Below are 60,948 nucleotides of genomic sequence, written 5' to 3'. Positions count from 1 at the left end.
CTAAAATAAATAGTTCATCTGTTAAAATTTATAGATCATTTCCATTTCCTCCCCCCCCTTCACCCCCAAGGGCTGTTCCTGTTCCTAATGGCCTTATATAAAAAACAAAACCCTGAAACTCTTTAAAAAAAAGATCAGTACTGTTATAACATATCCAGAGTGAAATCTTAAAATATAAACTAAATAAAAGCAAAGAATTCCCACTGATGCAGAGTTTAAAACTAGGTTTATAATTTCCTATTTTATTGGCATGAATGTAATTCTAAACTTAAAAACCCTTCTGGTAAGTTATCTCAATTTCTTATGACAAAATTTCTCACAACACACAAGTATTTACAACATATACATATTTTTTCAGTCCTTTACACTGGATTTCAAAAAGACAAACATTTGTATAGGTTACCACAGAACAAAAGCTGTGACTTAGGTTTTTTTTAATTTCATAAAACTATCATAAGTTAAAGTGAATAGATTTCTTTAAATTCCTTGTAGCATTTTACAAGTGCAACAGAAAACTATGAAGAACCAATTTAGGATAGCTGCAGTTCATTGGATAAATGTTGCCTGTTGTAATCACATTGTTTCACAGCAAATTCTTGAAAAAATAAGCACCAATCATTCTTGCAAAGAACAATTTTTATCTAAAAGTATTGAAAAAAGTGTTAAATACAAGGTGTTTAATTTACATAACAAGCAATAAATACACCATATCCAAACTTTTATTCTGCATACTGCTACCCTTGTACATATAATGTACTAAAAAGTCAGCAAACTGTCAACACCTTTTTATTTCTTTTTTTTTCTTTTTTTAAAGAAATCAATTTGACTTCCAACCAACGGTTTGCTACTATAACAAAGGCCACAAACAGTACGTCTGGGACAGCATACAGTGTTAAAACTGACAAACTTCAAGGGGGGAAAACATCTAGCAAAGAAATTGAAAAGCCGTAGATCATTGCTGGTGATATTAACATATACTAGAAAACTTTAATATGCTGCTACTATGATTTTTTTAAATTACTGTTTAGTCAGATATTGTAAGAGCAAACTAATGCTCTTATAGGTTAAAAATAATTGTGTAGCCACATTATTGTGTTCTCATTGTCCTGCATGGAAAGTTTTGATGTCATTTTATAATTTTGCTTGAGCCTTTATTTTACAACAGAGCATTACCTCTTACTCTAACTCAGAATTGCACATAAAGAGGCTATTAAAAAGTACAATAAAAATCTGCACAAATCAGACTTAAGAAGAGTCAGTATGCTGTACACTTTCTACAATATTATGTTGATAAGTGAATAAACAATAAAGAAGTGCTGTTACTAAAATTTTCAGAAAGTTCTTCAGTTGAGGAATAATTGAATGGAATTTTTTTTGTTTTGTTTAAAAATGGACATCCTGGTCAGTTTAAGACCTATAAGCTTATGCATTGAGCCTCAAAGACTGATCTTCTCTTCTTCTAGAAGAAATATCAATGTCTATTGAATCCTTGCCAACTATAAGCCTTAATCGCTTAGCTGGAGGAAGAGGAATAAAATCATCTTCAAATTCATCATCATAGTCCTCCTCCTCCTCCTCTTCCTCTTCTGATGAAGATTCATCTGCAGTTTCCTCCTCATACTGACTGTAATCATCCACTTCCATTCTTGACTCCAAGAGAGAGAGCGTATCACTACAACACATGCCATTTTCATGAAGGTCCTCAGAGTACGTCCCCCTGTTTTCTTCGTCTCGTTTTAGTTGTATCTTTAATTTTGTTGAACTGTTGCCTGATCCTGAGTTAAATCCATTATTTAGCTTTGCTACATACAAGTTATTGTCTTTTTCATGGTCTTTACTTAATTTGATGCTTATTTTTGAAGAATTTATTCCATCATTTTCTTGGTCGTTTGCCTTGCTGCTGCTATCGTGACGCCTACGCAGGGTCAGTTTGGGAATCCCAGAACTATTTTCAAGGATTAATTGCGCATCATACCTTGTGATTCGTCTTTTCTTTTTACTTTTAGCAGTTCTAAAGCTGTCCTTTGCTTTGAAATTGTCAGATGTAACAATGGAGCAGCCACCAGACATAGGAATACCGTCCTTATATCCGAGGGCCATATCCACTACATTACTCCTTTCTCCATGTTCTGAATGAGAACTAATCAAATTTGGTACTTCATCTTTGCCAGGTGGATTATGTGTAGGATCAGCTTCTTCTATATTTGCAGATGATTTCACAAGTTTTCCTTGTCGTGATTTCTTTCTGGACATGCCCACATCATTCTTCTGGTATCTGACCTCCCCTTTATGTGATGTTCCATGAATTAGTTCATTTTCATGTATCACATGAGACTGCTGCGGTAAGATATCAGATCGAGTCCCCGTCAAGTTGTTTCTATAGGTATCCAACATATTTGGTTCAAGCTTTATGTCAGAGGTCTCCTTCAAATTCATCCTTGTTCTCATTGACCTCCTGGTTATGTATGTGCAGGGTGATATTTCACCATGCTCATGAGCACCTTTCACAGAATTCAGTTTATATTCTCTTGCTGCATGTCTTGTTAAGCATCCACTAGAGACTGCAACTTTAGCTGGTCCCTCTATTTCTTTATCCTTTTTAATAGGTAAATTTTTATATAGCACTACTTTAGGCTCTTTGAGAACTAAATTTCCCATTTCAAGCTTTCTAGAGGCATTCTTTTGCTCTAGCCTTTTGCACTGATTTCTCAACTTTATCTTTGAAAGTAAAGGCTTTGCAGGCTTTTTCAGTCTCTTTGGTACCCTGGAATTATTTATATGAGTTAGTTTAGATGAGGTAGAATTTGATGAAGCTGGAATTCTTGACATAGACTGTCTTGTTAATGCTCTACTCTTGCTGTTCTTTTTTACACCAATTGAAGATTTTCTGTTAGCTGCAAAATAAAAATAAAGAGTTAAAATTATTTTTTTAAAAAGACAAGTTAATTATCTGGCCTTTTGCCAGTACTGTTTAACTTTTTACTTAAAAATTAAGAACACTTAATATTAATATAAATTTACAAAAATCAAATTTAAGTCAATGTAACATCATATAGTTTTCGAGCAGAAGAGAAGAGAAGTGATTCAGACCCCAAGGTACTGCCTTACAGTTACCAAAATACATCTAAATTCCAGATTCTGGTGACCCTACACCAAAAGAGCTTATTTGTATTGTTTCTTGATGGCGTTACAGAAATCATCTTTGCATGTCACGTCACCGTCAAGTTTTGTTCTACATTCTTCAAGCACAGGAGAGGATCGAAGCTCTTTGTGTTCCCCCACCCTTTTGCTAGGGAGCTCAAATGACCACACTTTTTTTTTTTTTTTTAAATGGTTTTGGCTCTCATCTCCTTCTCAGGTGCCACACTGTCTGTATCCTATACTTGGGTGAGCATGAAGGGATCGGTCTGCCTAATGACAAGATTTCTGAAGCGCTGTATTTACACATACTCTATGATGGCAGACACCACAGGTTTTTGGATTTCCTGCCTTTTCTTTGTACTTTGATTTTTCGTAACAGGGAACCATTTAAGGAAGTTAACAGGAACAGTGCTGCTATGACATCCCAGGAGCAAGTGGGAGCAAGATGGAACCTAAATGTTTTAAGCAATTTGATATCTGCTTGCTAGCCAAGTCAAACTATTTAGCAATTTATGTCTCATTTTAGAAAATAAAGGTAGATATGACCACTTACTGTTACATGAAGAGGATCTTTCTAGTACTTCACTGAATAAAAATCCTTCTGAATTTCTTTTGAGAGTATCAGCTGTCTGCATTTATTTCAGACTAAAAACTGAATTGACCAGTCACTTTACTGATAGCAACTAGGTATATTATTGTCAAATTCTAGAATAGGATTGATGGTTTCTGGAGATATGAGAAACTGTCCCTAAAGAAAAATGACCATCAGTCTACATAATATAGACTCAAGTTATCTATTAATTTGAACACCGTTTTTCCTACATAAGTCTGTGAATGTGTAATTCCATGGGCAAGTCAGTGATAGAAAGGTAAGGAAGATGAAATTTGATTAATGAAAAACCAGATTCATAAATTTCAATGGCATCACCCCCTGCAGCATTGCTGGGGAGGATTCACTGTTCCCCAGCTCCCAACTCCATATTCTTCAGTTGGTGGAAATTCTGATAATACAATAGTGTCAAAAATGGGTTGAGTTGGGTGTCATTCGAAAGCACTTTCTCCCATGAACACAATGGTACCAAACGTGACAAATCTAAAACAATTATGTAGGTATATGAGGAATTATGTAGGTATACATAGAGGAAATGTTTAAAAATAACTTTTAAAAAATGTACATTAACACAGGCATATCAAACATGCAGCGCTCACAGTTAAATTGTGGCTCTTGACTGACTAATGTGTTATCAGTCAATGCTCAGAACAGGAGGATACCTGATTGATTTTGTTAATGTTACAGATTCTGATAAATGGAAAGGGTGCTTCAAGTTGATTTGCCATTATCAGCAAAAAAAAAAAAAAAAGTGGTTCAGAGGTATTGATTATCGGCTTTGTTCATTATGCCAAAAGACCTAATGAGGCACTGGTTAAGACATCAGCATCCAGCCAGATATTCCTGGAATCCATCTGCAAACAGTATGCACACAAATTACGTAACACACAGATAATTTATTACAAAACACTTTTTGCTTTGGTATTGATCATTTTTAGGTATCAGTGGCGAGACAAAGAGTACCTACCGACTGGTAGCTGAACTTTTGGAGAATACAACCATGGAAGACCTGGTTAAACACAATGCTTGGTGGCACCTTACATGCAATAAGAAGTGCATTCATAAACTGAATTTGGCAAGGTTGGAGAGGAAGTACATCAAGCACCAGAAAAATAGTTGAAAATGCCTGGACAAGTGCCAGCTGTGGGCAAGACTCGCCTTATACTGGGTCCCATTGCACGCGTTTCAAGAAATACACCTGTTTGTTTCGTAGTAAGCCAGATGCCCAAAGGCATCTAGTGAGAAGTTTCAGTTTTAGCACATAAGAAACTATGAAGCAGTCACTCATAGCAAGAACATTGCATGGGAAGTAAAGTGGGCGCATGAGAGAGACCATGCAAACGACACTGCAAAATCACATTAAGAGGTACACCAAGAATGAACTGTACACTTGTATTCTGTGTTGTGATTGAATATATTTGAAAATGTAGAAAAAATATTTATATTAAGTTTAAATTGCTATTCTATTTTGTTTAATGGTATGATTTCATGATGGTGTGGTGATACATGAAGATGGTTGAATCTTCGTTGCTCTTTATTTGATTTGTCAGGTCTGCTAATTGGAATTTGCACCTAGCAGCACTGGAAGACTTCATGAAATACTTCTTTGCTTTAGATTTATCCAACTATTCTGCGATGAATGCTTGGTACCTCACTGAAAGAAGAAGTTAAAAAAAGTCTGACCCTCACATATGGGATACATTTCAAAAAGGAAATTGGGTGTTAAAAGGTCGCCAGTTCCCTTCTGTGCACTTGGTTCAGACAAAGCCCTAGAACACAAAAACAGAGCAATGAAAGTCACTGGGGAGTTGGTGGGCATAACACAGCATCCAAGTGCTCTTTCCCAGTTTTTCCTGACAACACCAGAATGCCATCGAATTTCTAACAAAACATTAACATTCTCCAGAAGTGATCAAGCACCATCTAAACTCATTAGGTGCTGTTAAATGCCAAGAAGGGGCAATTTTATAGCTACAGGAGAGCTTACTCACCTTGGCAACCCATTCACATGATATACTGGAGCTCACTAATATCATGATGAAAGCAGTCTTCAGTGATGAGATCTCAGCATGATGTTGATATATGAGAGACTTTGGGAAAGTACAAGTTCTCCAGCGTACAACAACAGATATTCAAATGTGATGGAACAACACACATGTGCCAGGTGAAAACCAAATTAATGCACATCTCACATGGTCTTCCTAAGCAATGACCTACTGACATGCCCAGTACCTCATAAGAGCAGAGGCCTTTCACTGTAGCAATCAGATGGTATGGTTGAGGTACAAAGTCTTGACAAACCAGAAATAATTAATACCTGCCAAGATTTATCCATTATGAGGCTAGAGAAAAGACTGGACCTATGACAAAATCCACCTCATGTCTGACAGGTATGCAGAGGAATAATTTAAAAATATTACCACAAAGAAGAGACTCCATGATATTGCACCTATCCAATACAAATTCACTGACTATGAACATCTCCAACTCACAATGAAGAAGCCCATACTCACATGAAGGATGGGGATAACTACATACGTTGCAGGAAAAATGCTGCAGAATGCAAAGAATTACTCAAAGAATTTCTTTGTCACATGGCGTAATGAAGCTGCTTCCTTGCACTGTTCAGTGGAGTTTCTCTGTAGTTCCCATGAGGAAGCGGACACTAAAATGATCTTGCATGCCATCAATGCCACAGAGAGATAATACTAAGCTCCAGATTTTGGCACAAGACAGTTGCTCTAATACTCTCCGAGACACAGTACCCAGGACTTCTGCAGGATTCAGTTTCTGCGCCTGCTGTTTGGGAGCAGAATCACTGTATGTCCCTTAGAGATGTGTGTCTATCACTCAGCCCGTTAAAAGCCAGGTACTGCCAGGTTTCCACACCTGCTCAGAATGTGACACTACTGGAAAGGTATCTGATTCAGCCTTCAAATACTCTCTCCTTGCTCTAAAAGAACTTGAAATGGCTGAGACAGTCACGGATGAGGTCATAAATGACCTGGAGCTGTTCACATGCTGAGTTTACCACTTGAAGATCAACATTACAACACTTGCAGAGCCATGTTGGTGGATGTTTTCCAAAAAGCAGACAAATAGAGAAAAATTGCCACCGACAAGGGGTGCATTTATACCCGCTAACAGGAGGGCAAATCATCAAACAGTGGAATGGCTCTAGGATGATCAAGCTTATCCAAAACTGCCCAACCCTATTGGGCACGGATGAGTCTTGAAGGATGGACTGAAATGCTCCCAAATCAATCATTCAGCTAATCAAATGCTGGTGTGCATAGACCAGATGCTTGTCACCCTGCAAATGTTTGGCTAGCAACCTGCCTTGTACAGAAGTGTTGGAGAGCAGCACGGATGAGGATCAGTGTGACGTGTCCAACAGCAGTGCCCTAGATGGAGATGACACTGATGATGCCTTTGATGAATAAATGTTTTCAGTTCAACATGTCAAGGCTAATTTCCCTAGGATTATCACAGATCAATGCATCCCTGCATTAAATTTTAAAAAGTTGATTTTTAAACATTTTTGCAAATATCTATCTACATTATTGTTCTAGGTTTGTCATATTTGGTACCACTGTGTTAGTGGGAGAAAGGGCTTTTGAATGATACCCAACATGGCCCATTTCCAACGACATATCATCATCAAAATGGTCAACTAACTGGAGGACCTGGGAGCTGGGATGGACTAGGAACAAGTCCCCACTGCCTTGCCGCAGAGCGTGACACACTGAAATTATGATTCTGTAGATTTTTATGAATCAAATGATACCCCTCCCTTATCATTCTATCACTAACTTGCCCACTGAATCAGATTTTACTACATTATGCTTAGATAATACTTAGTCCTGGCTTGAGTACAGGAGACTACGCTAGAAGACCTCTCAAGGTTCCTTCCAATCTTACGATTCTATACTCCCAGACTAATAATGTGGGTTTCTTTACCTGCTTGAAGTTCTCTTACTCATGATCACTCATATTTCCTGAAATGTACTACTATATGTGGCATTTTGAAACTGAGTAAATACATACAGGCATACTAAGACATTTTGTACTGTGGTATGCTTTGAAACAGGAGACCTATAGAAAATTGTGGGTACAAATACAATCTTTATTTCTTAATCTTTTTTTATTTATAAATAAATAAATAAAAAGCCTATATGTTATTGTGTCTCATCAACATAAGACAGGAACTCCACTGAAGGAAGAATTTTCTAATATTAAGAAAACAAAGCCTTTTATAAAAAAGTTTTCCCTTTGCTTACTTGCATTAGCTTTTTCCTGAGTGGTATCTGCATCAGTGTTAGAGCTGACAGACTGGCTGTCTGAGTTTTTGCTGCTGTCACCCAACTTTTTAAGCCTGTTTAAACGTTTATCTGTTTCTCTCAGTCCATATTTGCTATTGATCACAGGAGTAGGTGCTGGAAGTCCCACTCTTGATTTAAAAGCACCAGTTCCACGTCTATAAAAGAGAACAATACATATTAACAACTCGATATAGTAGTAAGGATGTTTGATGGCATATAACATTTGAATCCCAGGTATATTTAGAGAAGGTAAGTTGATGCAACTGTTCCCAGTTTTTTGTATTTTGTGGGCCATTCTGCTATTGATATTGTAAAGAATTTGTATGTATATTTCACTTCCAATTAGAGATGAAAAGAAACTGGCATCTAATTACTGAGAGAATAGATACTTGTCTTTTGCAATTATCTTTTCCTTTTTTAAAGAGAGTAATTATCTATTAAAACCTGTTTCAATACCATTTGCATAATCCAACTTGTATAAAATGATAATTAAGTACAGAAGTTCAAACGGTATTTGCTATTAATCCTGTTATGAAAATTTCAATGAGAATTAACATTTTCCCCTCACATCTGCCTTTTGGGGAAAAAAAAAAAAAAAAGACAACTGGAACTGTAGCATTTGTTATTTTCAAAGTGATATCAGGAACAATTACGAAGTAGTTAATGATGGTATTCTCAAAATTATGATTGTCCCTTTCAACCTTTGTATCTTTCTTCCCTTCAGATGGATAAAAACTCAATTGATTTATTCATCAAACCCTTACTGTTGGCCAAAGAGAGAGAAGTTGTCCCAAGAAGTCTGGAAGGGGATGGAGATTTACCAGAGCCTTCAGGCTTCCTACTTTAGGTCTCATGTCACCATCACTGTCCATGCAGCAGAAAATGGTAGAGACTCCCTTTTGTATCCTTAAGAGTTAGAAGACAACCTCACTTGGGGATCCAGTGTAATAGTTGGATCAAACAAATCATAATAATTAAGAGTACAAGAGACAACTGAGATGAGAAATAAAACCTTGGTGTCTCATGCATTGTTGTGCTAAACACTAGGCCAACCCAGTGCTTTTTAGTTAAATTAACTGGTGCTACTTTGATAGCGAATATTAAGTGTCCTATTAAATTCTGCAAATCAGAGAGACTGACTGAGCTATTAGGCTTCACGCAGAAGGACGGGTCAGCTGCTCTGCCACCTGATGGAACTGTGCTTGAGAAAGATACGATTTTTCTTTTGCTCTGCACTTGTAAGAGCACCACTTACAGACTCCACTTCCCTGGTTATCTACTCTGGCCAGCATGAAGGATTCTGAGCGGAGCTTCTTCCCATTCTCCACTCATTTGATCACATGCGGAAACAAAGGAAGAAGCCACTATGACCAGAGCAGCAACCTGAGCAGCCAATACCAGGCTAAACAGGAGAGCAAGGGCAGAGTGCATCTGAATAAGAATTAGAGACAATCCAGCTCTAAATTTCTATGCACTTTCCAGCATCTTGGTTTACATGTCAAAACCAATTCAATAGCTTTTTAGCAAAAAGGTGAAAAGGAAACTAAATTCCACCAGACCTTCCAAACATTTAATAATTTAAACTTGGATACTTACCATTTCCAAAAAACTAGAAGATTATAATCAATAGATTGCATAGTAATAGTAAAGAGGTAAAGATTCAGACAGTGCAGGTAACCAGTATTCCCTGGAGTCCCTCAAATCATTATGAGCATCAAGGAACAGAGTATCTTTCTCATTCATATATACAATTTTTACACATAGACACATGCACACCCCCATATGAGGGTGCGCTCTCCTGTATACACATGGAGTGTGCATGTATGTTCGTGTATACATATAGACATGCACACACACAAATGTGTATAGCTTACAAGATCAGTATAGTTTTTCCAATAGTCTATCCAAAAAGGCTCTTAAAAGGATGTGTCAACATGGCAGCCACTGTTTGAAAGGCAACTTGTGCAGACGTACTTGCGCTAGCTGCACTCTAACTAGCTCACTAAAAACAGAGACTGCAGAGGCGTGGAATCACCACCAGCTTCGTAAGTGAGCATGTGAGGGGGGAGGGGAAGACGGGTGTCAGATGAGCTCCTGCAGCCTGTGCCATGGCATCCTCACTTCTATTTTTAGTGACCTAGAATACAGCTAGTGCAGTTATGTCTACACACAGTGCCATTCAACTCCCCAGCTGCAATACAGATACATGCCCCGGCCATGCTTCCCCCAACCCCCCAAAAACCAAAATAAATCAATCTAGATAAAGTTCCCAGGATGGTACTGGAGCGGTCTCTCCTATGTCCAGATTTTTCTTTTTTTTTTTTTTAAATGGAAATTTCGTTAGGGTAGAAGACAGAATGAAGACAAAAGGGAGAGCTCTTGAAATTCTCTAGATGGATGCAGTAAGAAGTTCAGTAGGGACAGTCTGGATAAAAAAAATAAAAATGCAGCCAACTTGCCTCTGTTACTATGAAACGAGCTGGTGTAAACAGCAGTAACACCAAATCAGATGTCTATGTTTAAAATACACAAATTCTATCAACTATACAGACTGTAAGAGGTACTACTCCCATTCTCACCAAAAAGCAGGACGTTTGAGCAACAAAAACTGAGTGAAACGGTCTTACAGGGTTGTCCCCCATTTTCAGTGATAACCCTGAAAATGAGGACATTAGTTCACAGCAGAATTGTGAGAATTCTCATAATATTAGATGGCTAGGAGGTTGCTAATGCTGTTTTTCTGTCCAACACAGGCACATTTTAGTATCCAATAAATTTTTGAAGTCTGCACAGTTCTATTTTTTGGGGAGGGGGAGAAACTGAGAGGAACTGAGCTATGAATAAATTTTGGTAAATATAGTCATAAAATTTGACAATTAAAAACAAACATTTTAAGAACAAAACATGATTATATTATACACCTACAACTCATGAATAGCACTTGCCCTTCAGCTTCACAACACGCATGTTATGTGGGCATCCAATAGGTCCACATACCTTCTTATAGCTTATTGTTTATGTTGTCAACACATACCTTTCACAGGTGTAACATTCGCAGTATTCATTATTTTCTCCAAAAAAACCATCCCCATAGTAACAAGAAATTTCTTCACCAGGTTCAATATCCCTTAGAGCTTTCACACATGCTGTATCTCGACCAGTTGATACAAACTAAGAGAAAACAGATAACCATTAAGGTTAATTTGGGTGTCTGAATACAAAACAAGTAAACGCATATTTAAGGGACATGCTTTGGGCGGGATTTGGTGGTTTTTTTTTTTTTTTTAAAGTTTCATGCTTACCTTACAGTTAGGTCTGCAATCTGAAAAAGGTCCAAAAGATAAAGTCAATTAACTGTTGATAAGACCTGAAACATGAATAGTTATAGATATCTAAAGTAAGGTTTTGCTCTGACTTCAACATCTGCTAGAATCTCAACTAAATACTTGAGGATATGTTATTCAACAAGAATGATTTATATACAAGCGGACATCTTAAACAGCTTTAATACAGTTTCGTTCCTAAGCTCTTTATGTTAGGGAGATTGAAAAAAAAAACTCCGCTAGGAAATACACATCCCTTACATTCCTGTGCCCAACTCTGAGGAGATTCTCTGAACACTGCCATGCAGTAGGGATTTGGGGAGGGTTGAGATCTGCTGTTATGCAGATTCAGCAGCCATTCCCCTGCATGTATGCTGGGGAGAAGCGGATGGGAGGAAGGAAAAAGAACCCTTTCCATAGCTTCCAATTAATTTCCCAGTGCACAGCTCAGCAGCTGACCAGGATTTAGGCCTTAAACTAATAAAGTATTCCAGATTATGTTAACTATATTTCAGATCCATAATTCAGAGTGAATCCAAGCAGCATTTCCACTTTGAGGCTGCATGGCATAGCTTACACACAGGAACATTTAAATGGAGTACCTTTTGTAGTCTTATACTTTCTATCCTTGTTGCTTACCATGGTTGATAAACGCAGCAGGACCAAGCCATAGCTGAGCACAGTTTTTCCGTGTGGAATACATGACACTGAAGTCATTCTCTCCGTGTCTGAGCAGCATGTTCTCTTCTATTTCTGATAGCTCAGCAATACAACCCACCAGTAATTCTATTTTGTCATTTCGTTTCCTAAGTGTTAAAAAATTAAAGATAGAAGTTCTAACAATTACAAAACAAGTAACAAAAACATTCCAAAATCTTTCTTCACCAAAAAATAGTTCTGAAAGATAGAAAATGCTTTTAAAACTGCTTAAGGTCTTAAACAACTAGCAGAATACACAGATAACACTAAAAAACTTTTTTTTTTTTTCTGTTAAGACTTTAGTTCAGGGATCTGTGTGTCCCCTGCAAGAGTTAATTCTTTACACTGCTTTACACATTAGTAGTGTCAATTAACACAAGAAAATCTGATACTTGAACTCAAGTTCTAGCAGTTAAATTAGAAAAAAAAATCTTATGTTAATATATTTGTAATTTTTATATTTATTCATGCAATCTGTCAGCAAATGTGGATCTTAAACTATTGTCTGTATTTAATTGAAAAGCATTTCTGTTCACATCTAAAAGGTTGCATTCCTAAACATTTTTAAAGAGGTGTTTATCTTTGCTGAATAGGGATCTATTACTCAGATGCTTAAAACAAATGTTAAGTCTAAGTGATAATGGCACTTAAAATACATAAATTATGTAGATATAAAATATTTTATATTCATTTGAGACATATAAAATGTTGTATGTGCTTATGATTTACAAACAGAAAACTGGAGTGACAGAAGTGGGGACAGCGTCAGGGTACTGGAGAAAAGTTCTGGGGCCAAGGCCTGCAGCAGCGTTACAGGGGAAGGATCCTTGCTCAGGTCAATGGATTTTAACATAATCACAACTGGCACTGTTTCCGCGCTCTTCCCAATGTTAGTGAAGGCAACAGCAAAAGGTTGATGCTGAAGCATACACAGTCCTCAGTACGGGCGAGAGCAATACTAAGGCTTCATCTATGCTTGCCTGCCTATTCTGCACTGAAAAGTTAATGGCAGACAGACTGAAAGTTGGTGCCCTATCCTCCCCAACTTTGCTGATATTAAGTGGAGTGAGGAACCTTACTGGCACTCTGTCTCTCTTGATTCTTCCACTTTTCCCTCTGGAGAGAGAATGTATCTTGCTGGATCCTGAATTGGAGTCTCATGCCTGCTTAACAGGACTCAGTAGAGAGAAGCTCTCCGACTCATGTGAGACAGGGATTCAGATGTTACGTCTGCCCTCTATGGTGAGAGGGTCTTTAGAGTCAAGATGCTTCTTGAAATTGCCAGTGCTAGAGCTCTGGAAAAAGACTCAGTTGACCAGGACCTTGAAGATGATGGTGTCAGACCCCTAGCACTCATCTATAAAACCAGTAGATATGGAAAATCCTGATACCCTTATGCACAATACACAGCCATTCTGCCAGTCTTCAGTTATTAGAGGCTTCTTAATGTAGACATACTGGACATACTCCATGGCAATGAACTCTACCAACCTAGACAGAAACCAGGGACTTTGACACCCCACTGTTGGGCACAGAGTCTCTACTGGCAAGCTGTTCTTTGGAGTGGACAGTTCCAGATGCTCTTCAACCAGATTCTGTTCACTCAAATGAATCTGGGAAATTTAAATCCACATATGCCAGGCACAGAGCCACTCTGGAAACAAGATCTCTGAATCTGAGTAGCCACTCAACGTAGACAGTGCTGAATACCCTGTACCAGTGTTGGGTCCGAAGAGCTTCTCCCACTGTAACAGGTGTTTGAGGTAGTCCTCCTGCTTTTGCAGGTCTGGACGATACCTGCAATGGCAGAGGTGCTAAAACAACTTTTAATTTAAAAAAAACAAACAAAAAAAAAACACAACAACAAAAAACCAGACTACCCAGCTAAATAATCAAAAATATCTTCCAAAAGGAGAGTCTGCATACACATGGCATGTTTGTCTCACAAACTGGAATATGCAGAAGGCATTCCTGAAGGAGAAGCCCATTTTTCCAACTGTAAAAAATGTTAACTCTTTTTTCTGACACAGCTACAACAAATCTGGCTATGTCTGAATCTTGACATGGGCATGTTCCTCACTGAGGACTAATGCTTGTTTTTTTTTTTAAATTAATTAATTAATTTTGACAGGATAGGATTATTCCAAAATTGTGTATAGAACATGTGGCAACACAAAACATTAAATCTACAAAGTTCACACTTTGATGCATTATAAGTATGTGATTAATTTATTGCGTGGTGATTGGCTTAAAGAATCTGCAAGCTCTGAAAAATTGCGAACTTAAATTTCCACATTTACTGGCTGTAGTTTTAACTCCAACTCTTTTATTGCATTTACACAGGTTTTACATTTATTTTAAAAATGTGGATATAAACAATGACTTAATTTACAGTTACAATGCTTACCACTCTTTTGTTGCAACAATTTTGGCTCCATTTTGCTCTGAAGAATACCGATTGCAAGGCAAGATCTCAAATCCGCTGTCAGTTGCAAACATTCGTAAATAAATAAATACCTGAATGGGAATGACAAAGAAGACAGAGTACTGCTGTATTAAATGCATGCAAAAAAAGTAATGAAAACTTCTGTATCTTACGAGTCAGAAATGTCCCTTTACAGTATTTGTTGCCTTTTGTTTGTGGACGTTCTGGATTACGGATTTTAATTGCACATATTACCATAGAGAGATGTATTTAATCCACCCAAGTTTGAAAGATTTGTAGATACACATCAATACCCTCCACACACTTTAGTGTCTTAAATATATAGGGGTACCTCAGGCTGCAACAAAGACAAATTGGGAGGATAAAGTTCAATTTTTTATTAGGAACTTCTTATGGGAGTCAAAACTTCTTAAGAGGAACAGAAAGCTATGTTTAGCCTTTGAGAACAGCCTCATTGTTTCTTTAAGGTAGAGTCTAGCTTTTCAGTCAACAGGCCAGATAGAGATACTACCCACAAGAGGAAGAGAAGACTAGCTACTAGATTTTTTTTGACTCCTGGGTCAGTTCTATGGGAGATGTTCTATTTGTCAGTTTTATCCAAAGGAAGCTTGTATAGCTTGTCAGACACTCTGGGAAAGGAGAATTTGTAATATGGCTCCTTCCGTGCTTTACTATTTTTGCCAGATTTTGAGGACAGAAAACAATTCCATCTTTTTGGTTTTAACTCAAAAATATTTCCCGCTCTCTGGTCAGAGCTTTCTCCTCCTTGGGTTCCTTAGTCTCCCTAATCTAGTTTAGTCAGTGCTTCAACATCGGTCCCAATGAGATCTGGAAAATCTTAGATTTCTCCAGAGGCAGCAATGGCTTCTTTTTCCAAGAAAGACATTCAATTGTTTGCCCTACCCCTTTGTATTCTGCAATTTGCTTTGCAAGAGGATACACGTGGAAATCCTCCAGAGAATGTGAGGAAGGGAGCAACACCAGGAACTCCCAAAATGGTCTTGTCTAACCAATTATAGACCTTTAGGATAAAACTCCAGGCCTCCAGAAAAGGAATGACAAGACCTATGGCCATGGGACCAGGGGGCTTTAACTTCCTGAAATACCTCTTCAGAGTGAGGACCAGTCACTGATTCTCTATCTGCCTAGGCAAGGGGAGGAGAGGGAAGCACCGTTCTCGCATCTTTGGAATCTGATCAGCTATGCCCAACCTGATCGTAGGGAAGGCAGGGCAATGGCTGTATTATTCCATCATCACTCAACTAAGCTGAAGTGCTGGGAAATTGATCTTCACCAGCAGAGGCTTGAGGCGATTGGGAGCGGGAAGTCTGAAAGAATATGAGCTGATATGTTTGAGTAGCACTTGAAGCAGGAGGCTGCCAAACAAAAACTGTGCTAACACAATCTGTCTCAGAACAGGAAAACACAAAACAAACAAACAAAAACTTTAAAACCAAGAAGAACCCACTATCAATTCATGAATAGGTAAGAGGGGCAATCTAAGAACTTGCCCAATGGAAAGAGTCATGTACAACCACGTTGGAAGCATTTTCTCTCCCTTGACAGTCCTCCATTAGGAGCAGGAATGTCGGACATGAATGGGGGAAAAAACCAAAATGACGGCCTTTGACAGAACCAATTACAAAAGGAGACCCTACACAGCAGGAAAAGCCTGACATCTAGAGTGGTATGTCTGCTTATGCATGATGGCAGCAAAAGGAAATTCATATGTACTTTTATTTCTGGGCAAGTCCGTTAGATAATTTTACTTTTTTGAAGTTTTGGTTTTAAAAGCTAAAGATGGAAATGGGTAGAAAAGCAAGGCTACACAGTGGCTTTATTTTTTTTACTTCTTCTGTTTTCTCACTTGAGTAATATTCAAAATACTCCTTAAAAGGCTACAAAAACATGTGAAATACATATTAGTAATCTGAAAACAATTATAAATAAACCTACATGTTCCTTGAACAACCTTTCCTGCATTTTGTTCTTGTTAAGAAAATAGTGCCGGGCCCAGTCACCTGCCGTCAAGGACCTGAAGGCTTTTTCTAAGTGCTCATCTTTCTTAAAACGTTCAATCACCTCTTTCAACTCTTCCTGCCTTCCTTTTATAGGTCGAAACCTGAAATAAAAATAAAACCACTCTAAATCAACTGTTGTTTATCCTTATTTAATCCTTTCACATATATCATTCCATTGCTGGTAAGAAATTTTGCACTAGGATTATTCAACTCTTAGCATCAAGGGGGCTACATATCATGTAGTCATGGTTAGGTCCCTCATTCCCAGAGCTCTGAAGCAACTTAATAGGAACTTTAATGAATGTTTAATCTGGAGAAAATTATAGTTTCCTAACTATACAGTAGATCTGGCTGAGGAAATTTAGATCCTGTAATGAAAAAAAGATAGGTTACCATCAGTCATTCAGGGAGCAGTGACCAAACAAGAAATATTATTTTAATGCTTTCGTATCCTTCCCTTGCTACCAAACAATACAAATGCAAAAAAATCCAACAAAGCCAACCAACCACCATAACCCTTTCCCCCATAATACTAACATCAGGAGAACTACCAAGGATTTTGGTTTGTTATTGTATAATTTCATCCCTCTTTCTCCATCTTCAGATCTACCACTAAGAGTAATTAGATGTGAACTGAAGTTAACACAAGAAATACAATCAGTTATTCTAAAGGCACAAATGGAAGAACACAATTACTTCAATACTTCATTTTAGGATGGAGTCTGCCTTAACTCAAACTTAGTGTTAACTGTTGCCTAAAGAAAAATATGTAGTATATTCACTCTATAAAGCCCACTACAAATCCTACACCTTATTTTGCTACTAAGTGGTGAACTCTGTACGTAATGGTATCCAGCCCTTTATCCATCCCTTCTTTTAGAAAGCAATAATGCACATTTCTATGGCTTTATGACTACACTTGAACCCACATGAAGAACAAATCTCACAGGTGCGCTATATATATATATATATATATATATATATATATATATATAAAAAAATAAAAATAAAAAAGCACCTATTAAAAAAGTATATATTATATAAAAAGTACCTATTAAAAAAAGTATCCCACTCCAATGATTTTCAAGATTTTACTTTGACCTAAGCTATGGCGTGTCCACCCTGACAGAAAAAGTCTTTCCAAAGAAAGGGAATAAAGGAAATTGATTAGCCATATCACTAAAACACTGAATCTGAAAACCAATGTTAAAAACAGGAAACTAGGATAGCTTTCCCCCTAAATATTGAGGATTAAAAGAAAGAAAGGTATACACCAAAGAGAAATTCCTGGTGATAGAAAAGACATTTTCCTCTGTATTGGCAACAGGAGGCTGGGACGCTAAACTGTAAATATCCAAGCAATGCAAATGTTATCTTTAGTAGCAAGTAGAAAACATCAAAGTTCATGCAGTCTCCATAAGTGATTTCTGACAACCAATATGCCATGCAGCCCAAATTTTTGAGTACCTGGTGTATGTCAGTGGACTGTTCCCACACAGGCCACAAGAAAAAAAAAAAATCTTTTGCAGGTGTTTTTGCTTCTAAACACCCATTTGTTTATATAAGACATCTCTGTGGCATAAGTGACCTATTAACAACTGTTGACTGAACCATACTCTTACGGGGCAGAGGACTTTCCCTACAGGCCAACTAGAGGACACAGACATCTTATTTGAGGCTCACAGCCGTTTCAGAATCTTCAATAGGGACCTACTATACTAATTTTGGTTTAGTTACCACTCAAACAGCATATTTCACGTCAAACGAGAAAAAATATGCTCTGAGAAAACTCTTGGAGCTAATTTGGGTTAAAACATCAACAAGGCTAGGTGAGACTATCACATCCCATTAATTCTTTGAGGTGGGTCACTGAATTATTTGCACATCTTCATTTGTGTAAAAAAACAAACAAACAAACAAAATGCTGCCAATCATGCATTCTCCAAGTATGCTTTAATTCCCGTTTGCAACTTGCCTCAGAACAGAAGACATCAAGATGCTATCCTCGATGGTACAATTAATAAAAGAAATCAAATCAAACAAGCGATAGCTTTAATCACTTTCTGCCTCCAGAAAAAACACAACACACCACTCTTGTGTCCTTGATAAAAGTGGGAGGCAGAAGAGGAAGGCTTCATGTTAGTAATGGCACTTCCACTGGCACTGGAAACCACCAAACCCTCATGGTTCTTTTATATTAGTGTGCTTTTCACTGGGTCTCCATTTTGTGCTCTCTTGAAACATAATGGCTCAGCCATTCTTTACTGATCTTTTTGTAGTATCCAAAAGATCTAAAGCCCCAGGGAATCTCACTGAGCAGAGAACTTGGCAAATGACCTTTTGTAAGAGGAGACAGATCAGACTGACTAGCTTTGTAATGGCTGGGATGAAGTCTGATAAGGTGGCAAGATTTAGGTAAATACAGATGCTCTCCTCCCCCCGCCCCAAAAAGTCAAATTATGGCATTTTTGGTTTATTGTGCCAAAAATCTGGAAATGGACCTCTCATACAGGGAATATCCCCAAGAAGCTGTCTTTTGAACAAGCTCTAAAGAGAGACCGCAACTTAGAAGAACCATGTAATCAGACTACTGAGGATATGCTTTTGCCCATTTTGTACACTAGGGAATTCTCCCTCAATATACATCTCACACAGAAGATGTTAAAAGGATAATTCCTTGCAGTACTCCCAAGATGCAAAAAAGGGACTACACCTGGATTTAATAACCATACTTAACTGAGCCTTCTCACAGATACAAGCATCAAACCATTCAAAATGGAGGATCCTAAATTGAAACAGCCTCCAATGTTAGAGTAGGACTTCTTGCTTGCTTTCTGCTTCTTTCCATTGTCTGATCAATTTCCTCAGTAAGCAGTGAGCTATGCTTACTTGGCCAAAACTGTGAAGCACATCTAGCAACCACACTACATGAAACACTGTACACCAACAGTTTGCATACACCTTTAGTTGCAATGGATATGGCAATATCTTATCTGGTTTTCCCCCTCAATTAGTCCTCAACTTTTATTTTTGAGCTGACTAAATGGCTTTAGCACTTTTATGGTTATTTAAACCACAAACATAGTTCCCCTCACAAAGAGGCATCTGAAGAATTGAGGATTACAGATAGAAGGGAAAATCATGAGTACTTATCTTAAAATTCTGTTTCTATGAAGATATCATCATGTGGGAGTCTCAGTCTTGGGTCTCCAGCATGAGTTATGAGGGGAAATCCCCCAGTTCTTAAGATTTTTGGTCCTCTTAGGCACTTATAAACCAGTTCAAGGACACTGTCCTACTGATTATGCTTTGATGCCCTGGAGACTCCACAACATTCCAGCCAGTTCCTTTTAAGAGAAGGAAGCAAGTAGTCCCCTAAATTTCAAATTGATACAGGCAAAACAATTCATTTACTCATATGCTTTTTTAAAAATGAATATATATGAAATACCACCAAAGGAGTCAACCAGATAGGAAATGGAGGAAAGACTGTTCATATGGCAAATGCACAAGACATCACCTCAATATTTAAAAACTCAAATTCAGAGGGGAAGTGGGTGGCTAGGTGAGTAAGAACCTAGCATAATATCTTCAGAGAAGCAACATAATTTTCCCTTCTCTAAAGATACTATCAATGTAAGATTTTCGCTTTTGGAGAGTAAGCAGTTTGAGGGAAGTCCCAATACTCGTGAAATAATTAAATACTATAGTAAATAGGCAAAACGAACAAGGAAAAGTCCATTAAGTAAGCGAGAATGTGACTATAAAAAAAGACAGCAATTCAGACTTCACTGTGGAATTGGGGACATATTAAAAAAAAAAGGCAAGCCCCATAAGCAAAGAATTTAGGCTCTTCATACTACAAAAAACAGACTAAAGTTGTACTTTCATCCTCAAGATCAAAAATACTTGAAAATGTGTGGATATATGTAAAGCAACCACATGATCCTATGCCCAAGACTGAAAATCTTCCTATAGCAGGCAATGGGAAGTGTCCTGTTTAGGACTGAAATCAATTGAAATACTGTCTTCAAGACACAAGACAGCTTCCCAGGCAGGCAGTCTTTTAACATGGTGCTCCAGCGACAGCATTACCGAGGAGCTTGGGGGGGGTGGGGTGTAAAAACCAGAAAACTAATTGCATTTCCAAGGCTTTTCATCTGCTCCAAGAACACCCAGAGGGTCTTTAAGTTAAGGGCTTGGAGAAGGGCCACTTGTCTGCAATGGGCATGCAGGTGTTGGGGAAAAGTTAAACAAAACACACACAAACACCCCCTCCCCCCACGGGAAGTCTCACAAAAATAAAACACAACCCATCTGGGCTAGGAAATGTTGGATGAGTCCATAGCAGCACCTTTTACTGTAAAGTCTGCTATAAGGTGAATCAGTCCCTAGTGTATGAAGCATACTAACTCTAGGAGCTGAAGGCAGTCCCATGTGGAAAGTGATCTTGTACACAAGGCATCTTAGCTCACAAATACAGCGTTAAATCAAAGAAGCCTTCAACAGTTCTGTCTGAAATATAAAAGGGTGCCTTTTAATGCTGAATGTGAAGGGTCAAGATAAGATCATTGTCTCATAATAGGCTGACAAACATACATTGCCAAATTAAACTAGGATGGAGTATAGGAAATTATATTCCAACAAGTGAGCTATTTAAAAAAGGAGTCTATGTGCAACTAAAAAAGTCACCATAGATATCTGACATCTCTTTGTAGCCTCCTTCTGAGATGATGGAAGTAGGGAGACCTGCTTGGGGACATGACACATACTTGAAACTGTATCTTGAATGTAATTAACTGTCAGTGAGTATGCATATCACTTGGCTTTGATGCATCTGTTTCCTCCTGGGATGGGTTTGGATTTTGAATACTATAATGCCACCCAATGAGACCAGAACTGTATGTGCTGAGAGTCTTATAAGACACTATCTTGGTAGTGCACAGAGAGCAGAACTCTGATACTTGCTACCCAAAGCAAGAAAGCTTATTCTAACCTGATCTCAAGGAAAGGACGGAAAGATAGCAGACACGGACACCAAATATTGGGTCCAGATTCAGAAAAGGGAAACAAAGACCTCAAGCTTCCAAGAACCATGGGAACAAGAGAGAGAACAAGTATGTTTTATAGTCCAAAAGGGCCCCACAGATCTGAAATTCCCCATGACATCCTGACTCCACAGGCAGACTAAGCCTTATTGACCCCTCATCTAGGGTGCTGACAAGTATTCATATTTTAGTGAAATGCCCATATCTTCTCTGTGATCATAAGCAGCAGAGAGAGACAGTGTTCTACTGAAGCAAGAACCTGGGATTTTTATATGCCAAGGAAATTTCCGAGGGGCTAGTAGCAGTAGGTCTGTAAAAAGCGTTCAATTAAATAGGGATGCATTAGAGAATCCAAAGGTCTCGAAACTCAGAGCCTCCCAAAAAGAGTACAAAAAACAAACCAACCAACCAAACCAAAACCCAGGAAGTCTGAAACATGGAAAGAGATCAGAGAAATGTCATGCTGTGCATACAGTCTCCAAAATCTGAAAATTAAAGTAGGGCTTTTGAGGTACTGCACGCTTGTAAAACCATAATGCACAGAACCTGTACATTTGGGTAAACTCTGAAAGATTTGCCAGTTCAAAAGTAGTATCCAGGGACTCCTGAAGCACACGGAGAATCAAGGAGGCTTCTTTTCAGGATGGTGACAAGACTCAGATGATAGTAAACAGTGCACAGTCACGATCCCCACGGATACTCTAAGGGATTCTGGATCTAGCAATATGAATCCATGATATTAGAGAGATAAACTGGGTGAGAGAATATCTTTTATTGGATCAACTTCTGTTGGTGACAGAGACAAGCTTTTACAGAGCTCTTCTTCAGGTCTGGGAAATATACTCAGAGAGTCACAGATAAATACAAGGTGAAAGATTGTTTAGCACAGTTAACATATATGTCAAGGGACCATTCAAGGTGAAGTGACCTAGTAACACCACTCCAGTCAGAGGCAAAAACCAACACGACTACAACAGCACTGCATATAATGCATAACATTATGGCATGTGGCACAGGCTTCAATGGTGCCAACATGATGGAATTTCTAAACACATTCTATAAAAGCCTGTGGCCCAAGAATGTTCACAGATCAATTGCGTAGGTACTGTTGGAACCTGGTGATGTAAACAGCATCATCTAGGAGTTGAGAAAATTGCCACGAGTCCTGGACTCCGAAGTGCTGATGAAAGGCACCAACACACTCAGAGATGTCCTTCCACACATACCCTAAGGCGCTGATTTGCCTCAAGGTACTGCCGCTTCAAAGATGCCAAGGAATCCTAGAGGCATAGTCCTCCTTAGAACAGCCTGAGAATGTCATACTTGAGAGGAACCAAGGGTCTTCACCAGTAGTGTTTTGACTTAGCACTGGGTCACGTGACAGTTTTTAACCAGCACTTTCTGCCAGTAGCCCAGACAGCATAAGTAAGAGCCTGAACTCCGCACCTCAGGTGTTGTCTCTTTCTCTGTCAATGGCACTTTCTGCTAGAACCCAGATTTCATCCACTGGAAATAGCCGATTGAGAGTTCCCCAATAATGCCTCAATCTGAATTTAAAAGAACCTAAAAAGAAAATCATAAGTGAACATACATAAAAACATGAGCTAAAGGAGAAAAAACTTTACTGACCCAAAGAGTAAGTGACTAGCTCAAAGCTAGAAAACAGAAAAAGATACCCAGCTTCTAAATAGAGGCTGCAGTGTGGACCAGAGCTGTGCTGGTCAGAACTTTCGGGCAGCTCCTGCAATAAGCTCCTTTGCCAGCTTTAATCGGGGAGAGGGAAAAAAAAACCAAAATGGAATGTTCGGGTCCTCTAATGCACATGATGTTGAAGCCTGCTGATTAAGACAGTCCCCTTCAGACAACCTACAACTGCCTCAAAGGGCCAAAAATCTCATGAGCTAAGGAGATTCCTGCATGACTCATGCTGGAACCAAGAGAGCTAAGAATGAAAATTCTGCATTGATAGCATCTTTAAAGAAAGTCATTTCCCTTCTTCTGATGAGCTGGAGAATAGTAATATTTCAAATTACCCTGTATAGTAAGTACTTTTTTCTCATCAATGAGATCCCACAATAGCTGAGGCTGTTGTAATAGGAGATCTGGCTAGATGATCATCTTGTCCCAGTTTGGCCCTTATAACTGAGAAGGCCCTATTAAGCAAGGCTGTCAAGAGAACAGCTACAGAGAACCAAAGCGCTCTCTCTCTCTCTGAAGTTTCTCTTACCTCGGGGTTACTTAAAGAATCTTGAAAGTCCAAGGTATAAAGCCAAGGGTCAGTGAGATGCTTGCCTATAAAGGAAGTTAAAGGAGAGGTTCTGGTAAGTTCAGGAGTACTGTACCTTGATTAATTCAGTCACTGAGAGCAGTGAGTTTGAACAAAAAGGGTAAAATGATTCTGCAAGAGATAATAGAATGGTGCTCCATATAATGCACCTATCTGACATGCTGCACCAGTGAATGAGGAAGTTATAAAATGCTACAGCTGCTTCTTAAACTTAGACTAGGGAAAACGGAGAGAAAGACATGTTGGAGGTTACCAAAAATTGTATCCCAATGGTCTTTGCTTGAATGACAGGCACTTTATTCAGAAGATAGTTTGCTTTGGTGGACGTGAAAACAAAGTCTTATATTACATCAGTAGCACTATAGCATGAATATAAGGACAAACAGTGTAAGGTTCTCGAGCATTGAAGACAATGCCGCACAATGAATACAAAAAATTCAGTTCCACTTATAACCAAACAGAAAATGCTATTTAATTTACTTTTAAAATACATACGAAATAAAAGTAATATAATGCATGGTCTTCACACAGACAAAATTTGTAAACTTTATAATTTGCAAAAGCTAGTGGTACTACTTTGTTGTTTTTTTTTAAATCAAGTCTATTGTGCACTTAATCTTCAATGCTGTCATTAAGAAAAGACAGCTTCTTATCCTGTATGCCAAAACAAAAACTATATTCTCAATCAATAGCAAAGGGGAAGTACCCCAATAATTTAGTCAGTTTCAGTTCAAGAAACTTATTGCAAAATTAAAAGTCAGACTGATATGTCCAATCTTTAAATGTGTCTAAAATTTAAGCAGAAAAAAAATCCTCCGCCACATCATTTCATTGATCAGGGCAGCAAGTAAATATTTCCCTGTTTTGGCTAAGATGTTCAGATGTTATTTCTCTTTCCCTCCTATCATCCATCTCTTCATAAATACAATTTATCATTTCACTCTACTGTTAGCACTCCAGTCCAGCTACTGTGTGGAGGTTCTGTTGAAATTGCTATACTCCACTGAAATTCAATTGAATGTTGTGGCAGCCTGGGGAAACATATTTTACCCAATGTACCCAATACCTTAGACAGCAGCAAATTAGCTAAATCCAAAACAGCCATGTCGTCTTGCAGAAGAAAACCAATAATGAAGAAGTCATGGAACTTATGGTTAGCAAGATAAACCCAAAGAATCAAAAAATTGGACAATGCACAGATTTTAGACCACAGTGGTTTTTCAAAATGAGACAAAGTTCACTTTCAGTATCTAGATAGTTCTAGGAATCTGGGTCTCAAGAATGTAGATAAACTTTGACATGAAACAGTAAATTGTTCTATAAAGGGGCTACTTACCAATTGCAAACACATGTTCTCCAATGCATTACCTCCACAGAGCCACAACTTAGGAAACGTGTGCTTAATTACATGACCATACAATCATATTTAGCAAGACTTCACAGTTTGAGCATGTGTGCAAATTCCGTCACATTCTAGGTTTCACTAGTCAAGGGTATAAATATGCCAGTCCTCTAATGGTTCCTGGAATTCCTCTACTTCTAGAAGCCTTATTTAGAGTTCGGCTTTGAAGCAGAGGGGAGATTCAGTGTGACTCTGTGGAGTAAATGAATTTGTAGAACAAGATTTACTGCTGGTAGCTCATCTACTTTGCTCCTCCATGGTGCTATCTCCATAGAACCCTGCTGTATGAAACATTAACAAGCAGTGAATTCCTTGAAGAGGTGGGGGCTGAGGTGTTCTGCAAAGTTAAAACAATTACTGAAGCACTGCTCTCCTGAAATCAGGATGTGCTCTTTATGCAGTGATGAGAGAATGTGTGGGTGTGAGGTGAAGTCCACATAACAGCCCTAAAGATTTCAGATAAGGGCTCGCTGTGGAGCTATACCATTTGGAAAGCCAGCTACCTAGCCCCGTAAATCCAGATCTTCAGATGCAATGAGCATGAGCTAGTTCATAACGTTACTAAATGCAGTCTTATCCATTTAGAAAACCTGTCCTCTAGCTTTTTCTCCAACAGGCAAAAATTGTTTCCGTTTCTAAATACCTTAGTTCTGCCTAAGTAGTAGATGACAGCTCTCAGCATCCAGGATGTGACTCACCTCCCCAGGAACACTATGGAACATTGGGAAAGACAGGCAGCAATACCAACAGACTGAGAAGACAGTCTAATCCCATTAATGTGAAAATTTGGGATGAGACTTAAAAACTGCCTTGTCTGTTGAATGCTGTACAAGGTGGGTTGACTGCAAAGACTTGTAACTTCCTGGTGCTCATGGCCAACAAAGAAGCCACTGGAAGTGACACCTTCAGCGAAAGGTGGTATAGTGAGCAAGAATCCAAAGGATGAATGGGTCTTTCTATAGGTTTGATTAACACCAAAGTCAAGTCTCCCATATCAGTTAGGTTTCACGATGGGAGGCTACTAGTTTGTAAGACCCTTTAAAAAGTGTTTCACAGAATACCATGGACCATAAGCAGACCTTAGCCATAGCTAAAAATAGTGAAGGATAGCCTTTATAGCAAAGAGAAAGCCCAATATAACTGGACCCGGACAACAAACCTCCTAAACTGGCTAATTTGCAGCATAACACTTCCTACCATATGGTTTTTTGGACTCCAGTAGGGTAACCTTGGATTTCTCAATCACGCAGAAGACATCTTGATCTAGAAACCCATCAGCAATATTGCCAAGTGAAACTTGAGGTCTGGGTGAGCTACCCTACCATTCAGCTAGGGAAAAAAAAAAACTTGACTCTGGAGAAAAGTGACTAGATGACAGGGCCAGCAGCTCTAGGAACGAAGCCTGAGATCACCGATCCTGTTGAACCAAAAAACGAAAAAGGAGTAGAGGAGCCTTCTTTCTTACTACAAAATGCAAAACATCTGATATGCATTGTGATCTCAGGTAGCTTGTCTTGGCATAACACAAGGAAGCCCATATCTGGACGACCACTTGGCAACTATCAGATGACCAGAGCAGAATCTGAGTGATCTCTTATGCAGATCTTTACGATACCAACTCAGATGGTCAAGTGAGATGTTGTTTGTGCCAGGCAGATGCAGAGCAGAGTGTCCCCCTTTGTTTCAGATGCAACACTCTCATAGACGGATTGCTTCCTGACTCAGGTGACACAGCACTACCCTTTCTAGTTCAGAAGAGTACAGCTCAGATTAAAGGCTACAGTTATCTCAACAGCAGGCTAAGAGAAGGGCACCCCCTTCAAGACACTCTAGCAGTGTGCCCCCTCAAGAGTCTGCTGAGGGGGGAGGATATCAGCATGTGAAGCTGAGAACACTTGTTCTGTACAGATTCCATCACCCTAGCAAGGATCACATCTGCACCAACTCAAAAGAAGTGACAATGTGCAGGTGATCATCAGGCTGGACATTTGCAAATAAAAATCCCATTGACTGTTCTGGGCTGGATTTAGCTGGGTCTACTGCCTAGATCAGGTCTCAGATATTCTGAGATAATCAAGCTAGAGCCCTTGCAGAATCTACTGTATCCCCTACAAAAGCTTAGAGCCTAAGTTTTAGACCAAGATTTATTTACTTTCAGATAGAGAGAGAAAGCAAGCTCCCCACCCGCCCCATGATAGGAACTACCCTGCTGTACAACTGAGCTCCTATGAGCCAGACAAGATATAAATACATCTGCAGGTCTCAACAAAGCAGATCAGCTACAACCACCACCAAACACTTGGTGAATATACAAGGAGCTGCTGCCAGCCCAAAGCACAACACCTTATACTATTAGTGCTTGTTGCCTGCCATGAACCTAAAGTACTTCTTATGTCTTCCTTATTGAGACAGACAAACAAGAATCTTGAAAGCCCAGGATCCTGAACTAGTCCTGAGAGTTGATGGTAGGAATTATCTCCCTAACAAAACCATGCAGAATTTGGATTTCCTTAGGTATTATTCAATCTGCAAGTGGCCAGAACAGGTACAGGCTACTGAGCCTTTCAGAAAGTGAAAAATATCAGGAGAAAGGTTTTGGCACCACATCTATTTTCAAGAGAGAGTCAACACTACTTCTTCCATCAGTTTTTGAGAAAGATGCCTAAAAAGGGTACAGGACAGAGCTTGGCATGGTTTCAAACTAAAGGTGCATCCCTGTTTGACTGTGTGTAAGATTCAGTCTGAAGAAATGGCTTGCCTACCCCAGAAAAAAAGGGACAGTTACCAAATAAGAGGGGAAAGGGTGAAAAAAAATCTAAGTCTTACAACTGGTTATGAGTCGCACCCTCAGATACTGCTGAGATGCACTGCATACTGCTGCAGCGGTAGAGGAGAAAGTCTTTCCATCCCCATTGGAGGAGGAAAAGCTTCCAAGACTGTCTGGGCCCTGTGCCAGGCAGCTCCAGAAGAGAACTCTCAAAACTGCAACATTTGAAACCAGAAAGCACCTTTTAGGAGCCAAGTGACCCAAATTTAGAAACCTGGCTGTGGGTCTGGTGGTCTTTAGTTTCTTTAAGGCCACATCAGTCCCTTAGAAGAGTGAATCCATTATTTTGCCTTAAGCCTGTGCCAAAAGTTCAAAATTCCAGAGCCAGAAAAGTCTCCTGCAAGAAAGACTAGTTTGGCCAAAAGCAGACAGCTTCACTGGATATGTCAAAAGGGACTCTCAGCAAATGCCTACATATACTTATTGGTCCTCAAAGACCTTGAGGAACTCTTTTTCTTGTCCATTAGAATAAACTGGGCCTAAAATGCCATCCTAAACTATAATGAGGACTTGCTGCCAGGCTGTCATGCCCCTACGTGAGAGGCCTTGAGCATCAGGACTGCAGAGAAATAACCTATTAGACATACCTAACTTCTGGATGTTTTGTTTCCCAGGGTATATGCCATTTTCCCAGCTTGCGATTTATCATTTGCAGCAAAACCACAAGTGAGCATGTGGAAGAATATTGAGAGATTAGCTCAAATTCCTCCCTAGCTCTTGGTCCAAAGAACATGATTTCCTAGAAACCAAGGCAGCCAAGAAAGACTGGTTGCAGACCTCTTCAGCCAGTTCCAGCAGACTTTAATTGATAGAGAGGACTACTTTCTCTTGGAGATTCAAGATGTCAAAATAATGTGTTATTTCTGGGAAAAGTCACTAAATGGATCTCCAGAGTTATCAGTCCATCAAGTCCTCAGTAACACCAGGCCCTTCAGAGGAAAGGGGGAAGTGGATAAGAGCCTCATCAGAGGATGCAGTAGAAAGGTAAACCTCTCAGGACTGGCCTTCCAGTTCCTCTTTTAGAAGTGTCCGACATCATCAAGCAGAACTACTAATTGTGGGGGCTACGGTAAGGGAACCCAGAGAAGACTGCCTTCTGCAAAGAAAATGACCTGTTTCATCATCACTCCCTGGAGAAAATCACTAACTCAGGAGGCAGAGGATCAACGGCCTAAAAGCCCTAAGATGCACAATACCCATATGGAGAAAAACCTAGGTGAGATTTAAACTCTGAAGTTGCCTAAGATGACATTTAATGCTCCACAGATGCTCCAGTAAAAAAAACTAGGCTCCCTTTGAGATAGTGTTGCAGTAGAAAGTGAAAAAACCTGTTTTTCTTGGTTTCAAGAAATTCAAATCACCAAAATTAGATTCAGTAAGAACTGTGATCCAATGGATTTGAAAATGACACTGGTTTGCTCCAGAAACATGGCTTTCATAGCATCAAGGACCTATTTGCAAAGCTCCGGGGAATGCGGAGGTACAGAGAAAATCTCACCTGAACCATTCTGATAGACCCTGAAGGTGAAGTAGTAGGAGCTTGGTACTATGATAATTTGAGTCTCCAATATCCCATCTACTGGAGTATTCAAAGTTCACTGACTTCTGGTGCTTTAGTCAGATGGATCCATCTTGCCATAGATGACCTGCTTCTATTCTTCTTGTGATCCCAGTATAGGTGATTTCTCCAAATTCTAGGAGTCTGGTGGCATGCTTATCAGAGCACCCCTTTATCTTACAATATTTCCTCTTCAAAATACCAACCAATTACTATTCAAAAGGATTTGGTGATTCACATGGCATGTGGGGCTCTGAGGAGGCATGGTCATGAGAATACTGCATTAAAGTTTCTAACTAAATCCAGGCATATTATTTCAGACTTCATATTCTTTCACTAATGTTTCAGAGAAAAATAATAAAACCACCAGCAACCTATAATACACAATTCACCACACTTATTTTCTATTTGACAGCAGCAGATCAGTCAACTGGGGGTGGGGGAGGGCAAAAAGAGGAAAGGGAAAAAGTTAATTTAAATGTTTTACGAAGAATTTTAAAGATGTCTTGTCTTGCCCTGCCCAATGATTTCTGTGCAAATAACAAATCCTTAAAGAACCTTTAACTGCTGAATCATATACAAATTTTCTCTGTGGGTCTAAGACAAGATATTTGTATATTTATCCAATTGCAGCAGAAAATAGGATCTTGGCTTCCAGACATGTAAGTGAAAGTAGACCTTTAATCAGCCTTGTGCTGGACTGTTTACATAAATACAAACCTTGTAACCATATGCAAATCAACAGATACAAACATCTTCAAGATTACTGTAGAATATTCGTGACGTAACCATTTGAATAGCAGCCTCCTCTCAACTTGCCTGAAGGTGTAAAGGAAAAAAAGTGCATTTTCTACCGTGACTGGATATTTTGTTTTTAGACACACTTCAATATACAAGGTGTAATGTTTCCAAGACCTCTTAACACTGAAGTTGAAGATGTTCCAAAATTAAGAGTTGTGAAACTAATTTAATTTCTACTATCATGGTATGTCCTGGTACTAGTGTTTCTTATTCCCTGAACAATTATCTAGTCATTCTGCATCTGAAGTTTTTTACCTCATAAGACAATGCAAAACAAGAAACACACCTTACTAGATAAAAGCAACAAAAACCAAGCTGTCCTGCCCTGACAATAACCAGATGTGACCAAGAGGAGCTAAATAAGAACTAAGCTGATGCCTTCATTTTTAATTCATTGCAATAAGACAATCTCAGCAAAATTGAGAAAATGTGTTTCAAATGGAAGCTTTAAGCTTCACTAAAATGTTTCCCACACTGCTTCAAATTTAATAACTATTACCCTTGAAGTCTAATTGCACACTGCCTGTAACTGTTTTACACATCTGAGAAAGGAAGAAATTCATGGTGATAAGTCTTTTGTTTCACCACCATTTGTTTGAAATAGTAACATCTTAAAACAAACAAAAAAACTGAAGAAATGTAGTTTGCTCATCGTAGTCTTATAACCAGAAAACATTACACATTTATGAAGTCGGCATGTCAATCATAAAATGAAGAAAGGAGAAATAATTTCTCTGCACGATCATTGCCCTGACAGGAAGCTACAGAATCATGTATACACCCATCTCCTTCATCTGACTTCCCATGCAATAGAAAGAGGGCTCCTTTAATTGCAGGAGCATCTGTAATCAGCTGGGCCAACTACAGCAGATGTTCAAATACTGCGGTAACAAGGACCCTAAGAATACTTACCTAAATAGGCAGTTTTATTGTGGACTCAAGATGCTAGTCTAACCAATACCCTGAAGTACACCTGAAGAATGAAAGCATTCCTTAAATGAAGGGCAGAAGGATGGATGCGGAGTTCTGAAAATGCAGCTTTTTAGAATGGGCCTGCAGATTTCAAGAGTTTGTTAACACTCCACTGCACCAATGTAACCCTAATGTGTAAGACCTTACTAGTGAATTATTTTTATTGCATGACATGAATTAATTTAGCATTCATATTGGTCAACCTGTTTTTCTACATCCAAGACCTATTTGACCTAGTAAAATACAGCAACGATCTAGTAATGGGATTGTATATAAACAGTCATGTTTAAATAAAAATTATTCTAACATAGTAGTTAAATATTTTGGATCTTCAATAAATCAAAACAAAAATTTATTCAAGGAAATACTAGCATGAACTGGCTGAATAATCTGATTATTTTTTATTTGTAATAAGGCTCCAACTGAGATCAAGGCCCCACTGTGTTTATACAAGGCCGAACACAAAATAAGAGACAGTTCCTCCCACAATTATATGTATTTTTGGTAAGCATACAGAATTAAACTACTGCAATAAAAATCCATACACAGGCAACAATTGAACAGGATGTTACAGACTGTATATAATCTGTAGTATTTCTGAAAAATAGGAACAAACTCTCAAAAACCAGACACTGATCCACACCAATTTTAGGTTCAAGTTTTCAGGAAGGTGTGTGTCCAAGTACAAATGTATACGTCTGACTTGGGTGCGCAAGTCCCCAGTGTGCACATGTATATAGGCATGCGTACAGACAATCTGAATTGCATCCCTCTAGTGGGATTTTGCACACACTTGTTTGAGATTGTTGGCCTTAGTGTAACATTTAAATGGTTACACTAAGCCTATTAATAAATCAGAGATTGAAGTCCAACACCTGAAGTAACAAAAGTTTTACTTTTACCACCAAACATTATTTCAAAAGGTTAATATAACCCCTTCTGAACTGATTAACGTAACTGTTACCTAGATTAAGAAACTTTCTATTAAGTTCCTGCTCAATAATGGAACTTGACAACAGGGTTTAATGGAAATACCAACTACAGTGGTGCAGCTACATGTTGCTACCATGCTCCGAGTCCCATTTACCAGAGCAGCACCACTCTGAAGGCTAAAGATACCCAAGAGAACAAGAATATAAAAACAGATATTACCATTTTGTAAATTTCTACAGATATGCAAGAAACTCCTCATTTACCCTTTACTGTCTACATCACTAAGATGATTATTTCTCTGCTAGGTAAATAAAGGCAAACGAAGTTACCTAGTATTCATTTTGTGTGTCTGAAAACCTAAATAGGGATCAAGAACCAAACTAGTTGCTAGGTCATCATTTTCACACAGCTCCTTGGCAGACATTCCAGAGGAAGGCACGTAGCGACTTTGGCCCTCAAATCCTGAAGCACCACTACCTGCAAAAAGCAAAAACACCAGGGTTACTTAAATAGAAAACTATTCAATCTTACAGTATCCTCCCTTTAAAAGGGCAACTCCACCAAGGATACCAGCAGCAACAAGAAGTGCAAGGCACTGTACTAGTGCAGCTCTGGCTTGGATGCCCTCAATCAGCTGGGACACCAGCTAGAGTAAGTCCCTTTAAGAGAGACCACTCTGCTATCACCAGGGATTCCAGCAGCCTGTTTTGTTGATTGGAAGTACAATGGGAGAGGGGAAGAAGTGAGGACCACGAGTGTGATCTCTACCCTGTGAGTGCATGATGTAGGTTCTCATTCTTTCGTTTTATTTGATCTCCTTTGGTCTCTGTGGCAAGGGGCCATGAAACAATTAGGATGCTATCTTTCTTGGACAGGGCAAAAGACCAGATAAAACGTGAGATTTCTCTAATCCTGGGCTGACCTAGAATTTGGTTTAGGTGATCTCCTATTATTTAAATATGGCCAGAAAACTGATGTTTCTTTCAGATGCAGACCTTGCAAACAGTCTCACATACCTTCCTTGCCTAGAGATTAGATTATTGCAGTGTGCTTCACAAAAACCTCTCAAAACCATTCAGAAAAAGAGGCTGGGGCTAAGTTTGGAAGCATGCTTTTTATAGTGGCATACCAGAATTTAAAAGGTTATTATAACAGTACTCCAAGATCCGCAAGAAAGGGGATTGCTGGTAGGATGTTCTCCTTGACCTTGGAACTTGTACCATTTCACCCAGAATAAAGTAACCCAAATCTGTTAACATTTCAGACGTGCAAAAGGCCCATCTAAAGGGGATAATTAGGAGGGTGATGAGTCGTCAGGAAGGGTGAAAGTGAAGATGCAAAGGGGAGATTGTTTTCCCTAGCTATTGTTGGTTAGTAAGGTTACGCAGAATGGATGGTGTAATTTGATTTTTAAAATACTGTCAAGGGTACCTAAAACCATGGATATGTGCTCGTAAAATCATTATCAGTACACATTTCAGCAATATTTGCCTCAGAGATATCAAATTAACAAGTGACAACATAAAAGCAAAGCCTGATTTTCCAAACTCCAAATACCAGTGTTACCTGAAATTTGTATCTGGTCCTCTACTTGAAATTCATAATAAAAATTTAAATTTGTTTTTAAGAAACCTCAGTTTTACAATGGATTACTCATGTAGGTGTGACTAATAAAATTGGGGTTTACGTATATAAGAATGTATATTTATGTAACTTTCACAACTGGTTCCACAAGATTTGTGGACAAATTATTATTTTAGAATATGTCTAAAGTCCACTCTGCAACCATGTTAGTTCTTAGCCGTCACATATTAAGGATGTTTGCTGTATGCAAATTTTTTCCACTTAATTCAAAATAAATCAAAGTTAAATCATTTGCATTTAACTTTTCAATGGGATTTAATAGATACTTATTTCTGAAATAACCACCACTGAATTACAAGCATAATAAAAATTATTCTACTGCTAACTGTATGTGGGGACAACAGCCTTCCCAGTGAACTAACCATGTATCTCAAGATTTCAGAATAAGCAATTAAAAAGCTAACACACCAGTAAGCAAGATTCTATGATTCACATCACAACCCAACCCTATGAACATGTACATACATCTGCTTGATCTTCTCTCAACTCCATTTTTGCTAGTCTTTGGATTCTCCTTTCCAGTGTGCTGCAACTTGGACTCATTCTGCTGATGTTCATTAGACAACTTGCCTCCATTTTTCCTGCCATTCACTACCATGTTCTTGGATTCTCCCAGCCACTTCATTCCCACAGACAACCTGACCCAGTTGCATTTAGTCACTTTTCAAAAGCCTTGGAGAAGTGGGTCAATAATTTCAGTTTCAATTCCTAGTGGAAACAAAACACCAAAATATACGAAAAGATTAAAACTAAATGAGAAGCCATTTCCAAAACACAGTTTTAAGACAAAATCTCAGAGGTGCCCAGGAACAGTAAGAATTATTGTACAACTATAACAAATTACAAAAACCATAGGCTTTAAAAAAAAAAGTCAAGAAACCAACTGAGTACTTGTTAGTTTGAAATATTTAAAGGAATTATACTTTGATACAAACAAAGGTTTCCCTGATCAGGATGCACAACTGTAGAAGTTATGCATGTCAAAGCACCATGTCTTTGAAGAGACAAGAAGAGAGTATCAGCAACTGTGCTGGTTAATACTGAAAGGCATTATTACTTCTACATTACCATATGGTACCATAAGCATGTGAAGTACTTTATAGACATAAGTAATCCAACAAAGTTCCTCACAGCAAAACAGTTTACAATCGGAGTTGGTCTATCGAGCTTGTAAATACTAGGAGTCCTACATTTTTGGAAAAAAGATTAATCTTAAAGCTATAAACTTAACCAGCATAGGTGATGGTGATTATCATGTCAACTGGCATTATGCTCACAGGGTTAATAACTTTCTGGCAGCACTCAGGGCACAGAAAGAAACAAAACAGATTTCACATGACTCGAACAAGGAGCCCTGGCAGGAGCCATGAGAGACACCCTTATTTATTTTTGATCATTTGCAACAGCTACTTGATCCACAGCAGTGGATGCTTTGAAATTGGGTAAGCAAACTTGGTACCTCCATATGAGAAAATATTGGGGGAATGCTACCCAGTAAGTGTTTGACATTTCCTAATGGAAACAATGCTTCAAAGTTTCATTTTAAATCATGTTTTCAAAACACACACAGCTCGACCACTTATAAAAATGGTACATACAATAGGCCAGAGGAGGCTCCAGAGGTAAAATATCTGACTATCATGCCCTCCTCAAAGGAAGCTGTAGCCCAGCTGCCTGTAATGGACTCTGGTGATGCATTGCTGCAGTCTACCCCATATTCAACTGTAAGCACTAGAGCAGGGGTAGGCAACCTGTTGCATGTGTGCCAAAAGCGGCACGCGAGCTGATTTCCAGGGGCACTCACACTGCCTGGGTACTGGACACCGGTCTGGGGGGTGGGGGCAGGGGAGGGGCAGCTCTGCATTTTAAATTAATTTTAAATGAAGCTTCTTAAACATTTTAAAAACCATATTTACTTTACATACAATAGTTTAGTTATATATTCTAGACTTATAAAAAGAGACCTTCTAAAAACATTAAAATGTATTACTGGCACACGAAACCTTAAATTAGAGCGAATAAATGAAGACTCGGAACACCACTTCTGAAAGGTTGCCAACCCCCACACTAGAGCATATTTGGAAGGCACTTAAGGATCCAGGTCTTAGACGGTTTCTCTTGTTTGTATAAGGCTTTCACACAGCCATAACTTAGGCTATGTCTATATTAGCACTTTTGTTGATATCACTTATGTTGCTCACGGGTGTGGAAAAAAACCCCACCCCCTTAAGCGACATAAGTTACACCGACAGAAGCGCTCGTGTCAGAGCTATGTCAGCGGGAGACGCCCCCCCACTGACACATCTACCACCACTCACTGGGGCTGGTTTAATTATGACGACGGGAGAACTCTCTTCCATCAGCACAGAGCAGCTACACAGGAGATTTTACAGTGACGCAGCTGCATCGGCACAGCTATACCACTGTAAGGTCTCTAGTGTAGACATGGCCTTAAGCTACAATACTGACATGGGGATCACAGTGTTCACTGTAATGGTGAATTTGAATGAAGTCTGTGACCCCCACAGCAGCAGCTCTTTACCCATTCAAATATTGCAAGCTGGTCCACATGGTCGCAGGAGGTGCAGAGGGCCAAATTTGACTGGTGTTGCAAGCTGACCCACGGAGTCACAATGCCAATCAAATATGGTCCACATCCACACTATCTCCACTGGGGCAGATGCGCCAAACCTGAATGGTGCTGTGACTACATTGGCCAGCTTGTGATGCCTTGAGCAGGGAAGCGGGCCCAGCCCTGTGGGATAAGAGCCGTTGCTGCAGGGTAAGTGTACAGTGGGCTCACTGTCCAATCACAGCTCCACCTTATGGGGCCTCCATTCCCTTTGACATATCCTTGTTTTCTGCACCTCTGCTGGGACAGTTATTAAAATTTTTCCTGAAAAAATCGTAGCCTTAAGTAGAACTATCTAAATCAGCTCTCTGAGTGATGATGCTTACATTTAGAGCCAATATTTCATTTGGACAAAATGACCAAACAAGTGATGGATATCATATGGTGCTCAAATTCTTTGCTAGATCATTCAGTGCTGATAAATACAAAAACACTTCAGGAAATCCCCACTGAAAATTAACTGTCTCTGAAACATCTGGATAAATGGAATTTTGAATGACTACATAGGGATTAAAAGTTACATTAGACCAAAATCTGGGATTTGCTATGTTCATCTGTCAACTGGTAACAAAAGAAAACCTGCTAGATTGAGAGAGCAGTGACAGCTATAATTCAAACCATAATGACTAGCAAAAAAATTCTGTATCATCATCATATGATTTTGGTAATAGATATTCTTTACATCGTTAGTGCTAGAAATCAATGACTGATAGTACCGAAAAGACAAGAATCCCAATTTTTACATAGTATAAAGCATTCACTTCTACCTTCATCAGTTTGTGACATCTCAGATACTCAAGTGTTGGAATCTGAGTGGAAAATGGCAAAGACAGTAATGAGAATGATGTGACTTTACAGTCAAATATCTCAGCTTGCCACACACATGAAAGACTAGTAAATGTTTTCAAGCAATGGTCCTGGAGTTGTAAATAAAGAAAACATGTTGATCCCCAACAGGGAAATATTCCATTGCAAGCACGGATATCTGAGGGAATTATATTGCAGCACAGTTAACTACAGTTTCTGGAAGCAGAGCAGACAGAATTTATGAGTTCTAAAGGTCCACTTAAAAGTTCTGAGTGTGCCTAGTTTCTAAGAGGAATACTCCTCAACTGTCAGAACTGATGGATACATATGCGATCAAGTAAGAAGATTATTTTCTAGTATACCTCCTGACAGAACACTAATTTGTTTTGAATTGTAAAGCACAACTTAACATTACTCTACAAAGAGCAATAAAAACAGAATGAACTAATAAGGAACACAAACAGCAGAGACAACGGACAACGTTAGAAATGGATGGGAGGAAGGGGATGACATCAAAAGCAAAGGTTAAGTCTGTTAATTTAAAATTCAGAGTTTAAAACAGATAGTGATCTAATGGCCTGAGGCTACCACTACACCTACTAGTCCATGTAAAAATTAGGTCTAGCTCAATGGGCCAGGAGTAAGTAGTGTTAAAATTAGAGCAGAAAATCTACAGTATGTAAATGACCAGCAAACCTCGCTTTTTGTTCACAGCCTTTTGCACAATTTATCATATCAGCAAGACATTACTGCTGTACACCACTGTACCTTGATCCTCATACACCACTGTACTTTGATCCTCGTGATCACATGATTTGTGGAGAAAGTGATCCAGTTCTAAACAATCTGAAAATTGCATTTAGGTACTGTAGGAGTCAGATTTAAATTGAAAAAGCAGGGTCCGTTTCATAGCATAAATGTACCGTACACAATAAGCTTGTCATACTCAATTTACAGTATTACCAGTTGAAAAGCGTTTTATCCTAGCAGATTAGATTGCAAGATTTTTAGTGACCTAATCAGATACTTTATATGTATTGCGCTCTAAGATTTTTCTAAATTCCCAACATTTAGGAAAAGTATGCCACATTGTTCGGTGCATGTTTTCATCAGTTAAAAATAATTATATTAGGTATCCTATGCCTCCAAAGTGCTCAGTGCCATATAATAAAGTAAACGTTTGTAATACAGATGGCTAGAAGTACTGCCAAAAGACTGCAAATAATTATTCAAACAAAAGGTAAAGGAAAAATATGACAAGTAGGGACAGAAGATTTAACAAAACTACAAGCTCCAAAACCTACTAGAACTCTAATGCAAAGACATAGAGGTTCAAGAATCTTTTCTGATAATTGTCATATCATAATACAAAGTGAAAGTATTTAGAATGCAATGGAAAGCATATGACCAAAAAAAAAAAAAAAATGGTTTGGAATTTTCCTCAGAAAAGCTCTGCACCAGGAAGTTTTGGTTAAGCCACTACAGCTATGGAGGCAGATTATATGTATTCCAATTAAATCTGTTTTAGCAACTCTTTGCTGTGAAGAGGTAACAAATATCATGTGGACATGAATTCAGTCCAGCATCTTTTTACATCCAGACTGAATTTTGCCAAGCTACAATAAAATGAAGTACAGGCAATTGAAGTCTGTTGGAGGAACTTTTTTTGTAGCAGATGAGTTCTAACGTAACCATATTAAGTGCTTCTGTCCAAGTAATGGGTGAGTGTTTCTGCTGTGACATGTGAAAGAAACACATCAGTTACACTTCAGCCAGGAAAACAAACATGCTACATGAAGGAGGAAACTAGGCTTGAGTCAGTTTAACTCTGGTTCTGCAGATGCCACTGAAGAAGCACTGTTTGTAAATTCAGCATTGGTACAATTCTTTGGGGGGTGGGTGGGGGAAGGGGCAGGGGGCATGGAGGAGGGGAATAATACAAAACAACAACAACAAGGAAGGAGGGAAAGGGGGACAGGAGAGAGATCCATGGGGAGGAGGCGGGGGGGGGGGGAAGCAAGGCTAATTTGCTCAATTTTAAGGTAAAGATGGTCTCTGTAGCCAAAAATTAAAATGCTATTAAGTAATAGTTATGCAAATTTATTAGACAAATACTTGTCAAGGCGATTACAAGAGACAGGAACTCCCCTAAGTAGGATACAGATGCAATTCTGGTGAAAACTCCAAAACAATTTACACTCTAGCAGCAAGGAAGGGACAGTGGACTTCTCCGCAGGCCCCACTGGGACCCAACTTTTATTTGTCTGACCACTCCCACCTCTTTTATATTAGATTGGCATTAAACAATTTTAGTTTGCAAGCCAGTTGTAGGTGTCCGCAGAATTTTGCATATCATGTATATGCATCTTGGCCCTACACTGAATTTCTTCCTTATTAACACACACTACCTCCAAGATCTGGTATCAAGGTCCAAAATCAAGAAACAGAATTTCTTTGGTGACCAACACTGTTGCTAGGTCAGATGGAGGCATCAAAGCAAAACAAAGCAAGAGACTCACTCACCATGCCAACCAAAAGTGCAGAATCAAACCTGCGTTATGCAAAAAAATAGCCGGAGAAGTATCATGGGCTAATGGTAGATTTTATGAAGTTAGAATTATTTCAGAATTTAATTTAAACATTCAAATGAGGGACATTGTGCAACACTACTTAATTTGAACAATTAAAGAGAAATTACGTTTTTCTGTAACAGACAGATCTGCCACTCATCACTGTAATAGCCATGTAGCCACTTTAGAATGGCAACAGTGAAATCCCCATGTATTTGATGGAATCTGAGGCTCTTCTTCCTTTTCAAGTGGTAGAAACCTCTGCTTGGGGGTAAATTCTCACCCCCCACATACATTTAAGGATCCTTGTTAGTCTTTCAAACTACATAACCCAATAAACTACATAAATAAGTTCTAACTTGGGGCTTCTCTGCAGGAAATTTACTACCCTAATTACACCAGTGTAACTCTTATTCTGGAACAAGAGTGTCCAAATGGGGAGTTACACAAGTATAACTATAGTAAAATTATACTGGTAAATTTCACTGTGCAAACAAGCCCTTAGTTTCAATGTACAGCCTAATCTCACTTCACATCTCTCACATCCAGACACTCTGAGTGCTGACTTCAAGATGATAAATTCAATTACATTTATCAGCTTCTGAACCCTGTTGGAGATGTACTTTTTTTTTTAAAAAAAAACACATAGCACCTATTACTGTGCTCTCTGAATGCTCCCCAAAACTATAAGGTACACAAAGATAAAGTGGCTAATCATATATGTAAAAATGCCGTATTTACATTAATACACATCCCTAGAAAGCAGTGTAAAATGTAAAGTCCTGTGGTTAGTCAAAGAATTAGATCTGGCAGCACCCTATTTAAAAGCATGCTGGCAATACTTATTTCACTAAGTTTTTTTCATGTCACTTGCCCGCATTGCTTATTACAGTATTAATGAAATCACATCACCAATATTAGTCCTACTCTACACTTGTAGCAGAGTGTAGAGTACATGTAGCTACACGCCACAGTGAAAAACAAGCTGCATCCACACTCACTGTGGTATGCAGTTACATCCAGCAGTAAAAGACTCTGGAAGGGGCAAAACTTTTCCCTGCTATCCACCCCCTGCCAGAGAATTTTCCCACCCGAGTCTTTCATGGTAGCAGGGAAAGGCTCTGGTAGCAGAACACTACATTGCTAAAAAGAGCAGTGTAGATGTAGGAGGCACTGCTTGGGTGAGTAAAGAGCCACATAGGACACATTCATAGAATATCAGGGTTGAAAGGGACCTCAGGAGGCCATCTAGTCCAACCCCCTGCTCAAAGCAGGACCAATCCCCCATTAAATCATCCCAGCCAGGGCTTTGTCAAGCCTGACCTTAAAAACTTCTAAGGAAGGAGATTCTACCACCTCCCTAGGTAACGCATTCCAGTGTTTCACCACCCTCCTAGTGAAAAAGTTTTTCCTAATATCCAACCTAAATTTCCCCCACTGCAACTTGAGACCATTACTCCTTGTCCTGTCCTCTTCTACCACTGAGAATAGTCTAGAACCATCCTCTCTGGAACCACCTCTCAGGTAGTTGAAAGCAGCTATCAAATCCCCCCTCATTCTTCTCTTCCGCAGACTAAACAATTCCAGTTCCCTCAGCCTCTCCTCATAAGTCATGTGTTCCAGACCCCTAATCATTTTTGTTGCCCTTCGCTGGACTCTCTCCAATTTATCCACATCCTTCTTGTAGTGTGGGGCCCAAAACTGGACACAGTACTCCAGATGAGGCCTCACCAATGTCGAATAGAGGGGAACAATCACGTCCCTCGATCTGCTCGCTATGCCCCTACATATACATCCCAAAATGCCATTGGCCTTCTTGGCAACAAGGGCACACTGCTGACTCATATCCAGCTTCTCGTCCACTGTCACCCCTAGGTCCTTTTCCGCAGAACTATTGCCTAGCCATTCGGTCCCCAGTCTGTAGCGGTGCATTGGGTTCTTCCGTCCTAAGTGCAGGACTCTGCACTTATCCTTATTGAACCTTATCAGATTTCTTTTGGCCCAATCCTCCAATTTGTCTAGGTCCCTCTGTATCCTATCCCTGCCCTCCAGCGTATCTACCACTCCTCCTAGTTTAGTATCATCTGCAAATTTGCTGAGAGTGCAATCCACACCATCCGCCAGATCATTTATGAAGATATTGAACAAAACCGGCCCCAGGACCAACCCCTGGGGCACTCCACTGGACACCGGCTGCCAACTAGACATGGAGCCATTGATCACTACCCGTTGAGTCCGACAATCTAGCCAACTTTCTACCCACCTTATAGTGCATTCATCCAGCCCATACTTTAACTTGCTGACAAGAATACTGTGGGAGACCGTGCCAAAAGCTTTGCTAAAGTCAAGAAACAATACATCCACTGCTTTCCCTTCAACCACAGAACCAGTAATCTCATCATAGAAGGCGATTAGATTAGTCAGGCATGACCTTCCCTTGGTGAATCCATGCTGACTGTTCCTGATCACTTTCCTCTCATGTAAGTGCTTCAGGATTGATTCTTTGAGGACCTGCTCCATGATTTTTCCGGGGACTGAGGTGAGGCTGACTGGCCTATAGTTCCCAGGATCCTCCTCCTTCCCTTTTTTAAAGATGGGCACTACATTAGCCTTTTTCCAGACATCTGGGACTTCCCCCGTTCGCCACGAGTTTTCAAAGATAATGGCCAATGGGTCTGCAATCACAGTCGCCAATTCCTTTAGCACTCTCGGATGCAATTCGTCCGGCCCCATGGACTTGTGCACGTCCAGCTTTTCTAAATAGTCCCTAACCACCTCTTTCTCCACAGAGGGCTGGCCATCTACTCCCCATACTGTGATGCCCAGCGCAGCAGTCTGGGAGTTGACCTTGCTAGTGAAGACAGAGGTAAAAAAAGCACTGAGTACATTAGCTTTTTCCACATCCTCTGTCACTAGGTTGCCTCCCTCATTCAGTAAGGGGCCCACACTTTCCTTAGCTTTCTTCTTGTTGCCAACATACCTGAAGAAACCCTTCTTGTTACTCTTGACATCTCTTGTTAGCTGCAGGTCCAGGTGCGATTTGGCCCTCCTGATTTCATTCCTACATGCCCGAGCAATATTTTTATACTCTTCCCTGGTCATATGTTCAACCTTCCACTTCTTGTAAGCTTCTTTTTTATGTTTAAGATCTGCTAGGATTTCACCGTTAAGCCAAGCTGGTCGCCTGCCATATTTACTATTATTTCGACTCATCGGGATGGTTTGTCCCTGTAACCTCAACAGGGATTCCTTGAAATACAGCCAGCTCTCCTGGACTCCTTTCCCCTTCATGTTAGTCCCCCAGGGGATCCTACCCATCCGTTCCCTGAGGGAGTCGAAGTCTGCTTTCCTGAAGTCCAGGGTCTGTATCCTGCTGCTTACCTTTCTTCCCTGCGTCAGGATCCTGAACTCAACCAACTCATGGTCACTGCCTCCCAGATTCCCATCCACTTTTGCTTCCCCCACTAATTCTTCCCGGTTTGTGAGCAGCAGATCAAGAAAAGCTCCCCCCCAGTTGGCTCCTCTAGCACTTGCACCAGGAAATTGTCCCCTACGCTTTCCAAAAACTTCCTGGATTGTCTGTGCACCGCTGTATTGCTCTCCCAGCAGATATCAGGAAAATTAAAGTCACCCATGAGAACCAGGGCGTGCGATCTAGTAGCTTCTGCGAGTTGCCGGAAGAAAGTCTCATCCACCTCATCCCCCTGGTCCGGTGGTCTATAGCAGACTCCCACCACTACATCACTCTTATTGCTCACACTTCTAAACTTAATCCAGAGACACTCAGGTTTTTCTGCAGTTTCGTACCAGAGCTCTGAGCAGTCATACTGCTCCCTTACATACAGTGCTACTCCCCCACTGTTTCTGCCCTGCCTGTCCTTCCTGAACAGTTTATAGCCATCCATGACAGTACTCCAGTCATGTGAGTTATCCCACCAAGTCTCTGTTATTCCAATCACGTCATAATTCCTTGACATCACCAGGACCTCCAGTTCTCCCTGCTTGTTTCCAAGGCTTTGTGCATTCGTATATAAGCACTTGAGATAACCTGCTGATCGCCCCTCATTCTCAGTATGAGGCAGGAACCCTCCCCTCACAGACATTCCTGCCTGTGCTTCTTCCCAGTATCCCGCTTTCCCACTTACCTCAGGGCTTTGGTCTCCTTCCCCCAGTGAACCCAGTTTAAAGCCCTCCTCACTAGGTTAGCCAGCCTGCTTGCAAAGATGCTCTTCCCCCTCTTCGTAAGGTGGAGCCCGTCTCTGCCCAGCACTCCTCCTTCATGGAACGCCATCCCATGGTCAAAGAATCCAAAGCCTTCTCTCCAACACCACCTGCATAGCCATTCGTTGACTTCCACGATTTGATGATCCCTACCCAGGCCTTTTCCTTCCACGGGGAGGATGGACGAGAACACCATTCCTTAAGATTCAGGCATGTTGGGCACTCTACTCACCTAAGCAGTGCCTCACTGTCTACACTGGTATTTATACCCATGCTATGCTACCTAGGCATGCAGTGTCTGTACTCTGCACACCTACCCTTAGAGTGCTGCAATATACCTCAGAATGTACTTTTTATAAAGTTCTATTTTCACATAGTTATAGCTTCTGTAACAGTTACCTTTTCCTCTGAAGTTTCTTGTACTTCTTAACCAAAGGTGAAATGTTATGGGAAGTTTATAACGGTTCAGCTTGGCCAATTCTGTGATATAAAATGTATTTTTCAAAAGTCTAAGTTTTTGAGATACCCTTTTGTGTTGAAATATCTCAGAAGACAACTCATCTTTTTAAAAATGGAAGCTTGCTAGGATTTACCCCTTAACATAGAAAAATGTCTTTGATATGTTTGAAAAAGTTTGGCCTAAAAATACTTGGGTAACACACATTACAGAAACTATAGACTGACTACTTCCATCCCTCAAACTCACAAAGGAATTACACATTCTTTAACATTTGGCTGTTCTGGACCTACCTGTAAACAAACCATACCTCCCTTGAATTCCCTACTGTGTTTATTTAGATGACACATTAAATACAATTTTCCTACAGACTGGGGCTTTACTACAGACAGCACCAAGCTCTAGAAAGCATGTTTTGAAACTGGCAGTGAACATCCAGCAAAAAAAGTTGCCAGTTATGCTGGACTCTTGTTGATTGGGTGAAAGGTAAGCTTGACGGCCTTTCCATTGAGCACCCAAGCTACTAATTTCAAGTTTTGCATGCTCTGTAGGATGCCTGGGCTAGAAAATATGCAAAATTTTAACTAAACTTAAAACTGGGACACTGGCAACATAATCATGACAAACAAGTCTGCTTACCTGTGTTATATAGTTCTAATAATCTAAGGTATTATCTATAATAATTTTTAAAAATCCAGTTTACTTTTCAGTATTTATGCTGTTTACATTTTTCAGTGGGGAAAATGAAAGTCAATCAAGTCTGTTTTATTCTTTTTATAGGCAGTGTAACTGATTGCAGTGATGAAGAGTTTGGACATAGACTTCAAACACTGCAAAAGTGTCCATTTAAAACAGTGGTTTTGCTTTAATTTGTAGAAAGATTTCTCATTGGTCTTAAATTCTTTGTAAAAACAAGCTTTTGCAAAACTTAAGTTTTTCCTCAAGTTTTTTTTTTTTTAAACTGATCAAAAATGTCTTCACAGTCTTGAAAAATAAAACCTAATATATGGTTTAAAGGATAAATTTTAAACAAAAAAGTTACCTTTGAGATTTTACATATGCTAACAAGAAATGCAAACCCGTAGTTTCACAAAACTCGGGCACATATCCTGCAAATACTTATATAAATCCTTAAAAATGAGTGGATTACTCATACGTTTAATGGGACTATTACCTGTACTACCAAGAGGCATCATTGTGGTATGGATGATCTAAGACATTACAGTTAACACTATATAGTGGCAAGACATAGGAGTTATTGTTGCCATTGGAACCATAATGGAATTTCTTTAATGTTAGGAAAATATGACTTTATAGCCACAAAAATTAGTAAGGTGGCCCAGGCCACTTTAAGTTTAAACGTATGGTGTTCAAAGAATGAAATCAAATAAGCTGTGAACTCACTTCTGCAATATTCACCATATCAGGATGTAGTGTTTAATTCAGTGTAAAAGGAAACTTTAAAATAAGCCTCAACACATCCACAACAAAAGTGATATAAAGTATAGAAGTGACATTTACTCTAATCTGCCATACTAGACATCCTTCATTAGTAATTGTATTATTTAAAGCCAACAGACAAGTTTCTCATTATAATTTGAATTAAAATAAGATACAACCAACTACATTCATAGAACCTGTTTTGCTTTCATAGCAGTCACAATTCAACCTGTTTGGGAAATCTTATGGAAAAACAAAACCGTCTGACGCATCAGTTCAACCACTGCAGGCTCACAATGGGATAAAAACCCATGTTTCTTTTTGCAAAGTGGAAAAACCTCAAATGACAGCCACTCTTTTTACTGTAGTAGAACCTCCTATGTAGCGCTCAACCTTAACAAGGAATCCACTTCATCGCAAGAGGAATTTCTGAAGAGGGAAAGGGAAAAGAGGGATTTGGGAAGCGGCACAGGATGAAGTTAGATCACACACTCCAACACCCAGAGATCAGTAGTAGTTCCACTTTACACCACAAGGAAGCTATCAAATGGTCTCCAAAAGGAAAAAGATCAAGAGAGAGTTAAATTAAGATTAGGACTAGGCTCTCAGGTAAATTTAAGGTTGGGTAGGGAGAACGCTAAAGAACCATATTTGTTTAAAATACCTCCTCTTACCCTGCCTTTTCAGTTTGACACAATTGAGACTTCTACTGCTTCACTTTAACCCTTCTCTCCAGAAGGTATTATTTTTGGATCTGGACAAAAACTACATCGGCCTACATTGGATAGCCCCAATGATGATTGAACAAGAGACCAAAACTTCATCTTCTTCAGTAACTCATTGGTCTTGCTACTGAACAAGGTCTTCCCATTAAAGGAGAAATCCCCCATTTTGCCATAAGGTGCCTAGCCTTGACGCAGTGATGCCAGCAAATGCAAGCAGAGCATGAGGTCAGATGCCAGTTACTGATGACACACAGAGGGCATTCTGAGGAACCACACCCCTCAGCAATGATGTCTCACTTCTTTTTCTTCCTACTTCAAGAAATAATCAAGTAAAGGGACCATCATGTACTAAAGTCTGATTTGATATTGGGGCACAACAGCCTGATAATTATAAACATAAATCTCCAACAAACAAAAGGTACACTTCTGCCCAATACATCTTCTTGACTTCTTTGTCAGATGGAGCAGAACATCCAACCCTAAAGCCCTTAGTCTCTTTGGGCCTACACAGCAATGAAACAGCCCCACAGCCTGAACATGAGTTGGGTGCATGGGCCAGCTGCAGGTTTTTCTTTGTTGTGCGGACCTACCCCAAGATGTGGGATGTTTCAGCATGAGATGGATTAAAAGGGGAGGCATTGAAAAGGAATCTGGAGAAGACTGCTCCAAGGATCCTGAAAACCTCAGAGAAAAGACTCATAGCAGAGACCAAAGGGGAATGAGAATCTGCCCAATCAAAGCTCTCTTGTGAATGGAGCTGTTCAGGAGAGCCTCCAAGACCATCTCAAATGTTGTTGTTGTGGCCAACACAGGCAACACCCCCCCATATTAGAGACTTTGAACTCTCAGACCCTGCTACACTCCCAGATTCAAAGGAGAACTCACCACAAAATACTTCTGAAGAGGAATGGACTGTATGTGTGGGATAAAAATGCACTGCCACCAAAGAACTAACACTACCCCCAAAACAGAAAGTCTCCAGTGCTGAAAGGGGCATATTTGCTAGATCAGCTGGTCCCTGTCTGGGAGCAAACACTGTCAGAGCCTTCAGAGGCAACAGAGCTGGCTACCGCAGTATCAACTCTGTCTCAGAAGAGAACAGAGAGCATTCTGCCATCATGGAGCTGGATGAAAATCTTGGGCCTGACATCAAAGGTTTCTGCTTCCCTACTTTAAAGGGGTCTGAAGCAGACAAAGAGTTACTCTGTCCCCACACAGATATGGGGCACTGAGGTAAGGACAGATCCACGGATCTAGTTCATAAGGCCTCCATAATTAGGAAAGCAGGAGGCTTAGTGCGAGAGCCCTTCAGGTCCAAGGAATGAAGGTTCAGCATTCTGAACAACTGTCCAAGCAATGGCCTTTTCCCCAAGAAACATTATACACTGGAGTTCATGCATCCAATCCTAGGAGGACAGGGAACCATGAGATAACACCACCTAGACCAGACTTTTCCCACTGCTGATTCCATGGGGTCCAGATCAGACATGATGCCTCAGAACCCGAAGTCCAAAAATCTACACATGTAAACCCTAAAGCTATTTACATTACCAAAAATTAGTAATAAGACAGGCGAAAAACAAACAAACCAAGCCTCTGTACACAAAACAGAAGTCCTATGCCTGTAAATGACCATGGAAAGGAAACAAACACACACTAGTGGCATTGCATCTCTATAACTTTGGCTCCGAATGTTCGGTGCCATGAGGGAGCACTCATGCAGTCCCAAAAGTCACTACTTTTCTAAAAGATTTATGAAGCTCAGTGACACTGGAAGGCTATATCCCACAAGTGGGAATATGCAGAGGCTACCTCAGAACAGCAGTCTGACAGACATTCATGGTAAAATCATGTGAGATAACAAGGAATCCTTACTGTGATAAGTTAGGGCATATGTCTTGGGCTAAACCAATGTACTGTATGAACTGAAAGGAATACTGGGAACTGCAGTCCTATAGCAGCACAATGTATCAGATTAGAACTAACATATACGAAACCCTCTTCAATGTTTATAATGAATACACATGGATCTGTTCTAACACGACATGCATTCAGAAAGATCAAGATATATAAACATTCATTTACTAAGTAAGATGATGTAGCTTCATTCAACAAATTTAATTTCTACTTTTTAATTAGGTGTTACTTTGATGAATAAACCAAATAGAATTTAGGACTCGTATGTCTTGTAACCAAAGAAAATCTTATATTAGGGCAATTTAATTATGTTTCAAAAGCATTTTACTACCATTCTACTTCTGAGATATTAGTATATTTCAGCTATCTTGAACAAATTCAACCTAGAGGTTAACTTTTAAGAAAAAATGAAATTGAAGGATGCGTGCGTATGAATGTTCGTACATAGCTGTATTATGAAAACATTCTAATAGTTCTGATAAATTTAAAATTCATAAGATTGGGGTTATTTCAAGTTTAATAAATTAGAGTGCAACTTTATGAAATCTTGTGTGTTCTACTTCTACAGTCAATATATAATCTGAAGCTCATTTGGCTCAAATAAAACTCACCTTTAATTTGCTAATTTACAATGTAATCAGTTTTTAAGTGTTTTGCTGAATGCATGTGCTTCCAATTTACCCTAGATTTCAATGGAAATATTATAAACATATATGTGATCAATACACAGAAACCATTAGGTAATTACTCAATACTATATATAAAAGGATTCTGTCACAGATTTGTTAAAACACCTCTGTAAAACTTCACACATTTTCCCCCTGGTTGCTCTCTTTCAGAGAGGAATTTCTTAAAAGACCATTTAATTCAAAGTCCCCAGTACAAGTTTGATTCTGGATGAGGATACACATTTTCCTTCCTCATGATCCCTGTTGTAACTTCAGAACTTTTGGTCTTTCATCAACAGAAAACAGGAGACATTTCAATATAATGGCAATGTCTTCAGAACCAAGAATGCCCATTCAAAACAGGTTTAATAAAAAGCCAACCAGCAGAGATTTAACACAGATTAAGACTGTAATATTATTTATTCATACATAGCTACAAAGGATGCAAACTCTACAACTGAACTCTAGTGATCAGATCTCTTGGTGTCAAAGTTGCAATAAGCTGCCAGCACAGTTTCCGTCCTCAGTTACACACACACCCAAGCAGGGTGAAACTGCTCCCCAACTCCTAACCGCAGGGAAGAAATGGATTAGGTGGGAAGCTCCTTCAGATTGCCAGGGAAGATGCAACTTTATGCTATTCTCCTCTCTGCTTCTTCTCTAATGCTGTGCTGCCCCCTTGAGGTCGCCTCCTGCCTTCTCTGGACTATGTGGACAGACACCCCAGTCCCTTCGAAGGATCCAAAGTCCTCATCCTTCCTGGTCACTGCAGCCCAAGGTGTCACGGTCACCCAGCCCCCTCTTTTCTTCCACACCCAGCGAGGAGACGGAACACCCAGAGCCACTTCCCCTGTCAATCAATTCCTCCCCGGCCGACGGAGCCGCCATGGGTCCCTTTAAACCCCGGAGAACCAGAGGATGTCAGCTGTCAGAGAGCAGCCCACCGCCCGCAACCTCCGCGGGTGGCACCCGGCTCTCCTCGCGGCGGCACCCAGCCGCACTGCGATCCCCCCGGGGGCAGACACACACGGCCCCCGCCCACCGAGGGCGGGGGGAGGGGGACGACACACACACGGCTGGCACCCCCGCCCCACACATCACCCCCGTCCCTCCCCCAGACGCTACCCCCCACACCATCCCCTCCGGTCCTGGCTAGTACCCCCCACGGTGCCCGACTCCCCCGCCCTGGGATCCCAGCCATGCCCCCGGTGCAGCCCCCGCCGCCCCAGCTACTGCCGCCCGCGACCCCCTCCACCCCCAGCGCCCCCGACAGAGCCACCCCCACATTAACTACCCCCGGGCCAGCTCACCATAACTCCCCTCCCCCAGCAGCCACGGACCCCCTGGGCTGGGGGCCCCTCCCCGGAAGGAGATCGCCCCCCCCGCCCCCTTGGGCACGGCCCCCCCGAAACAGGGCCGCTGGCCGCTTGGCAGCCCCACCCCACCGAACACTTACCGCCTGGCTGCCCCTCCGCGCTGGGGTCCCCGCCGCCGTCCCCGGCCCCGCTGCCCCGAGCTCCGACCAGAGGAAAATTAATCATAAAAAAAATATTAATAATTCCAGGGGGAAAAATGGCGGATTAAAATCCAAGATGGCGGCAGCGAGGGCCAAACGCTTGTGGGTCAGAGCCACCTAGAGATCCATCCGCCGGCCCCGCGACAAAGAGTCCCCTGGGCCCCCTCGCAGAGACCCTGCGGAGCGGTGGCGATACAGTCACCGCCTCCTGCTTCTCCGCGGGGAGCCCCCGGCACTCGGCTCACACAACTTAGAGCGGCCTCCGGTACGCGCCGGGATCCCTTCTCTTCTTCCTAGCCCCGCTACCTCCTCTCACAGCCGGGAGAGGCGCCTCCTGCCCGTGTGCTCCAAGGCGGCGGAGGAACACGCCAAGCCTGGCTCCAGCTAGATCGCTCCTCGCGGCGGAGGAATACGTCTCAAAATAAATCCCTTTTGTCTCTTCACGCTACTTCACAGAGCGAAGGGGCAGCGCCGTACGGGTTTCTCCGTCTGCGCCTCACCTGTGGCGCAAGAACAGTACGACGAACGACTCCCATGACCTCTCACACGGCTCTGAGCCGAGCGGAAGGGTTCACACCATCACACTGAAACGAGTTCCGGCCACACCACAGATTTACGGGGCGGCCGCGGCGGAGCACGAAAATAAGTCCCGGACACTAGCGGTGTCGAAAGGGATCCTTCCGCCGCCGGCTGCCCTTTAAATACCAGGCACTGGCAGCGGCGGAAGGAAAATGAGCCCCGCCCACCCGCGAAGGGGGGCGTGAGGGTCGCTCGAGGCGCGGCGCTTGCACACGGCGAGGAGACTTGTCCGCCTGCGGAGCGACCAGCGGGGTGCTGAGGAGATGTATCCCCCGCGCCTCACACTTCCAGTGTCCCCGGCCTGGGGACCCCGAGGGGTTCTCACCCCGGTCTCCAGATACCCACCTGTGTGTGTCAGCGCGTATGGGGGGCGGTCACCACCTCAGGGCGTGGGGGTTTCCAGGGTTTACTTTGGCTCGCTGCCTCTCTGGGCTACTTGTAGCCCGAGGCGCCATCCCTCCCTTGCTGAAGGGGTGGCTCTGCTGGGGCAGGGCCTGGCTAACAGCGTAAGTGTCCTTCGGTGCTTGCCACTCGCCTGCTTTGGCTTCCAGTCAAAATCCCCAAAGTAAGGGATAGGTCGTGGCACGCAGCAGGTTTATGTCATTTTTGGTGGTGCCCAGAATGGGTCTAAATCCTGCTTCTTCCCCCCCCCACATATAAGCCAATATATATATTTTAAAATAATGTAAAAGTGGACTGGAAATAACGCATAACAATTTTCCCCTGTACTGCCCAATGGGGGGCGGGGGATGAGGGCTCTGAGGATGAGGGGTTTGCCATGTGGGAGGTGGATCAGGACTAGGGTAAAGGGTTGAGGTGTGGGACTGAGGGCTGCAGGGTGGGGCAAGGGATGAGGGGTTCAGCCTGCAGGAGTGGGCTCCTCTGGGGTAGAGGGTTGAGATGTGTGGGGATGAGGGCTCTGGCTGGGGGTGCGGGCTCTGGGGTGGTGCCAGGAATGAGGAGTTTGGGGTACAGGCAGGCTGCCCTAGGCCAGGCTTCTGCAAAGTCTTGGTTACTATTATCTGAGAATGTCATTAAGCATTGACTTGGGGCAGATCAACACTTAAAAGGTGGCTGGGGTGCCCCTTCTTCCCTGCCCTTTTCCCACACGGTCTAGCCACCATTTCATACCTTTCTCCTGCCTTCCCCCACCTTTATTTACAAAGGGATCTCTTGTTTTTAAAACCTGAGTCACTTAGATGAACTGCTTTTCCCTAATACACAGTTACCCTCTTTAATGCGTATCCTAACAGTTTTCTAGGGTTAACTGCACATCATAAAACAGGACCCCATTGAAGACAGGCTACAATTATGAGTTACCATTAGTTTATAAATTAATACTAGTATGTGCACTAATACAAGTAATTTATCAGAGATACGTCATTTTGAGCTGTCTGCATGCCAGAATCATTCAGCTTCATACACACATGCTTGTGTATTGCACATTAGCTTTTTTAGTGATCTTCATCAAAATAGTTATTTTTCTGTGTCATTTAAAAAGAGGCAAGGAAAAGAATGCCATGGACATTTCTGAAAATTGTTCCTCCCTTCTCTCAGCAGAAAATGTACTACAATTTGGTATCCAATATAACTGAATTGAAAACCTATGATAATGCAATAATTGTTGAAAATGTTATATTTGCAGAAATAAAGAAATTCACTTGTGTAATATTTTAAGTTGCTCTTTGTGTTTCTTATAATCTGATCTATATACACAGCATGACTAGTTTTTAGTATCACCAGTTTTATTATTTTTTACAAGCACTTTAGGTGGCCTCTGCAGCGTTTAAGCACTACGAAGTCAAGATAAGATAGCAAATGCATTTCCCCAAAAAGGGAACATACGTCACAAAACCTCTACCCGGCAACACCTCAGCATGTGTATTGAATGCTTCATGTTCTATTAGTACTATTAAAAGATGTGAAATCCAAGGATTTTTAATCAAATCTCATTGCTTGCGGAATTTTGTTTTAACTCACAGTTTGAATTATACAAGCAAGCAAAAAAAGCTTCTAAAACTGGTAAGTGACTTGAGTAAAAAAAATTCCTTATTAAATAGATTTTACTGAAATTTAGTAACAAGTAATTGCTCCCAAAGCTGAGAATGTGCAGCCAGCTGTTAGCCCAGAGGACAAACTTTTACTGTCAAGTTGTAAACCTCTGAAAATAGTGATTTTAAATAAGAAGTGATGGCACATACTTAATATCATCACAAATGGTGATACCATGATAACATTAATAACTGACATTTATACAAGGACCCAGAGTGCCCAGTCTGCTTTATGAACTAGCCCCCGAGGTAATTGCCATATTGGGTTTTACATTTACAGGGATTGCCTCACCTTTCACTGAATTCCAGCTACTTCTGGGCTGGAAGCTAACAGCCTTTGGCCTTGTCTTCACAAGTGATTTGCCTCAATTCCAGTAATGGATGGGCAGCTGTTAGTGTAGCTGAACCAGTTAAAACAATGAACCTTGAGAATACCTCTACCATAGACTCTTGCAAGGGAGCTGGAGGGAGAATCAAGGTTAACCTGGAAAGGATGTCAACTTTTGAAAATACACTTGCCTAAAAAGAGTTTTCCCTGCTATTGTGACAACACTCAAAAATTATTATACCTGAAAGAGATTAAAGAAAAGCAATATTTTCAGTTTGTTTACATTGTGCATTTGACAGCACTTTGTGTTAATCAACTTCACTGTTTTTCCCTCTGAACAGTAGTGCAATCCGTTTTCCTTTTGTATGGGTATTTCACACAGGAACATGGATAAGAAATACTTTTTAAAATAGGAAAGTTTGATGGTAAAAACCACAAAAATTGGCAGGGTGGGTCAGGAGCATGTTTGCTACATTAAGCTATTTTCAACTCTCTTTAAAACTGACTAGACTTCAATATGACTGTGTCTCTTTAAGGCTGACTGGCTGATTTACATACACTTATGACAACTAGCATGCACACAAAGCCCAGCTCCCTGGAAGTGCAAGCTCAGAAATTTAGTGAAAAATTTCTGTTGTACAGGCCTCAAATGATTTTCAGTATTAAATTTTGTTACTTTCCAGCCAAGTATTTTCTAACTAGGTAGTAGACATAATGCTCAGTAAGATAGGGAAAGTTTCAAATCTGAAAATTTTGCTGGTTTTGGAGTTAACTATCAGGGAAGAGGAAGGTGAAGATGGAATCATTTATTCTTTTAAATGGATGGAAAATATTACTTTATTCACACACTCATTCAAATGGATATGACAGTTTGACACCTTAACAAGAAAGTTTGCTCTGAAGCTATAGGATTGAAAGGTTTAGGACCCTTACCATTCAGTTGAGGGGGTGATAGGAATTTCAGTGGACAGTGACAAGATAAAAATAATTTAAGTGACTTTAATTCTTAAACAGTGGGGTTAACAGATTAATTTTTTTCAGTTTAGTTGAATTTAATAGTAGCCACTTGTGCTATTTGTTGACTTTTTATTCTTTTCCCACCGTGGGCAGGGGAACTTGTGTGAGATGAAATATAAATGAAAAAACAATAAAATGTGTTTTAATTTTCTGTTTTTGTTGTTTTGGCTAAACAATTTTCATTGAGAAATCATACTTAAATATTTCTATTCATGTTAGATTTTGTAAAACCATTTTTATTTAACAAAACCTGCTTTTGGGGCCTGAACTGAGGTCCCGATCCTTACAGCCCTATACTGTCAGAACCTTGCCTCTATAAGGAGTTCCACTGAAATCACTCATGCATCCGATGAAATGAGCTGTAGCTGATGAAAGCTTATGCTCAAATAAATTTGTTCGTCTCTAAGGTGCCACAAGTCCTCCTTTTCTTTCTGAGGATACAGACTAACACGGCTGCTACTCTGAAACCTGAAATCACTCAGGCTCTGTGCAGGTGAAAGGGTGTGTCCACTCAGCCCCAGTTTCAGGATCAGGGCCTAAATTCACAGCCTGCCTCTGAAGGAAAGCTTTCCACTAATATCAAGCCAAATTTAGCTTTAGTGGAAACAAATACATTCCTAGCTAAGTTAATGGTGTGTCCTCTTACACCAGTACTGAATTTGACCAGCTTGGTTTATTTACAAATCTAACCTTAAATATTGTGGTAATGGTAATTTCAAGAATTATGAACGTGCAACAATAATTGACAATCCCATTTTCCACTGACAATTTAATGAGGCCATGTAGGTGTGGCAGGTAGGTATGGCAATTTCCTGCAGTATCCTGGACAAACTTTATTCAATTAAATTAAACATTATTGAATGAAGTTTAATAGCTTTGGAGTCCATTGTATTAAGTGACTGGTTTATGTATCTTTGTGGGTCAGGGATTGTGTGTATTTCCATGAGAAGGGGTAGCTACAGTTCCACCAGTAAACAGTGGCAGTTGTTTAGGCAAATTCATTCAGGTTGTAACACCTCCAGAGAAGCAGCACTACCTGCAGAGGCTGACATATACTGATTCAGATTGGATTTTTTACAGAGTAGCAGACAAAGAAAGGACTTTTGGTTAAATAGCCCAGTTTAAACTGACTCAGAGCCTGCTTTCAAACAGACAGCACCTCTGGTCCGAAGGGGGGGGGGGCAATCCTTAGGGAAGGATTGGAAGGACTTTGGTCTACTGAGGCCAAAAAGACAGGGGATGCTTGTCAGGAGCAGTGGAAGCTCCCTAGAAGATGGAGGGGCCACCAGTGCCCAAACTGTGGCCTTGCCCCCCCCACATGCTGCCCCTTCCCCAAAACGTCCACCCTTGTGCCACCCCCTTCCCCCGAGGCCCTGCCCCTACGCCATCCCTTCCTCCCAGAACCCGCCTCTGCTTGCTCCTCTCCGCTCCCTCCTGCTCTCGTTGCGTGCCCTTATGGCTGATAAAAAGTGAAAATCACATTTAAACGTGATGGGGCCATGGCCCCTCCCTCTACCCCACCCCTGTTGCTTGTTCGGAAGTTGTAATGAACATATGACCACAGGATAAACCCCTGTGTGGGGTTTGAAGGATTAATCACCAACCAGCACCCTTGGAGTGAGGGGGGTGATCTCTGGTAAGCTTATTACTAGGGCTGTCAATTAATGGCAGTTAACTCACATGATTAACTCAAAAAAATTAATTGCAGTTAAAAAAATTAATCGCGATTAATTGCAGTTTTAATCTCACTGTTAAACAATAGAATACCAATTGAAATTTATTAAATATTTTTGGTAGTTTTTCTACATTTTCAAATATATTGATTTCAGTCACAACACAGAATACAAAGTGTACACTGCTCACTTTATAATATTATTTTTGATTACAAAGATTTGCACTGTAAAAATGATAAAAGAAACAGTATTTTTCAATTCACCTCATCCAAGTACTGTAGTGCAATCTCTTTATCATGAAAATGCAACTTACAAATGTAGATCTTTTTGTTATATAACTGCACTCTAAAACAAAGCAATGTAAAACTTTAGAGCCTACAAGTCCACTCAGTCCTATTTCTTAGTTTGCCAATTGCTAAGACAAACAAGTTTGTTTACATTGACGGGATGTACTGCTGCCTGCTTTTTATTTACAATGTCACCTGAAAGTGAGAACAGGCATTCACATGGCACTTTTGTAGGCGGCGTTGCAAGATATTTACATGCCAGATACACTAAACATTCATATGCCCCTTCATGCTTCCGCCACCATTCCAGAGGACATGCTTCCATGCTGATGATGCTTATTAAAAAAATATGCATAAATTAAATTTGTGACTGTACTCCTTGGGGGAGAATTGTATGTCTCCGGCTCTGTTTTACCTGCATTCTGCTTATATTTCATATTATAGCAATCTCGGATGATGAGCCAGCACATGTTCATTTTAAGAACACTTTCACAGCAGATTTGACAAAACGCAAAGTAAGTACCAAAGTGAGATTTCTAAAAATAGCTACAGCACTCGACCCAAGGTTTAAGAATATGAAGTGCCGTCCAAAATCTAAGAGGGACAAGGTGTGGAGCAAGCTTTTAGAAGTCTTAAAAGAGCAACACTCTGATGCGGAAACTACAGAACCCAAACCAGCAAAAATGAAAATCAACCTTTTGCTGGTGGCATCTGATTTAGATGATGAAAATGAACATGCGTCAGTCCACACTGCTTTGGATCATTATCAAGCAGAACCCATCATCAGCATGGAAGCATGTCCTCTAGAATGGTGGTTGAAGCATGAAGGGACATGAATCTTTAGTGCATCTGGCATGTAAATATCTTGCAACGCCAGCTACAACAGTGCCATGTGAACGCCTATTCTCACTTTCAGGTGACATTGTAAATAAGAAGCAGGCAGCATTATCTTCTGCAAATTGTAACCAACCTTGTTTGTCTGAGTGATTGGCTGACCAAGAAGTAGGACTGAACGGACTTGTAGGCTCTAAAGTTTTACATTGTTTTATTTTTGAATGCAGTTATTTTTGTACATAATTCTACATTTGTAAGTTCAACTTTCATGATAAAGAGATTGCACTACAGTACTTGTATGAGGTGAACTGAAAAATATTTTTTTGTTTTTTACAGTGCAAATATTTGTAATAAAAATAAATATAAAGTGAGCCCTGTATACTTTGTATTCTGTGTTGTAATTGAAATTAATATATTTGAAAATGTACTAAACATCCAAAAATATTTAAAATAAATGGTATTCTATTGTTGTTTACCAGCACGATTAATCATGCAATTAATCGCGATTAATTTTTTTATTCACACGATTAATTTTTTTAATCACTTGACAGCCCTAATTTCATGTTATAGCGGTCTCAGATGATCACTCAGCACATATTGTTCATTTTAAGAACACTTTTGCTACAGATTTAACAAAACGCAAAGAAGGTACCAATGTGAGATTTCTAAAGATAGCTACAGCACTCGACCCAAGGTTTAAGAATCTGAAGTGCCTTCCAAAATCTGAGAGGGATGAGGTATGGAGAATGCTTTCAGAAGTCTTAAAAGAGCAGCACTCCAATGCAGAAACTACAGAACCTGAACCACCAAAAAAGAAAATCAATCTTCTGCTGATGGCATCTGACTCAGATTGTGAAAATGAACATGCATCGGTCCTGTGATGGGTCCGGTCACAGAGACCCCTTGGGAATCTTACCTGATATGCTGAAATTACCTCTGAGCCTGTTTTCCCTGACAGCTTGAGACTTCCAGAACGCTGTCTTGCTGAGCCAGACACGCTAGCCTGCTGCAACCCAGACGCAGGGTCTGGTCCATGCCTCCAAAGCTGCAGATTTAACTGAAAACAGCTCAGCAGGTTACTTATCTCCAGCACCCAGACAACCAGTTCCCAATGGGATCCAAACCCCAAATAAATCCATTTTACTCTATATAAAGTTTATACAGGGTAAATTCATAAATTGTTCACCCTGTATATCACTGACAGAGAGATATGCACAGCTATTTGCTCCCTCAGGTATTTATCACTTACTCTGGGTTTATTAATAGACAACAATGATTTTATTAAGTATAAAAAGTAGGATTTAAGTGGTTTTAAGTAATAACAGACAGAACAAAGTAAGTCACAAAGCAAAATGAAACAAAACACGCAAGTCTAAGCCTAATACATTAAGAAACTGATTACAGGTAATATCTCACCCTCAGATATGTTCCAATAAGTTTCTTTCACAGACTAGACTCCTTCCTAGTCTGGGCCCAATCCTTTCCCCTGGGACAGTCGTTGTCAGTTCCAGCAGACATCTTAGGTGGCAAGCAGGGGTTTTCTCATGGCTGGGACCCTTTGTCCTGCTCCATCCCCTTCTATAGCTTTGGCACAAGGCGGAAATCTTTTGTCTCTCTGGGTCCCCACCCCTCCTTCTAAATGGAAGAGTACCAGATTTAAGATGGATTCCAGTATAATGTGACATGGTCACATGTCACTGTAAGACCCCTAGTTTCCATTCTTCCTGGGTTGGCCCACACATACACAGGAAGGCTTGCAGGCAAATAAACCATTTATAACTAATTGTCCTAGTCAATGGGAGCCATCACGATTCTACAAAAAGAAAAGGAGTACTTGTGGCACCTTAGAGACTAACAAATGTATTTGAGCATTAGCTTTCGTGAGCTACAGCTCACTTCATCACTACAGCTGTAGCTCACAAAAGCTTATGCTCAAGTAAATTTGTTAGTCTCTAAGGTGCCACAAGTACTCCTTTTCTTTTTGCAGATACAGACTAACACGGCTGCTACTCTGAAACCTATCAAGATTCTAAACCACCATTAATGGCCCACACTTTGCATAATTACAATAGGACCTCAGAGTTATATTTTATATTTCTAGCTTCAGATACAAGAATTATACATGCATACAAATAGGAGGAATATATTCAGTAGGTTATAACCTTCATTATGATACCTTACAAGAGACCTTTTGCATAAAGCATATTCCAGTTACATCATATTTACACTCATAAGCATATTTCCATAAAATATATGGAGTGCAATGTCACAGGTTCGCACTGCTTTGGATTGTTATCAAGCAGAACCTGTCATCAGCCTGGACGCATGTCCTCTGGAATGGTGGTTGAAGCATGAAGGGACATATGAATCTTTAGTGCATCTGGCATGCAAATGTCTTGCAACACCGGCTGCAACAGTGCCATGTGAATGCCTGTTCTCACTTTCAGGTGACATTGTGAACAAGAAGCAGGCCGTATTATCTGCTTCAAATGTAAACAAATTTGTTTGTCTGAGCAATTGGCTAAACGAGAAATAGGACTGAGTGGACTTGTAGGCTGTAAAGTTTTACACTGTTTTATTTTTGAATGCAGTTATTTTTTGTACATAATTCTACATTTGTAAGGTCAACTTTCATGATAAAGAGATTGCATTACAGTACTTGTATTAGGTGAATTGAAAAATACTATTTCTTTGTTTTTTACAGTGCAAATATTTGTAATAAAAATAATTATAAAGTGAGCACTGTACACTTTGTATTCTGTGTTGTAACTGAAATCAATATATTTGAAAATGTAGAAAACATGCAAAATATTTAAATAAATGGTATTCTATTATTGTTTAGCAGTGCAATTAATCGCGATTAATTTTTTTAATCTTTTGACAGCCCTACTTATTAACATGAGTGTACGTTCTTGTATTGTTTTAAATAGGTTTTCTCTGTAATGCTTTCCCCTTAAGAACAGGTGTGCTTGCTTAGAAAGAGCTGTGTGGTGGCTTAATTGTGGCAATTGACCTGCTTTATTTTCTTCTCAGAGGTGGTAAACAGTGTAACTTAAGGTTTCAGAGTAACAGCCGTGTTAGTCTGTATTTGCAAAAAGAAAAGGAGTACTTGTGGCACCTTAGAGACTAACCAATTTATTTGAGCATAAGCTTTCGTGAGCTACAGCTCACTTCATCGGATGCTTATGGTCA

At 40.2% G+C, this 60,948-nt stretch overlaps 1 protein-coding gene across 3 annotated transcripts; it reads right to left on the bottom strand.

Annotated features, from left to right (window-relative positions):
* Positions 1 to 222: 222 nt before the first annotated feature.
* KMT5B (lysine methyltransferase 5B) lies at positions 223 to 51,627 on the bottom strand. Of its 3 annotated transcripts, XM_073347086.2 has the most exons (11): positions 50,928 to 51,627; positions 34,500 to 34,742; positions 32,720 to 32,867; positions 30,405 to 30,503; positions 16,498 to 16,663; positions 14,503 to 14,612; positions 12,036 to 12,202; positions 11,376 to 11,395; positions 11,108 to 11,244; positions 8,032 to 8,228; positions 223 to 2,894 (listed from the first exon to the last, which is right to left on the bottom strand). In XM_073347086.2, the coding sequence occupies exons 2-11, from the start codon at positions 34,657 to 34,659 to the stop codon at positions 1,423 to 1,425; spliced, it is 2,676 nt and encodes an 891-aa protein (XP_073203187.1). In that variant the 5' UTR covers positions 34,660 to 34,742; positions 50,928 to 51,627; the 3' UTR covers positions 223 to 1,422. The 3 variants fall into 3 exon arrangements, with proteins under 3 accessions (XP_073203187.1, XP_073203188.1, XP_073203189.1); XM_073347087.2 differs by lacking the exon at positions 30,405 to 30,503 and having other exon boundaries at positions 50,928 to 51,622; XM_073347088.2 differs by lacking the exons at positions 14,503 to 14,612; positions 16,498 to 16,663; positions 30,405 to 30,503; ... (1 more) ...; positions 34,500 to 34,742; positions 50,928 to 51,627 and adding an exon at positions 13,587 to 13,935.
* Between the last annotated feature and the right edge of the window lie 9,321 nt (positions 51,628 to 60,948).

Source organism: Lepidochelys kempii, chromosome 6 (genome assembly GCF_965140285.1).
Source record: "Lepidochelys kempii isolate rLepKem1 chromosome 6, rLepKem1.hap1, whole genome shotgun sequence".
In the NCBI taxonomy this organism is placed as follows: Eukaryota; Metazoa; Chordata; order Testudines; family Cheloniidae; genus Lepidochelys; species Lepidochelys kempii.
The sequence above is the reverse complement of the archived record's forward strand: the minus strand, read 5'-3'. Positions and strand labels throughout refer to the sequence as shown.

Bases quoted from the DNA above. Each gene is read 5' to 3' on its own strand.
- KMT5B (XM_073347086.2), bottom strand. From the start codon at position 34,659: ATGAAGTGGCTGGGAGAATCCAAGAACATGGTAGTGAATGGCAGGAAA. The intron at 11,396-12,035 runs GTAAGCAACAAG...GACCTTTTTCAG, and splicing joins TGCTGCGTTTATCAACCATG to ATTGCAGACCTAACTGTAAG. The intron at 8,229-11,107 runs GTATGTGTTGAC...TCTCTTTTATAG, and splicing joins GAATGTTACACCTGTGAAAG to ACGTGGAACTGGTGCTTTTA.